At 38.4% G+C, this 72,089-nt stretch overlaps 1 protein-coding gene and 2 pseudogenes across 1 annotated transcript; 2 read left to right on the top strand and 1 right to left on the bottom strand.

The window, feature by feature from the left end:
* Window positions 1-4,335: 4,335 nt before the first annotated feature.
* LOC145070449 (putative late blight resistance protein homolog R1A-3) lies at window positions 4,336-7,319 on the top strand. Its single transcript, XM_079017391.1, has one exon. It carries the CDS (start codon window positions 4,380-4,382, stop codon window positions 7,020-7,022), a length of 2,643 nt encoding a protein of 880 aa, XP_078873517.1. The 5' UTR covers window positions 4,336-4,379; the 3' UTR covers window positions 7,023-7,319.
* A 33,675-nt stretch (window positions 7,320-40,994) lies between these two features.
* Window positions 40,995-45,815, top strand: LOC145067771 (hexokinase-3-like; annotated as a pseudogene).
* Window positions 45,816-61,124: 15,309 nt separating this feature from the next.
* On the bottom strand, window positions 61,125-62,482 carry LOC145067770 (cyclin-L1-1-like; annotated as a pseudogene).
* Window positions 62,483-72,089: the final 9,607 nt, after the last annotated feature.

Genomic DNA, 72,089 nt, shown 5'->3' with positions numbered 1-72,089 from the left:
ATGGATATCCTAGAAATCGTCCAACGCCTTATCTAGAAGGATCTTTGGATTGCTTTGAGGCTAAGTTATCCAATTAGGGTTTAGGGTGAAACCCTAAGAGTTCATAGTATAAATAGATCCCTTGGGTGAGGGAAATCGACCACTCTATGATTAAGGAAACCCTAGGGCCGATTTCTCACTCTCCTCTCTCTCTCTCAAATCATCCTCTTGCTAGTAGGTGTTTGTAAGCCATTAGAGGAGTGACAATTGTGACTCTAAGCTCCAAGAAGAAGAAGTATCAAGCAAGCAACTCAAGGTATTCTTCTAGATCTGTTTTTTCATATGACATGAATTGTTTGTTTACACTAGATCCATGAATGAAAGTCTTGGATACATGCATGTTCAATTAGAGAAACCTAGATCCAAGCAATTAGGGTTTTCATGTGCACATAGGAAAGTTCTTATGGCTCAAACCCATCAAGGATCACCATGACTAGGTCCTAGGCCAGAAAGAATGTAGCCTATGACCTCTTCATCTATCATAGGATGTCCGATATTGGCCATAGTATTCGCTAATCTTGTCATATTTTGTTAGTATTCTGAGGCACTCATATCACCCTTTTTATGTAGTTGAGAGTTGTGTACTTTTCTGGATAGAATTATGTTTTATGTTGAGAAGAGAACATAGTGTGAAGGGATGTCCATAGTTGGATCAAAATATCAATATAGCGGGTGATTTGGGTTAATACGCCCTCCGTCATTGAAGATAGAAACCCATCGATAATGGCCTGATCTTGAACAGAACAGGTTTCGTATTATGGGTTTGGAGCTTCTCTGGCATCATTACCTGTTCCAACAGTTACTTTTGCAGCAGGAGCTGCAATGGTACCGTCAAGATACCCATAGAGTTGAATAGTCGGTAGAATGGGGATAAGTTGGGCTTTTCACTTCAAAAAGTTTGTGCGGGTTAGCTTGCCTATGATTGCAGTGGCCAGATTGGATGAATTAACAAAAGAGGGTGCCATGGAGATGTGATTTAAAATAGGAATGATCAGAACACCAACAGGAAGAAGACAGAGAGGGTGGGAAGTGGAACCCTAGAAAGATAGGGCTCTGATACCAAGTTAAACAAAATATTTGCCACATAAAACCCATAGGTATCATTAATATATATATATATATATATATATATATATATATATATATATATATATATAGGCTTAGGTTATTCTATTCACACTAAGTATTGTATTCACGCTAATTATTGTATTTATATTCTATGCTATGAGAATTATTAAAAGAATAAGTTGCTTAGCAATACGAATACGTTAAACCTAACAAAATATCGTCATTTTCATGCATTCTTGCTAATTATTATTTATTTTTGTTCTCACACATCGTTTTTCATTCATTTTCATTCTGACGGAATACAGCCCAAAAAAACATTTTGACAACATTCTGATAGAAATGAGAATAATAATAATAAGTGTATAATAACCTTATAAACGATTTAATCTATGAAAATTTGTGTTAATGACACTACTTATGTAAGATTGAATGTATTTATATTATCAAACAACATATTTTCTTTATTATTTTCATTATATACGAAAAATGTACAATAATTAGTTAGAATACTTGAACCTAGCTCTCTCTCTCTCTCTCTCTCTCTCTATATATATATATATATATATATATATATATATATATATATATATATATATATATATATATATATATATATATACTTGATAAGGTTACATTCAATTGTTATTATCTATATAACAAACTTATAATTCAAACTATTCTACATTATCTTCTATCTTTCGTTTTACATTGACATTGCCGCCAAGTAATGCCTAATGTTATTTAGAACCTTGTTATCATCTAAACATTAATCTAGCATTTTTAGAAGCAAATATATCAATTACAACTTCATAATCAATATGTTTAATCAAATTAAAATCCAAAGTGTTTAATCTCTCATAAGGCATGGTAGATTTTCAAATAATATTTTAAAATTTTAGTTTTGAAGAGTTTTCTTCCACTAATTCAACTATAATCGAAACAATGAACAATATTCTTTATGCTATATAAAAAAACTAGATAATTGTTTTCCTAAAAGATTTAGTATTTTCTTAGTTATGTTAGGTTCAATTTGTAATTTTTTGTAATAAATCCAATTTGTTGAATAAATCATCACCATTGATGTTTAAGATATGACCATTTTGTAACATATTTTCAAAAAAAAAAATTATAACTTGTCTTTAGTTCACATATTCAGTTACGTTAATTTTTATGTTGTGAATGATTGTTGAGTGAATGTTCATATACTAATTCAGATACTCTCAGTAGTCTTTAAAAGTAAATAAGTGTTCTGACACTACTCATTAACTCATCAATTCGTTGACACATCAATATGTATAGTTTCAAATTGTAGTTGTATGCTTAGATTAATTACTTTAGTTGGTATATAAATACCATATAACAATTTTAGTGATAAAGTCGTTGGAGGGCAGCAACATCATTGGAAAAGGCTAAGTCGAAAAAGAGATATGAAGAAGAAGAGGTTAGTTGGGGATAAGCCATAAGGTTCGCCATAAGGTTCGGAGACAGGACCATCCGAGGATGAGGCAGAAGTAGACAAGGCAGTGGAAGAAGCAGGTGAAAGAGCTATTGTTTGGTGCCAACATTGGTTTTATATTTAGAAGGAAAAAGAAGAAAGAGAAAAATATAAAGCATAAAGAATGCACATCCGATGACTATTAGCAGTGGTCGTCGAAGGTGGAGGGCGGCAGTTAGGGGCAATCTAGAATAGAAAACTACATAGTTTACTTATTTTTCTATAGAAAATTTTCTATACAAAATCAAAAAATTTATGGAATAGGAAGGGCTAAAATTATTTAAGATACATCACTAAATAAACTATAAAATTTGGTGGGTCATTGGACCCACCTTACTTATACATAGCCTCCCCCTTGGCGGCAGTTGGGGATTATAGTCACCAGTAAGGTTTTAATCTAAAGCTATATCATTTTAAGTTATAAAATGTTAATGACTCAAATGACAATGGGTATTAGCCTAACCTTAATAACTAAATCCTATTAGGTAGGGCTGTAAACGAACTGGACGTTCAACAAACTGTTTGTGAACTATTCGGCAGAAGTTCGTTTATGTTCATTTATTTAATAAATAAATGAACATGAACACAAATTCTCGTTTGTTTAATTAAACGAACGAACATGAACAATTGTCTCGTTCGTTCAATTATGTTTGTGAACATTCGTTTATGTTGTTTATTTACGTTTATTTATGTTCATTCATATAAGTTCCTTTTGTCTTCGTATATGTTTAATTGTGTTTGATTACATTACTATATTATATGTTCATTTATTTTCAAAAATATGTTTGTTTATCTTTTTTCGTTTATGTTCGTTTGTTTATGTTCGGTTAGCATGTCCACGAGCATAAACGAACGAACATGAACAATATAATTTGTTAAATGAACGAACATAACAAGAAAACTCGTTCGTTTAACTGTTCGTGTTCGTTTATTTGTTCAGTTAACTTAAACGAACGAACATGAATAAGCCTCGTTCGTATTCGTTTAATTCGTTTATATCCCTACTAATAGGTATTAGCTAGCCTAACCACTAACTTCTTAAATGTCATTCATAGAACAAAATAAAAAATCTTTCGAAGCATCATCAAAATTAACAATAATACGGTTCAATAAATAATAGTTTCTACCTCCCTCAAAATTAGTTGATTACTAGTTTTGATTTGTAAAAGTAGAAATAATCGATTTAACAATTGTTGGATGAAGATACGAATGTCACTTTGAAATATCCACCGGATGTGCATATGAACTCAAATATCCAATGAAACTAACAGTATATGGGTATAGAATATGCCCATCCGATACTTTTAACGTCCATTTACACCTAAACCAAAGTCAACATTTATACATTATTGTAACAATTAAGTTTAACTTCCTGAGAAAGAAAAGTATGCATGCAAACTCAACATCAAACAAGGAGTTACCAAGAAAGATCCATGTTTTGATTGTTCTTGTCTTCACCTCATTGTGAAGACTCCACCTGGATTATTAAAACATTGTGTAAACATCGTCTAATGTGAATTAAAATATAGCTAACAGTTAGAATACTTTTATTAGTCTATTTTCTGACTCAAACCAACATCAGCTTATTCGCGAATCTGTTAATCGTCAATTCGAAAAATAAAAAACCATTATCTTCTAAATAGACTAATTTAATTCTAACAAGTCCCCATCAATAAGATTTTAGACGACAAGGATCTCGTTTAAAATCATTACTTTTGAGTAATTTAGAACTTAAGAATTGTGTTTAGAGAGAGAAAGAAATCAAGAACAACATAAGATGGCAAACACCGGTCTAGAATTACTAATGGAGAGCTTGAAGCAACTAATATACTGTGACCACAACCCATCGATCAATGAGAACCCATTTGTTCAGGACAAGTGGTCACAGATCCAGTCTTTATGTGAGGAACTTGAATCCCTAAGAACCTTTGTTATTGATATGGAGGTTACAAAGGAACCCCTTGAGATCGAAAAGGCGAGAAACTTGAAGAGAAGGCTCAAAGATGTGGTAGATGATGCTGAGGACATTGTCGATCTATTCCTCACCAGTGCTATCATCAGAAACAATGCAAGCATGACGATGTGTGTAGCTGACAACTGTGATCTCTCCCCAAACCTTGATAGTGCTATACAAGAGATCAAGTCAATTAAGAGAGAGATTATGGATACCAAGATGCAGTCTCATCCAACTCAAGGCCTGCATCCGGCTTCTGCTAGAACTTCGCCTACCAGAAATTCATCTAGTGAAGTCCTAAAGGAAGAAATCATTGTGGGTCTTGAAGACGACTCAATGGTTTTACTCGACAGACTTACAGGAAATCGAAAGCAATTAGATGTCTTGTCCATTGTTGGTATGGGTGGACTAGGTAAGACTACATTGGCAACAAAAGTATTCAACCATCGGTATATTGTCTATCATTTCCATGTTCGTGCATGGGTTACAGTGTCTCAAGCGTATGATAAAAAGGATCTGTTAATTTCCCTTTTAACATCCATTGGTAAACTAGAGCCAGAAGATCTTGAGAAGTTGAAGGATCATAAAATCTCAGAATTGCTGTACAAGAGCTTAAAAGGGAAGAGATATCTAATTGTCATTGACGATGTATGGAGTGCAAAGGCGTGGGATGATTTGAAACTTTACTTCCCAAATGACAACACCGGGAGTAGAATTCTGCTAACCACTCGCCTCTCAGAAATAGCTTTTTACGCAAAACCAGATGGCTTCACACACCATCTACAATTTCTGACCGAAGAGGAGAGTTGGGAGCTATTGTGCAAGAAAGTGTTTCAGGAAGATCGCTGTCCTCAAAGATTGATCAAGTCTGGAATTAAAATTGCCAAGAAATGTCAGGGATTACCATTAGCAGTAGTTGTCATAGCGGGATTGTTAGTAAAGGGAGAGAAGAGCGTAGACTTGTGGGAAAAAGTTGCTGAAAGTGTAACTTCATACATTGTTGGGGATCCGAATGGATACTTGGACACATTGGCTTTGAGTTACGACCATTTACCTAGGCATTTAAGAGACTGTTTTCTCTATGTAGGGGGTTTCCCAGAGGACTATAAAATCCCAGTGCGAAGGTTAATCTGGTTATGGGTGGCTGAGGGATTTATACATGAAGATAGCCCAAAACTCATGGAAGAAGTGGCTGAAGATTACTTGATGGATTTAATAGATAGAAGTCTACTGATTGTTGCAAAAAGAAGGTCCAATGGTGGGGTCAAGGCTTGTCGTATCCATGATCTACTGAGGGAGCTATGTTTGAAAAAAGCTACAGAAGAGAATTTCTTCTCAAGGTCAGGTTACCTTTCATCATCTAAGTTTATTTCATGTAAAGATAAGCAACGGCGTTTATTTGCGGACTCTAAATTTTTATCTAAGATTTCTTCTGACAATTCTGCCCCACATGTTCGCTCGTTTTTGTGCTTTAACAAGGAATGGTACTTCAGTTTAGGAGATGAAAGGTGTTTCCATCCCTTTCTACTTATCAGAATACTTGATCTACAAACTATTCACACATCCACAGTTCCTCTTGCGTTAGAATTTCTAGTTCATCTTAGGCACTTAGCTCTTTGGTCTGAGGTCACAAAGCTCCCCTCCGCAGTGTGTGATTTGTGGAAACTTCAAACTCTCATTCTTAAAGAAAATTACTCTGGTTTCATGAACTTACCTGAAAACATTGCAAAGATGATTAGTTTGAGGCATTTGTGGATTGAAATGATCATTTCTATTCCTGATATTCACAACCCAACCAAATCTGATGTGTTTTCCAACTTGCAAACTCTTTCCATGGTAAGATTAGATGGTAGAGCTGAAAGTTTGTTGAAAAGGATTCCAAATATCAGAAAGCTTGGTTGTGCTGTTTATGGGGATCAAAAAGATGACTCATTCCCGAATTTTGCCTTACTAGATCATCTTGAAACATTGAAGGTGATCCAGCCGGAAGTTCTGCAGGTGGAATCACTGTTGTCAAATAAATACTTTAGTTTCCCGGTAACTTTGAAAAAACTTACTCTATCAGGATGTCGTCTTCCTTGGTTTTGTATGTCAAATATTCAATTGTTGCCTAACCTTGAAGTTCTCAAATTGCTAAACTATGCTTTTGAAGGACCCTCGTGGGACACAGGTGAGGGGCAGTTTCGCCAACTAAAGTTCTTGAAATTTCAGAATCTGGATGTTCATCAATGGGACGCTTATAGCTGCAACTTCCCCTGCCTTAAAAGATTGGTGTTGCTAGAATGCTACTATCTTAAGGGTATTCCAGAGAATATAGGAGACATCCCCACGCTTGAGATGATTGATATTGATAAACGGAACCACACTGTCGTCAAATCTGCTAATAGAATACTGGAAAAGCAGCATGAAATGGGAAATTATGAGTTGAAGATCAATGTGATAGGTTTTTTGACATCAATAAGATGATTTCTACTGTTCTGGATAGGCAGCAAGAAAGTATGTAAATACTTGTATTTTTTTTATTATGTTGTGTTCTGTAAATGAAAAAAATGGGGAAGAAGATTAACACTCAAATGTAAACTAGAATGCGGTCCTTACTCCTTATTGAATAAGTGACAATGGTGAGTTTCAATACCCAAAGTACTATTAGTGTAAATTATTATTTGTATTGTTTGTATCTCAACCCATTATAGAGTAGCCCAATGCTAGCCAATTGTATTGTACATGTAATTATACTAATTGAGAAAATATATTAAACCCTAATATGGTCGCAGAGCTGTAAAGGGCTCCCACCAAAAATTCATCCCGCTCTATCGACACGGTGTCGACCTAATCATCCCGTCCCCTGGCCGACACACACACATATTTAGGGGTGTTTGACATTATCCAAATTTTTGTGTGTCTAATTTTTTGGATTCTGACTTGGATAGTAATTCTATAAATTTTCCATTTTTTCGGTTTATTGGGTGTTTATTTAAGATTTTTTAAAGGTCATTTTGTACAAACACCAAAGAACTCAGAAGAAAACTTCCACATCACTAACTCAAATCATCCCCCAATCTGCTCCTAAGTCATCCTTTGCTTCTATTCTTGTTTGTACTTCCTCTTCTTCCCTCGCTGTAACCAAGGCTCATGTCGAACCAATCTTTCCTAATATTATGCTCCTAAACAACCATCTACTTTCAATGGGGCTCCAGGCGCAACAATGCCTATTATGATTTAATGTTACATGGACAAAATATTTGGTTATTCCAATAAATTTTGAAGTTTATGTTAGAATAGGTGTCCGAAGGCATAACTGACTGGTAAAAATGAAATCTAAATTTGTATAACTTAATGCAATAAAAATAAAGTCATTTATGGTTGCCCTTAAAATCCAGAAATAGCTAAAATGACTTTATGAAGGAGATAAAATGATTTGTTAATTTGTTATATGATTAATAAATTAATTAGAAAATAATTTGAATTAACTAATTATTAATCAGAATTAATTTGAAATTAATTTGAGAATAATTGAAATTAATTAAAGATACAAGGACTAAATTGTAATTGTTCATAACCGAGCAAAAAAAGGCAATTCTGGAATTATCCATGGTATGTACGATTTTAAGGTTTCCGGAAGCCTCCTAGAGCTGATAAGGATACCTTACCTTGAATAAATAAAATCTAATTATCTTATTATTAAAATCAGGATTTATCCTAATGATTTCATAGCTATAAATGAGACTCATTGGGCATCAAATTTCATGGTTCTTACTTCCCACAAGGTGGAAAACAAATTTTACAAGTCACATCCTCTCTCCTATTGATTTCTAGTATTTTTAGAGTTTTAGATGTGAATCATTAGAGACAACCATACTTTTAGTGTTGCCTTTCTGAAGGAGATCTGAAGATTTAAGAGTTTACATACGATCATAGCACTAAAGCTATGTAATTCAATCTATTGATTTTGATCTAGGCTAGGGTTTATGATAGTTTCAATATTATGTTGTTATAATGAGAAAAGACATAGATCTATAGGTTGCATGTGCTCGTAATTAGATTTTATGATGTTTCTATTGTGCAAAAAAGTTTAATGTAACCTAAAAAACTCATCAATGATATCAGAACCTAGGGTTCTTTTTATTATAAGTGTATAATTGAAACTGGAATCAAAATTGAAAAAATCGAATAACTCTTATGTTCGTCGAGCGCGGCACACCCTTTGCCTGGTGTGCCTCCTTTTCTGCCAGATCCATATATACTTGCCTTTTTTCGTCTTTGAGGATAATTACTTGATAATTAATAGTTATCTTAAATCATAAACAATCTGAACTTTAATTATGTAATGAGATATATCCAAATTTGAAAATAAAGGAAGATAAATATTGAATTAATATTTAAGTTAATAGTTTAATTAAGATAATTATAATCCATAAAATATTATTAATCTAAATATTTAAATATTAATCAGTGAATAGTTAAATTAATTAAATAGATTCAAACCTTGTAAGTTTGAAATGTTTAAAATACACATTTATATATTATAAGAGTTTATAATAATATACGTATGAGATTAATAATTTTAGTCAAACAAAGACTAGGCATCATTCATAAAACTATATATATATATATATATATATATATATATATATATATATATATATATATATATATATATATATAAAATGAGATGGCCTATAAAATGAACATGGAATGAGTGTCATTTTCACCCACCACTTTTTTGCATAGTGTATTTTTGTTAGTCAAAAAGGTGTTGATAGGACACTAATAACTTTAAAAGTATAACATATAAGTACTAGAACATACATTAAAATCTCACACTAGTTACTTTAGGAAAAAATGTGAAATTGTATGTTGATCCATGAAAACGCATATCGTTTCTTTGTGAGTCGTTAGTGGCATGTGTGTGGTTAATTGACATACTAATTTGGGACTGCAAAGTTGATGAAGCATGTGTGGTTAATCGGCACGTCAATGTGATATCATAAACATCGAGGGTGCCACACGTGTTTGTATGGTTATCTATATCTTGTTTATGATCCTCGGCATTCTAGTCACAAATATAAGAGCATAATATGAGATTAACATGCCATTGGTAGTTCAATGAATCTCAAAGATCTCTAAGTTTCAAAATAAACTGAAATTCTTCAAAAGTCCTACCTACCTAAAATAGATTCGCAATTTGATTACGACGTCCCTCTTTAAAGTTCAAATCAAAAATATGGATCGTAGCCATAATTTAAAATTGGGTTAATAATTAAGGATTGAATCAACTTCTTTAAACCTTCTTCTATAGGTTATATGGAAATCCTCTCCCACCTACTCCCGTATTTTCAAATTCTAGCTTCTCTATGTTCTTCATCAAGAATAACATATTTGCTATGGAATCTTCCTCGATTAAAAATTGTCAAATATATCCTCATTGAGAATGTCCCTAAAATCAATAATGGGTAAACTTTGAAGAAGTTGTTATTCCCATAAACATGTAGATTTGTCAAATAAGGTCTATTGCATCATTATCTCTATGTCCTCAATGCTCCAGAAGGATCTTTTTGTGAACATGTGAACTTATGAAATGGATTTGCAATTAAGTGAAATGTTTCACCAAAATGCATGGAAAGAATGATTTGAAAACCATTAAAAAGTTTCTAATTGCATGCAATCTAATGGATAACGTTTTGTATGTGCTCAATCAGAGCTACATAGATAAATATGAGAATCTCAATGTTGCCCGTGACAAGAGTCTTGCTATAGATCTTGTTTGGATTTCTCACTAGTTCTTATGATAATTTAAACATCATCTATCATATGAATAGAATGGAGAAAACATTGATGGAATTCTTAAACCTTCCCCAAAACATAGAAACAAAAAAGAAATTAGATTTATTATCCAGTTCCAATTATTGTATTTCTGAACGTTGGCGGAAAGAAGAGGAAATGTTCAAATCCTAAATGGAAAGGAACAGTTTCGACCGGAACTTCCCATTATGGTGGAATGGAACTAGTATGTCCTATATTTTATGAAAACATGATTTAAAAGAGGCAAATTGCAATCAATGCAATGATAAGGATTATAAGAAACGAAGCTAACGTAAGTGCTTGAAATGCTAAAGTCAAATGTTTGACTCTACATCAAGTACATGAATAATCAAACTCCAAATACATTCAATTTTTGGATCCTTTGTGCATGATGTGGTAACCACATTTGGATAGCATTGTAGGATCTAAAGGAAGGAAGGAAGTTAAGCATCCAGAGCTAAAACTATCATTGGAATGGATGATTGTCACATTTCTCGATGATTGAGGATTTCGAACTTGTGCTTAGTCATGGAGTTAGGATAAATCTACTTATTTTCTATTACTCTTTAGAGATGTCTACAACCAAATTCCATTTTATGTGTTGTATAAACATAAATATCAATTTCATTTGATATTGGAAATGTAATATTCTAGTCTATAAAGATGGTTGTTTTATGTTTATAACATTTTCTTCCAATTGGCATTCATGAAATTGTAGTTTGTGTTTCTAATAATAGTAAGCATGACTTTGTTGTTGATTCCTCTAATAGTTTAGCTAAGAACGTGTTTGTGGAATAATAGCCTTGGATACATAAATAAGAATCGCATCGCTAAGCTCCAATTGGACCGGACTTGGAATCATTCAACTTCGAGTTGGATGATGTATGTGAATCTTGTTAGAAAGATGACTAAATCACCATTCACATGGAAATGTAAAGGAGGTGAAGGATTATTCGATCTTGTGCACAATGATATGTGTGGACCCTTCAGATCCGCCACAAGGGACGGAAAACACTACTACGTCATATTTACTAATATTTTTAGTAGATATGATTATGTTTATATGATTAAGCATAAGTATGACACTTTAAAAAGTTTCAAATAATATTAGAACAAATAGGGGAATCAATTGGGCAGGAAGATAAATGGTCTTTAATTTGAAAGAAAATGAGAATAACTTAGTATCAAGTTATATGATCATCTTAGAGATTGTAGAATGGTTTCCATAATTGGCTTCCCTAAGAACACCATAAAGTAATTGTGTTGTTAAGAACACATCATGAAATGTGGACTTGGAAATTTCCCTCATATTTAGATATGGTGTTGTGAGGTCTTTCGTTAGATGAGAAACCAATGGCCAACTTGAATTAAGATCTGATAACTATTACATGGCGGGTATTCACTAAATACTTTTGATATTTTTTTTAAAGACCCATGATAATGTGGTGCTTGTAGCTCGAAAGGAGTGTTCATTGAGAGAAAGAACATATACATATCAAGAAGTCAGTGGGAGTCATGTTGACCTTGAAGAAATTCGAGATATGAACGAAAATGAATCTATAGTTGGAACTAGCTCTCAAACTAAGGTTGAAATATCAGTTGAGTCCACACACGTACTAACCCCAAAGCATGTACGTTAAGCATACAATCTGAGTACGTCCAGCATACTCATCAGATGGGCTTCGGTTTTGGGGTTCTCGATTTTAGGCCATGTGTGGAACTTAGGAGTTTTGGGACTTTGCTAGGCCATCCGATTTCTAGCTTGGACTCGTTTGGTTGAAGGCCTACGAAAGGATTTGGGCACAATTTGGAAATTGGGCCATATTTGGGCCTTGGGTGATAATTTTAGGAGTTTGGGCCTTTAGACAGTTGGTTTGGGCCTTGGCCTTGGGACAAGTTAGGAAAAGGGTAAAAGGTCTTTTATTCTAGTTTAGAATCTTAGTGTGAGTCTAGATCCAATCATTAATTGGATGTTATTTTTTTTTGTTGATAACGCGGGGATTTTAGCGGGCTAGCTGACAGAGATTTATTTGTGAGATTCAGCAATCTGGGGCGAATCTTCCTTAATGTGTTTAGCGGGTTGAAGGCAACAATGCCGACCCATGGTTTATTATGTTAGTGTTCTAGATGTATGTGTGACTCTCGCATGTGTATGTATGCTTAGTGGGTGGGGCCCAATGGATAACCTATATGTCATTACTTGTTATACTTGTATAATTGTATGACAGACAGAGCCCATTGTGAGAGTTAGGTCGAGGCCCGTTAAACTCAATGGGAGGGGCCCATTATACGAGTTAGGGCGACGCCTGTTATACTTAGTGGCAGGGGCCCGTTAGGCAAGTTAGGGTGGAGCCCGTTACACTCATCGAGTGGGGCCTATTATATGTTTGATAGGTGTGGTATGTGGTATTTGTGAGAAAATCACTAAGCTACATGCTTACGGTTTTTTAGTTTATGCTTCAGGTACTTCTGGTGCAAAAGGGAAGAGCTCGGGTGATTGTAGTACACACACAATATTGTTCCGCTTTTCATGATAACTATGATATTTTATGATGTTTTTGATATAATTGTTCCACTTGGGATTTGTGATGATGTTTTTGGATATTGTTTTATTAATTGAAAAATGAAATTTTTGGATCTTATTTTTAGGACATTACAAGTTGGAATCAGAGCCTTAGTTTGAGGGATTCGGACATACTCTCTGGTGTGTCTGAACTGAACTTGAGGATTTGGTAAAAAAAATTCCAAAAGAAATGTTTTTAAGACAAAAGGTTTTTCTAATACAAGAAAGGGGTGTGGTGTATGCAATTGATCGAGTTCAAGTAAGTTTTCCCAAAATACTTATACATGTTATCTGATATGATTTGATTTGTGAATTTGTGAATTGCATGCTAGTTGGGGATAAGGTTCTGCTCAGTATTTGCATGATAGAATGCTAGGAGCGATGCCTTTGTATGCCTGTATATGCGCTTGTAGACTTTCACACTAGTACTGATCAGCCAGTGATAGGATGGCCTAATTAGGTTATGCTTGGTCTTGATTACTTGATGCTCGAATGTTGCTTTCTTTTTGCTTTTTAGGAGTTTTCACTAGTTTCAGCTAACTAGTAAGCGAATATGTTAAGTCGCATATTACTGAGACCTAGGCAGTTATAGCGGTCCAAAATCAAATATCGGTCAAGGGCCTATATTTGAGATATAGGTTATCGTGGTGGGATATCGGTATTTTTATATCATGTATAATTAATATATATATATATATATATATAAACATAAAACATATATAAAAGTAATATAAAAAGTCAAAACTTAAAACAATCAATGTTCTAAACATAATCTTATGTAATTCATGGAATCTTCCTCCAAGTCCACATCAACCAAGGCATCCAATTATTTTATCTAGATCTTCCATATCAACTCTAATATCATCATCATCATCATTTGAAAATTAAGTACTTAACACATCAACATGATTAAACCTATAGGAACTAGCAAGTTAACACTTAAGTATTTAACAATTAACATAACAATAAGATCAATCAATACTTAAAACAAGAGTTTATGACCTAAAACTACCAATTAGGTACTTAACATGATAGTAGGTTCAGTTAAATTAAGACCATAAGACTTAAGGCCATGAATTAACACTAAAAAAAGCAAGTAATATTACTTAACCGATATCCCACCTAGAAATCCCACCTGGAAATCACTTGGAAATCGATGATATTAACTGCTTAGACTGAGACTAGATAATTTTAGAAGGTTAGGTTTTAACACTATTGCACAGCTCCTGTTTGAGTCCAACCGTTGTAGTGTAAGACCTCTCATTCGAAGAATTATCTGGTTCTGGTAATATGTAAATGTATACGTGAGCTAGTTAGAGGAAGTTAGCAGGAGTTCCTTCTGCAGCTGATAAAGGAGAGTGGTGTGGAGTTTGCCCAAGGAAAACCTAGGAGGAGATTTAGTGTTGGGAGATTTATCTTGATGAGGGTTAACTGTATGGATATAAAGTAACTTGGTGGATTTAAGGTAATCATTGAGGAAAGTACGGATAGATGTGGAAGGTAGTATGGGCACGTACTACTGGAACCAAAGGATCCATACTCGATTCAAGGAGAGTAGCGATGAAACCAGGAAGCTTGTAGATTTTTTGATCCATCGATATTTTTTGATGCGTATTCTGATGGTTTATATGGCCTATTTTCAGTATGTTTACTCTGTGAGGCAGATCAGTTGACAGTTCTGGTGTTGGTGAGGACTCGGGTTCAGGTTCTGGATCTAAGCAGTTGGACGATTAGACGAGGGAGTTCAGTTCATCTAAGATTACGTGCAGTATTCTGGAGTGGACTCCTGTGATCTTTGGCACGGCCAATGAGGGCATTCTGTAGATTTTGGACGAGCGTTTGAGCTCCTTTCATTTGGAGATGGTGGCCTTGATTAGGGCACATTCATTGACCTTCAAGGAGTTTCGGGCATGTGGAGCTCTGGAGTATCACGGGGTGAAGAACCTAATAGTGAGCAGGAGGTGGTTAGCGGATGTTGCTAACGCCTTCCGCACTAGCAGTTGTCCCGACAGGAAAAAGGGCAAGCTTGTTTCATGTCTTTTGAAGGACAGTGCATGAGAGTGGTGGGAGGAGGTGGGTCATTCCTTGGGAGGCGAGGTGAATGACTCCATGTAATGGGATGGTTTTGTAACTATATTCAAGGTCGAGTTTGCACCACTGATCGAGGTGCATCAGTTGGCGCGAGAGTTCCAGGATCTCCGCCAGACTACTAAGACTGTGGCTGAGTTCACCTCGATGTTTCGTGAGAGGGGATTGTTAGTTCCGTAGTATGTGGTGGGTAAGGAGATGAAGAATGCTAGGTACCATGAGATGATGAGGATTGATATCCGACAGTTTGTGAGTCGATCCGGTTGCAGGACACTGGAGGATATGATAGCGAGAGCTAGGGAGAGAGAGAGAGATTGATTTGGAGATGGAGAATAAGAGGAAGCTATATTATGTGTCGATTGTAGAGGGTTCGGGTAAGAGGCACAAGGTTTTTGATACGAGATCGAGAGGCCAGCATGGTCGAGGCTGCAATGGCAAGTGCGGCAGGACGCACGAGGGGGCGTGCAGGATGGGTGGTTCTAGCTGCTTCAAGTGCGGCCGGACGGGTCATATCAATGGAGATTGTACTGCTACAACCATCACCACCCCGGTATCTGATCTGATTTTCTTTCATTGCAATTAGAGGGGACACAAAAAGGCCCATTGTCCGAGTTTGGCTGTAGCAGGACCAGTGTCATCACCTGTCCTGCAACCCTGCGGATTACTAATGGTCACCTGAGCAAGGTGGATGTACCTGTGATGAAGAGCAGGGCTTTCCAGTTGACAACCGAGGAGGCTCGTGCAGCTCCTGACGTGGTGACAGTTGTGTATCTTCTCCTTATCTCTTTATTTATATTGAATTTTCCACTTATATTTATGTGTTTTATTTTAGGATCATTCCTTGTGAATGGTATTTCTGCATTGGTATTGTTTGATTCGTGGGCTACCCGATCCTTTGTGTTGGTTGCACTTAGTAATAGGTTTATCGAAGCTCTAAGGGAGTTGGATTGTCATTTAGATGTCGAGATTGTAGAAGATAAATCTATCTTGGTAGATAGGGTTCATCGGGGTTGTGTTCTCTAATTGTTCAATGAGAAGTATCAGGATTGATTTGGTTCCCATTCCTTAGTGTGGGAACAAGGTTATTATGGGTATGGATTTGTTGAGCCCCAATGGGGCGGCGATCTATTGTGAACAACAGTTAGTTCAGATTTGAACCCCAAGTGGGAGAGAGTTAGTGATTTAGGGAGAGAGCTCATATTGGGGCGATGTTGTGTTCAACAACAAGGGCCAGACGCTATATTCAGCAGGGTTGTTCCGGATTTTTCACCTATGTTATGGATACCTGTGATAAGGGTGGGGCGATTGTGAATGATGTGCCTATTGTGCGGGATTATTCGGATGTTTCCAGAAGATTTACCTCGGATGCCTCCGGATAGTTAAGTTGAGTTCAGGATTGACCTGGTTCCAAGTGCGGCTCCGTTAGCCACAACACCATATCAATTGGCTCCTCCCGGGATGCAGGAGTTGTCTACACAGCTAAAAGAGCTATTAGACAAGGGAATCATTCGACTGAGTAGTTTGCCATGGGGAGCACTGATATTGTTTGTGAAGAAGAAGGATGGGTCCCATCGTATGTGCATTGACTACCAGGAGCTGAATAAGGTAACAGTGAAGAATCGTTATCCACTCCCGAGAATTAATGATATGTTTGACCAACTTCAGGGTGCATCTTGATTTTCCAAGACTGATTTGCGTTCGGTTTATCATCAAATGAGGGTTAGGAATGATGATGTGCAGAAGACAGTTTTCCGAACTCATTATGGTCATTACGAGTTCGCTGTGACGCCTTTTGGGCTCACTAATGCTCCAGTTGCGTTCATAGTTCTCATGAACCGCGCGTACATATCGATGCTGGATCGGTCTATGATTGTATTCATTGATGATATTTTGGTCTATTCTAAGAACCAAGAGAAGCACAAGGAGCACTTGAGGGGGCTGCTGGAGACTTTCCACGAAGTGCTCCAAGTGAGAGTTTTGGTTGTGCGAGGTGCAGTTTCATGGACACCTTATCAACTAGAATGGTATTCTGGTCAATCCGGCCAACGTCGAGGTTGTGATGCGGTAGGAGGTTCCGAGGTCTCCATTTGAGATCCGGAGATTCCTTGGTCTAGCAGTTTATTATCGAAGATTCATCCAGGATTTCTCCATGATGGTTGTTCCTTTGACTCGGTTGCCAAAGAAGACGGTTACATTTTGTCAGGGGCCTGAGCAGCAGGTAGCTTTTGAGACCTTGAGACAGCGGTTGTGTGATGCACCGATTTTGACAATGCCGGAGGGTGTGGAGGATTTTGTGGTTTATTGTGATGCATCGATCACATGTTTGGGGTAGTGTTGATGCACAGAGGCCGCATGATCGCCTATGCTTCGAGGCAGCTAAAGCATCATGAGGCGAATTATCGAGCAAGGGGCCGTGGTTTTCGCCCTCAAGATTTGGCAACATTACCTTTACGGGATGCTTTGTACTATTTACACGAACCACAAGAGCCTAAGGTATCTGATGGATCATCCAAATCTGAATATGAGGCGGCACTGATGGTTGGATGTGGTGAAGGATTATGATTGTGAGATCCTTTATCACCTAGGGAAGGCCAACTTGGTGACCAATGCTCTCAGCCGCAAGGTGGTCGCGGTCTCGATCATGGATATATGTTTGAGAATGACTGTGATTACTCTGCTTTTGGAGCGGATTCATGAGGCTCAAGTAGAGGCTATGAAGGAAGAGCATCGGAAGAGTGAGCATATTATGGGTCAGGTGGCTTCCTTCGATTATGATAGTTATGGGTTGTTGACTCTCCATCAGCGATTTTGGGTTTCGTATTGGGGTGATGTGTGTCGGGTTCTGATGGAGAAGGCGTACAAATATAGGTTCTCCATTCATCTCAGGGAGACGAAGATGTATAGAGATCTTTATCCTGATTATTGGTGGCCCTGCATGAAGCGAGATGTGGCTTGGTATGTGGAGCGGTGCTTGAATTGCAAGAAAGTCAAGGTCGAGCATCAGCGACCTCACGGCAAGATGCAACCGTTAGAGATTCCCGTATGGATATAGGAGGATATTACCATGGATTGAATCATGAAGTTACCTCGGATTGTGTGATGGGTGGATTCGATTTGGGTCATCATTGATTGATTGACCAAGAGCGCGCATTTTATCCCGATTTAGGAGAGTATTTAGGCGGAAAAATTGGTTGAGGTATATATCAGGGAGGTTGTGGCGCGGTACGGGGTGCCATTTTCCATGGTTTTAGACAGGGATGTCAGGTTTACTTCCAGGTTTTGGAAGAGGTTCCATGATGAGTTGGGTACTGGTCTCCATTTCAGCACAACATTCCGTCCGCAGACCAATGGTCAGAGCAAGCGGACTATTCAGACCTTAGAGGTTATGCTTCGGGCGTGTATTTTAGACTTTGGTGGGATTCGGGATACATATCTTTCATTAGCAGAATTTTCGTATAATAACAACTATCACGCCAACATCGATCGACCTCCTTTTGAGATGCTCTACGAGAGAAAATGTTGGATCCTAATTTGTTGGGGTGAGGTCGGTTAGCGGGTTATTGGGATTACCAAGTGGTACTCAAGACTACCGAACTGATCCAGCAGGTTCGGTGAAGGCTTTAGACAACTCAGAATCGACAGAAGACTTATACCGACAAACATCGATCAGACTTAGAGTTCCAGGTTGGGGATATGGTTCTCCTAAAGGTGTCACCTTGGAAAGGTGTCATCCGAATCAGGAAGAGGGGTAAGTTGGGCCCCAAGTATATCGGTCCTTCCAGGGTTTTGGCCCGGATGGGATGGGTTGCATATCGCTTGAATCTTCCAGATGAGCTCAGTCAGATTCCATGTCACTCAGCTACGAAAGTGCTTAGTGGAAGATTCCAAAGTGGTACCGTTGGAGGATATTCAGGTGGATGACCACCTAAATTATATTAAGTGATCGTAGGGATTCTTGATCAAAAGACGAAAACATTAAGGAACAAATTTGTTGAGTTGGTGAAAGTCCAGTGGCGGCATCGCAAGGGTTTTGAATGGACGTGGGAGCCGAAGGACAAGATGAAGGAGCACTATCTGGAGTTATTTGGAGCAACGGACTTCGAGGACGAAGTCTAATTCAAGTGGGAGAGAATTATAACACTTGAATTTGGTAACTTTGATATCTAAATTCTATTTTAACAAGTTTGCAAAAATGGTACTTAAGTTAGTATGTGGGGCATACCGAGTGGTACGCTTAGCGTACAAGCGTAATAGCCTATCATGGTCGCGGAGCTCATCCACGTACGTACGCTGGGAGTACGAATGGCGTATGTGAGCAATTATAAAACCCTAATTTTAGGGCTTGCACCCTATATAAACCATATGATAGCCTCATTTGGTCATCTTTACCCAGCATCCATATCTTCAAAACCCTAATTTCGTCCCTTAGCCTTTATGTGGTGCTTTTAAGCTCTTGTAAAGATCTATGGTGTGTTTTGTGCATCTTGAAGTGGTAGAATGAGAAGATTGAAGACTTATCCTTAGGAGAAGAACTTAGAGATCCATATTTAGCTTCTCAATTTCATGACTTTTTAGGTATAAAGTCCATAACTTGTGAACTCATTGTTTAGATCTTCTTTTGGGCTTGTTTGTCAACCAAGGATGGTGGAAACGTCTGGGGGTGGAGGCCTTTGTGTATAGTATCACAACAACGAGTATAATATTGCTGAAAGTAAATACAACCATCATAAATATAATCGATAAAGTTACATGGTTTTATAAGAGTACATGTTTCAAAATCGATTACAATATAATGATAAAATGTTTTGACTAACACCGAAGCACTCCATCCTCAAAAGCTGGTAGTCACCTATTTTTATTGATTACCTGAGAATATAAGTAATTTTGAAATAGTGTCAACTACTACGTAGGTGAGTGCATAAGCTTTTGTATATAGAATTGAAACCTTTCTTTGTAAATGTAATGTTTTCACAATAAAAATCCAATATTTTCCTTATAAAATGAGTTGCAGTCTTAAGACCTAAAGACCAAAATGCACAAGTACTTTACCATACTTATAATAGTGTAAGCAGTTTTATAAAAATAAAACCCATATTGAATGTAGAGATCCCTATAAACTATGGGTGTTGTTATTTCCCTATGTGAGTTATTATAACCATACTGATTGACATAGTAACTTGTGACGACGTTCTTCAGGCGTCGGAATGTTATGACATTTGTCACCCCAGACCTTCCGGTCTAGCTGTTGCATTGTGGTTTGTCAATCCCAATATAGATCTATATACAAGTATCACGCTCTCCCTACAAGAGACTCTAGTTATAACTACATGATTTTAACTAGTACTCTAAGAGTACAATGAAGTAGTGCCTCACAACCGGATTTAATGAGTTTACGTGTAGTGTAATTGAAAAACCTTTTTGTTGTAGGAGTATAACCCTCCTTAGTAAGTTCTTAGAGTTGATGTAACATAAACTATACCTATTATAGCTTATCATGATTGTACATAGCAATGAAAAACTCGTTTGTAGTGAGAATTGAACCTTTTCATAGTGAATAGTAATATAGCAAATCATAAACTATACTTATTATAGTTCATCATGTATGTTTGTAATGACCAAGAATCCTTGTAATGAAAGAGTATTTCTGTTATTTAAGTGTAACTTAGCAGAAAACACAAGTAAATATGTAGTCATCATAGATAAACACTTTGCTCAACACATTACAAAGTGCTAATAACTTGTAAACTGTTTGTATCTAGTTTTACTTTTCTGCCACTGTTTTTGTAAAACTCACATAAAAATCATCATGAGTCAAAATCTTAATCTGTAAACTCTATAAGTTCAGAAAATGTGTCTAGTATACCCACAATTTTTATTATGATTTTTAATGATATCTAACTAGTGTCAAAATGACCATTTTCACTAACTGGTCCGAAATCTTTGCTACAGTGATAGATAGTTCTGTAAAAATCACCATAAATTGTAGAAAAATCGTATTAACATGTGCGCATAGTTATTTTAAATTTATAAACCTGAAATATTGTCATATTGAACAGTTTTTAAAGTTATGGAGTTTAAGATGGTCAAAACAGTTCGTGACTGAGCCATAATTTTTCTGTTGAAATGAAAGTTGTCATTTGAGATTAAGCATGTTTTGATGTTGTAACTTGTATTCTCCCCCATAAAACCATATGAAAACATGAAAAGAAAGGGGTATGAACTCACCTTGAGTGATTCTTTAAGATGGATGGTTAAAGAAAATGAGGTTTCCAAGCCAAGAACACTTGGAGAATGCTTAAGGATTTGAAGGTCCTAAGAACAAATATGACGATATTTGTATAAGAAACCTATGTTTTGAGTGAAAGAATGAAGTATGCTTAAGATTAATGGTGAAGAACTTACCAAAAGTGAGGGAAGAACTCGTGACTTCCTGGAGTTCTTGTTTCCAGAGAATAATTGAGAAGAGAGAGAGAGAGAGAAAAGAGAGAGAGAGAGAGAGAGAGAGAGAAAGAGAGAATATTTGATTGAAGAGTGTGGTAAATGAATCTTTTGGGAAGAGGAGAAGAATATAGAGTTTTATGTGGGTTTTGTGTAAGTAAATCTGATGGAGTGTTGGGAAATGTATAAAAAGGACAATGATTTGACATGGTAAGGTGTGAATAGTGACATAAAGTGGGTATGGTGTCATAACTTCTTGGAAAAGTCAACCAACCCTTAGATAATATCTTGTACAAAAGATATGTTCCATAATAAGAATTTCCCCAAAAATAAGGGTAAGATATGAATTTATGGGGTCTCATATGTCAAAATATGAGTTTGGGTGAAAATTCGCCGTCAAAATCATCGAAAACAGGCTTAAACCGTGAAAATGGTCGAAAACAGGGAAAAGAAGTGAACTTACGAGAGTGAGGAGTCCGGATGGGATGGTCTCGGTCTATGAGGCTAAGGACCGAATAGTAGCTTGGACCGAAAGTGGTTGAACTGAAGGTAGGTCTCGGACTGAAGGTATCTCGGACCGAGGGTGGTCTCGGTTCTAAGGTAGGGTTCGGCCCTAGGCAGAGTTCGGTACTAGGGAGGGTATGTGGGTGAGGAGGTTCGCTGTAGGAGGGGAAGTTCGGTACTAGAGAGGGTTCATGGTCGAGGAGGTTCACTACAGGAGGGGAGGTTCGGTTTGGTAGGGGTTGCAGGCAAAGGTTGCTAAGGCGAAGCGAACCTAGCCGACCAGAGGCGAGAGTGTCTGGAGCGAACCTGGTCGACGCGGCCAAAACTCCTTTGTTGCCTAGTGAAGGCGACTAAAATGAAAGGGCTTCGCTTCCGAGTGCTAGGGCGAAATCTCCTGGAGAAGGTCCTCATCAGGAGGTTTCGCTTCCTCAGGAGGGTTCGCCTCTTGAGAGGGTTCGCCTCTTGAGAGGTTTCGCCTCCTGAGAGGTTTCACTCCCAAAGTGCTATTTTTCACATTTTCTTCCCGTTTCGCGGGATTTTGAATTATTTGAAGTGTCAAAATGGCATGGATGTTTATGAAGAAGTTGAGAGAGATTTGGGAGAGAGAGAGAGAGAGAGAAAGAGCGAGAGAGGTTTAGAGGGACTTTGTTTGTGGCCTTTGCTAGTGTTTAGCCTTGTAATGAAAGGTTTGAAAACCTCCTTATGCCTCATTATGAGTGTTTTACACCCCCAAAGGGTATGTAACAGTGCATTATAGAGTCGTTACATCACTCACCCTTGTTAGGGTTTTAGAATTTATGAACATTTGACACTTCTGAGTGATAATTTGTATTATGATAGAAATTTGTACATACGAAAAACATAGATTATACCCTATCATACAAGCATTGAATGAGTTTATCGGCTGATCCGTTGACTTTTATTGACTTTGACTTGACCAGGATTTGACAGTTGTCACATTGTTTATGGCTATTTTGGTCCCTTTTGGTTAGTTCTTGTGAGCCAAGGCCTTTTCAGAAGCTTAACCTTTTTGATCTGGACATTTTAGGGGTCCCTGAAGCATAAAAATGCAAACTCTATGGTGTATGATGTGTGTAAAACTCATTAGTTTTAAACCTACTTTTAATTATCAAATAACACACAAAAGGCAGTGAACCTATCAATTGTGGTATAGCTAAATAAGTAGGGTATCGAACACAGGGAACGGCAAATTAAACTAAAAACTAATTTAATCTAAGTTAATTAAAAAGCAGGAGTTGTTCTCTAGTTTTACAAGACTAGAAACTTACTAATTTAAGCTAGAAAATAATGACTTTGACTAGATTCAATAACGGAGAAGTACTTCTATTTAGTTCAACTTAATTGATCCTATGGTTGATTTCAAGGTAAAAGTGCAATGGATTAATTCTTTTGCTAGTTACCGATTCAATTGATTAGTTCCGTATTCATTTCATTAATCCTTAGCAAATAAATCAATTTAAACAATAGCCAGTTGTCTATTTCAATTAAATTTACTAGATATAATATTCGGGTTAAATTAGACTTGCAATAGCTAATTAATTTCTCTTTTAATTAACTTCTTGTTTAATGGTCATCTCACAAGCTTGCACATAAATTTACTTGATTTTCTTATTAATCCTAGTTTCATGTTCACTAAACTAGACATATGACAAAAAGTGTTCACTAAGCATATGAGATTGATAACTAATAGATGTTCATGCTAATTAATTATCTCCCTATCAACAGAAAATCAATTATCATTCACACACAAGGTTCTTTAGCAAGCTAAAATAACTAAATTAACCAACATAGAATTAATCCTACCAAGAATCAAACCATACTACCAATTTCGTATCCCCAAATAGAAGTTTAAAGAATTTAGTTCATAACTAAGGTAAATAACAGCAAACAAATAAGTTCAAGTTGCTTAATCATGTTGACAAAACAAAAGAAATAAGTAGAATGGTGAAATTATGCCTTAATTACTCCCGGAATTGGATTCTAGCTTCCTTGGTCGACTTCTAGGGTTCTTCTGGCTTCTTATTCGCAGCTAAGCACTTCTGAAACTTCCCAGAACTTCTTTTTCTCTCGATCTGTGGAATTATCTTTAAATAAGCGGTCCGACTCGTCGAGTCAATTGGTGACTCGTCGAGTCCCTCTCACATTCCCCGTATTGCGATAACTATCTGGGATCCCGAGTCATTATCCTTCTGATTCCTCGTCCGGACTCGTCGAGTAGCTATCTGACTCGACGAGTAGAAGCTTTTTTTAGTGTTTTTCCTTCTTCATTCCACTATCAATCTTCTAACTGTTTCTCCCGCTTCCTTTTGCTTCCGAGCTTCATCTTTGGACTGAAAAACATAATTTAACACTTTTAAGTACCTTTTGTCCATAATATGCGATAATTTAGCTAATATATGAATAAAAACTATACTAAATACACACTAAATATGCACATATCAAAATACCCCACACTTGTCTTTTGCTTGCCCTCAAGCAAAACTGAATTTTAATCACATTAGAATTATGTATAACAACTCCAATCTAACCCAACCATTATGCCAAGACCGCAACGCATGCATTTGTGTCTAAAATTTTTCCTAAAGAACCCCCCATATTCCAAACACTCACAATCCTCATAAACATTCACCCACTCACCCCGAACTATGCTCATTTTATGCAACCCTCCGAATCCATCCTCAGAAAATCTCTTTACCCTCAAGGTATTTTTAATTGAGCAACCCAAGCATACATATTCTAGAAAATTACAACTTTTCGATACCACTATGAAATTCTTTGAATTCTTCACTTTCTTGATAATTTGATCTTTGATATCTTTGAACTCACCAACTTGTATTGACTTTTGGCATCTTCAACTTTTTTGGATTTCTTGGAATTTTGATCTTTTGATCTTCACTTTATTTGCTCCAAAATTCTTATAACTTTTCTTGTAATTCTCTCTTTTTTTTTTTACATGTATACCTCACTTTTTCTTTCACTCAAAACCCTACATGCTTAAGCAGGGGCGCTCAATCTCAACCTTTATTGGCTAATGATAAAAACTTTCCTGGATACATTTCAGGTTTAGGCTGCTAAACATATTGCATCCCTCAGGCTGAGCAAGGTCGTGTTTTTGTCTCATGATTTCACTAGAATAAGGAAGCCACAAATGCACTACAACGTATATAGGCTCAACTAAACATTTGGGTTATCATGCAATTACCAACACAACTTTAACATGGAATCCTAATTTTTTACCAAAATTTTCTAAATAAATCTTAAGTAATACTTTTGGTATGCAAAATTTTTTAAAATTGACTATTATGTAACCAACCCCCTACCCCACACTTATGTGATGCAATGCCCTCATTGCATATTATGCATGATAAGGAAAAATACTAAAGTAAAGAGGGAATTGGAACAAACTCCCCTGGGATAGCAGTGACGAGGCTGATCATCTTCAATTTAGCTCCATCTTCAATTAACTTTAGACATGGAAACAGCTCTTCCATGCCTTGGGTGTCAAGTATCGTGTGGGTCGCTCCAAATATGCGGAAATCAGTGTAAGATCTTCAAGAATGGAAATGGAAGAATAAGTGAGCAAGTAGAACAAGTAGCAGCATCAAATCAGCAGTCCGTCGGTATAAAAAGTGAACGACTCGTCGAGTCTTATGGTGGACTCGTCGAGTACCAGCGCGCCTTCTCAGAATATGTAGAAATACAAGGCGACTCGTCGAGTCAGCTTAGTGCACTCGTCGAGTAGGACACTGAACGAAAAAAACTTGGTATTTTGCAACTGTTTTAGCCTCTAAAAACTTCTCTAACCCTTCCTCTCATTTGGACTCAATTGCTCATACCCCTAAGACCGGACTCGACACTTTGACGTTAAAAACCCGCTTCCTTGACTCGCTCTCACTCTCGAAAACATCCATGCTTTACATCTCTAAACCATCCTAAGCAAGCAATCATAATTCAATCCTGAAAAATAACTAAAGCAAACAACCATTAAACATAATAAAATCTCAAAGCATACACACCAAATAAAAAAAAACAAAAAATTAAAATTGTTTGATTAAAAACACAAAAACATCAAAATCAATCTTCATCCTCCTCATCATCATTGGCGGCTCCACTTCCCCCGGCTCCGCTTCGTCGCGCACCAATCCTCTCATCCCAAGATGGAATGAATGGGTAATTTCCACCATCAATATGTGGAATATTGAAGTGGTCAAAAAGTCGTATGTGGGATTGGTTGCTAAAGTTCAGCCCCCTCGCCAATTGATCCTGCATCCGCCTCATCTCTACAGTGTACCAATCCATTGGTATGTCTTCATTCTCGACCGGAATCACTGGCGGTTCGTCCTCCACATCCCGTTCTCTTCTTGATCTCACCCTCCTTCCCGGTGCTTCGGGACCAACAACGGGGTCATCGTTTGGAATGGCATAATGGCCACCACCATAGTCTTCAATTATCCGTGCTCTTCGGAAAAGAATGGGATTAAACGGGGGTGTCGGGATCAATGTCATGAAGTTCCAGGCACCGCGGTTCATCAACCCGAATGAATTAGCCAATCGAGTGACAAACATCCCACCATTTATTCTTGAAGTCTTGCGATCTTTGACCGCACCCTCCGAAAGATATGAAGCAATACACCAAGGGATGTTGCAAAAGACGCCGGGTGTAATGATGCTCCATAGGAAAAAGACATCAAGGTTGGAAACCTTGTCATCATCCTTTCGTTGGTTGATGGTGGATGAAATGAGGCGGTGTATTAAGCGGTGTATTGGGGATGGAATGCTCCCTTCTTGCGCCGACTTCGGAATGTAAACTTTATTGCCAATGGTATTCCACCAGCCCGCACTTGTAATTCCTTCGGGAAATGCCATATGGGTTTGTGCTAAAAAGGCCCGAAAGATGGGTGTCGAGACCAAGGGCTGGTCATAAACCCCCAATCGGCATGCAAGATCCACCACTGAGCATTGATGGAACTCTCCCCCAAGGCAGAAACTGAAGCTTGTCGGGTGAAAAACATCTACTCCCCCGGTAAAAGACACCGTGGAAAAGAATTCTAAACATAGCTCCAAATAAATCGGTTCTTGAATACGGAAGACCCGGCTCCACCCGTCACACACCATAGTTTCGCCATTATAATGAAACTCCTTTAAAAGATAAGGAGCGAGTTCCTCCTCATAACGAACATTTTGCAACCATTCCCAGTCGATCCGGTTGGGCACATAGACCTCCTTCTTCTTAATATCAGCCAACTTCTTCTTCCATTTCCGCATTGTTGAAGCGGACTCAATTTGCGGGAAATTTAACCACGGAAAATCGCCTTGGTTGCCACTTGAAGATTGTCCTCTTCTGAACATGATTTCTGCAAAACATATAAACAAAACCCAGAAACACAGAATATAATTAAAAACTGGATTGTATCTGTAAATCGACTGGACTCGTCGAGTCCATGCCCGACTCGACGAGTCGCGCAACCTGCACGAGTCAGTTGACGGGTCTCATAAAATTGGACCATTAAACCTGTAAATTCTTTCAAGGGTTTTGTTCAGGGACTTCCTACTAAGTAATAAGGCCAAAATAAACGTTCAAAACAACAATATTCATGAAAAATCGAAACCCTAGAATTTCATTACTTTTCAAAAACGGGTTTTTCATGCAATTGCAGGTATAGATGGCCTTATAATCACATTCTTTCTAGAAATCAAGAAGAAAGTTGTTACCTTTTGAGTTTAAACCTTGAGAAATTGGAAGAAAATTGAAGAACTTGATGAATGCTTGAAAGAGAAGTTGCAAAAAAAAACGGCCCGTCGACGAGTGTAGAAGTGAAACTGATTCTTTAGGGTTAAAACCCTATTTACTAGATGTAAAAGTAATTTCGAGATTATATTTTTTTTTCTGTAAATAAAAACGACTCGTCGAGTCAGGGTCAGACTCGGCGAGTCTAGTCGCGCAGTCAAAGATTTTCTAGAATCCATGCGGACTCGTCGAGTCGTGGTCAGACTCGGCGAGTCATTTAAAAATTTGCATAATTTTCAAAAATTTTCTGTTTATTATGAATCATTTCACCCCACACTAGGCTGTGCAACTCTCAAGCAGACATGCCCGATGATTTAGAAGATTAAGAATAAAAACGAAGGGAAAATAAAAAGAAAAACAAAAAGAAGACTAAAAAGTAAAAGAAAGCAAACTCTATTGAACGGGTTGCCTCCCGCCAAGCGCTTCTTTTTGAGGAGTCATTAGCTAGACTCCTTCCCATCTATGTTTTGTCATCTTCAAACATCGGGAATGTATGCCTCTCTTTTTGTGGTTTATACTTGGTCTTGTAGGCGTGAATCTTTTTCTTGTAAGCCCTCTTCAATTCGTCTCTTCTCCTTTTCATTGCCTCATCTTCAGCTGCTTGGGCTTTCCTTTTTCTCTTTTTCTGCTTTACCCTCTTCTTTTCACCAACTCTTGAACATCCTTCTCTTTAAATTTAATAACTTCATATTTCATGATGGTCTGTGCTCTAGGTTTAGTGGTGAATTGGTGATCAGCTTCCTCCTTCCTTTCCTTTATTCCTGCATCCTTTCCCGTGCTTAACCCTTCCTCGAATTTGACCGTATCGAGGCATGCCACATCGGCGTGTTGGACCTCCATTCCTTTTACTTCTTCTGCCGATTGTTCTTCCAAAGAATCAAAAACAGTAACTGAACCCAGGGTATGTGAAGAACTATCAACAAACAAATCAGCTTTGGTCAAGTTTTTATCCAAATCGACTGGACTCGTCGAGTCCATTATGGTGACTCGGCGAGTCTGATCGGGTTCCATCAATCCTGGAGTGTTTTCTGAGCTGGCTCCTTCCAGTAGCTTTTCTAGCTCCTCCAAGTCTTTGTTAGCATCTTCAACTCCTTCAGAGTGTAGCGTGAACTTACTTGGGTCTTCTTTTAGTAAAATTTCAAGCTCTTTTTGTAATACCTCATCATCCAATTGGATAAATGAGATTTCTTCTCTCTTTTCTTCTTCTTGCTTGACTTCTGGAATAGCTCTAAACATCACCGACTCATCACCCACTCTTAATGTCAATGTAGACTCACATATGTCAATTAGGGCACACACGGTGTTTAAGAATGATCTTCCCAAAATAATTGGTATTTCGGGGTCTTCTTCCATTTCCACCACCACGAAGTCTACTGGAAAAATAAACTTGTCCACTTTGATAAGGAGATCTTCACAAATGCCTTGTGGATGAATTATTGTTTTGTTTGCCAAATGGATTCTCATATTTACCGACCTTGGTGCTGGTAAATTCAGCTTCTTAAAGAATGAATAGGGCATCAAATTAACGCTTGCACCTGAATCAGCCAATGCTCGTGTAGAAACTTCATTACCAAATTGGCACGGAATTACTATGTTACCCGGATCACCCTTCTTCTCAGGCAGCTCACTCATCAATATCTCCGCGACTTCAGCCAGATCTTTCCTAGCAGCAAAAAGGGCTTTAAGCAAGTTAAAGTATTTAGGAGTTTGGAGCATTGTTTCCACAAATGGCATGTTGACTTGTAAAGCTTTAACATGCTCCATGAAGGTTCTATAGGCTTGAACTTTTTCTGCAGGCATGGCTCTGGTTGGGTATGGCAAAGGAGGATTGTATGGCTTTAGAAAACTGGCAGTATCTTCATTCCCGACTGGACTCGTCGAGTCCATGAGAGTGACTCGGCGAGTCTGATCGGGTTTTTCTGGTTCTGGTTTTTCTTCCTTTTCTGCCTTCTTCTTGGAGACTCTTAGTGTTTCTGTAAATTTTTCTTCACTGCTGGAGGTTATTACGCTCACGTTCTCCATTCTTGGATTGGGCTCGGTGTTGCTCGGAAGTTGACCCAGTCTTCTTTCCTTCACTTGATGTGCAAGCTGTCCCAGCTGTTTCTCAATGTTGAAAATGGAAGCTTGTTGATTCCTCAACATGTTTCTGGTTTCTTGCATTGCTACATCGTGATCATTATGTCTTTTCTCGGACGCGGTTATGAACCTTGTGAGTATATCTTCTAAATTTGCCTTCTTTTCCGTCACCGGCTCTTCCTTTTGATAGAATCCCCTCTCCCTCTGTTTGTATTTCTCCTCCTTAGCCTTTTTATACTCTTCGTATGGGAGCCATTCCTTCTTTGGTTTCCTCCAATCTTCATCGTATCTATGGCCACTGGAATAGAATACTTGAGCCTTTTTATTTCCATTCTCGTCTCGATCACATTCCTTGGTAAGATGGGGGCCGCCACAATTTTCGCATCCTACCCTAATAGCATGGATCGTTTGATCCATTTTCGTCATTCTTCGGTCTAGGCTATCGAGTTTAGCTATTACCGCTGCCATGCCATCGTTCACCGAGTTTACTGCTCCACGACTCACTTCATTCCTCGGATTGTGGTATTCTCTAGAATGCTTAGAGAATTCTTCAATTAATTCCTTTATTTCCGGAGGTGGCTTTCGGGTGAGCGGGCCTTGTGAATCGAGTAGTTGCCTTGTGGTGACATTAACTCCATCATAAAAGATGGAGACCTCTTGTTGGCTATTAAGATCATGGTGTGGGCAATTTCTAAGTAGGCTCTTGTACCTTTCCCAAGCTTCATAAAGAGATTCTCCGGGTTGTTGCTCGAAGTTGGCAATGGCTTTCTTTAGCTTGGCTATCTTGGAAGGTGGGCAGAAATGGTCAATGAACTCTTCTTTCATCTTGGCCCATGTGGTGACCGATCCGGGAGGAAGTGATTTTAACCAATCTTTTGCAGCGCCTTTAAACGTGACAGGGAGCATTCGAAGAAGCTGGGTCTCGCGTGGAACATTAGGCACGTTGAAGTAATCGGCCACATCATTTACTTCGTCCAAATGCTTGTAAGCGTCTTCATGATCTCTCCCGTAAAAAGGGATCTCCTTGAGTTGAGCGAGAATATGGCCCTTTAGCTCAAACGTAGCGGTTGCGGGAATTGCGGGTTGCACAAGTCCCGGCCCGGTGTCATCACGCATCCTTTTCTTCCACTCCCCCATGGGGACTTCATCGATGTTAGCCATAGTGATAGCTAACTCTTCTTCGGAATCGGTTTCGTGCTCGGAAATATGCTCTTCTTCTTCCTCGGTCTCGTACTCGATATCTTCGTGAATTGGTTCTTTAATTGTTAACGAGGCACTGGATGCTCCTGATTTGCTGCCTTTCTTCTTGCTGAAAACAGATTTCAAGTTCTTGAGTGGTGAGTTCTTTGAAGTTGCGGTTTCTCCTACGGCTTTTCCTTTGCTTCTCTTTAGTGCGGATTTCGGGTCTTCCAAAGGTGGTACTAGAGGTGTGTCCGATCCTCGGGTCATGAAACAGCTGAAAAAAAAACAAAACAAAAGAAACGAAATGCGTAAAAGGAACAAAAACGGAATAAAAATAAAGACTGACACAGCGATGGACTCGCCGAGTCTGCTCGAATGCACTCGGCGAGTTCAAGGCCAAAATAGAAAAGAAAATTTTCTAGTAAAAAAGAAACTGAATTGTAATAAAACTAAGTCTACTTACTGGATTTGCTTTGTAAATAACTTTGTGTAAGATAAATCTCACACAAAGGATCGATTAAACTAGACTTTATTATTAATTTTAGAACCGTTCCCCGGTAACGGCGCCAAAAACTTGATGTGTGTAAAACTCACTAGTTTTAAACCTACTTTTAATTATCAAATAACACACAAAAGGCAGTGAACCTATCAATTGTGGTATAGCTAAATAAGTAGGGTATCGAACACAGGGAACGGCAAATTAAACTAAAAACTAATTTAATCTAAGTTAATTAAAAAGCAGGAGTTGTTCTCTAGTTTTACAAGACTAGAAACTTACTAATTTAAGCTAGAAAATAACGACTTTGACTAGATTCAATAACGGAGAAGTACTTCTATTTAGTTCAACTTAATTGATCCTATGGTTGATTTCAAGGTAAAAGTGCAATGGATTAATTCTTTTGCTAGTTACCGATTCAATTGATTAGTTCCGTATTCATTTCATTAATCCTTAGCAAATAAATCAATTTAAACAATGGCCAGTTGTCTATTTCAATTAAATTTACTAGATATAATATTCGGGTTAAATTAGACTTGCAATAGCTAATTAATTTCTCTTTTAATTAACTTCTTGTTTAATGGTCATCTCACAAGCTTGCACATAAATTTACTTGATTTTCTTATTAATCCTAGTTTCATGTTCACTAAACTAGACATATGACAAAAAGTGTTCACTAAGCATATGAGATTGATAACTAATAGATGTTCATGCTAATTAATTATCTCCCTATCAACAGAAAATCAATTATCATTCACACACAAGGTTCTTTAGCAAGCTAAAATAACTAAATTAACCAACATAGAATTAATCCTACCAAGAATCAAACCATACTACCAATTTCGTATCCCCAAATAGAAGTTTAAAGAATTTAGTTCATAACTAAGGTAAATAACAGCAAACAAATAAGTTCAAGTTGCTTAATCATGTTGACAAAACAAAAGAAATAAGTAGAATGGTGAAATTATGCCTTAATTACTCCCGGAATTGGATTCTAGCTTCCTTGGTCGACTTCTAGGGTTCTTCTGGCTTCTTATTCACAGCTAAGCACTTCTGAAACTTCCCAGAACTTCTCAGAACTTCTTTTTCTCTCGATCTGTGGAATTATCTTTAAATAAGCGGTCTGACTCGTCGAGTCAATTGGTGACTCGTCGAGTCCCTCTCACATTCCCTGTATTGCGATAACTATCTGGGATCCCGAGTCATTATCCTTCTGATTCCTCGTCCGGACTCGTCGAGTAGCTATCTGACTCGACGAGTAGAAGCTTTTTTTAGTGTTTTTCCTTCTTCATTCCACTATCAATCTTCTAACTGTTTCTCCCGCTTCCTTTTGCTTCCGAGCTTCATCTTTGGACTGAAAAACATAATTTAACACTTTTAAGTACCTTTTGTCCATAATATGCGATAATTTAGCTAATATATGAATAAAAAACTATACTAAATACACACTAAATATGCACATATCAGTGTACATGGACTCATGCATGTGTTAAGACCCTTGGTTAAGCTCTTTTGAGCTCTAGAGACCCATTAAGCCATTCATGCACGTAAATTTACCAAATTTACATGATAAATCATCTTTTGGGACTAGATCTAATAGTATGGAGTAGGGTTTGAATAAATTAAGTGCTTTTTGGACTTGGGGTAGCCAACTGGGGAGTACGTTGAGCATACGAGCTGGTACGTTGCGCGTACTAGCCCAGAGCGTGTACACTAAGCGTACGAGCTTAGTACGCTCAGCATACTCAATAGATGGGCTTCGGTTTTGGGCTTCTCAATTTTGGGCAGAGTGTAGCCCTTATGAGTGTTGGGGTTTTGTTGGGCCATCAGATTTCTAGTTTAGAATCGTTTGGTTGAAAGCCCACGAAGGGATTTCGGCCTAATTTGGAAATTGGGCCATTTTTGGGCCTTGGGTGATAATTTTGGAAGTTTGGGTCTTTTGGACAGTTGGTTTGGGCCTTGGCCGTGGGCCAAGTTAGGAAAAGGGTAAAAAGGTCTTTACCCATTTTAGACTCTTTGTGTAACTCTAGATCCAATTATTAATTAGATTTTATTATGTTGTTGATAGCCCGGGGATTTTAGCGGGCCAGTAGCCAAAGATTTATCTGTGAAATTAATCAGTATGAGGTAAGTCTTCCTCACTATGTTTAGTGGGTTAAAGGCACCAATACCAACCCATGGTTTATTATGTTAGTGTCCTAGATGTCTACATGACTCTTGCATGTGTATGTATGCTTAGTGGGTGGGCCCAAGGGGTAAAACGTATGCCATTACTTGTTATACTTCTATAAATGTATGTTGGGTGCGGATGGTTGTGAGAGTTAGGGCGTTGCCCGTTATACTAAGTAGGTGGGGCCCGTTATACGAGTTAGGCCGAGGCTCGTTATATACTCAGTGGGAGGGGCCCATTATGTGAGTTAAGGCGGGGCCCATTATATGTTTGATATGTGTGGTACGTGATATTTGGGGGAAAATCACTAAGCTTCTTGCTTACGATTTTCAGTTTATGTTTCAGGTACTTCTGGTACAAAAGGGAAGAGCTCGGGGTGATTGTAGTGCACATACGATATTGTTCCGTTTTTCATGATAACTCTGATATTTTAAGATGTTTTTTATAAAATTGTTCCACTTGGGATTTGTGATGATGTTTTGGGATATTGTTTTAGAAATTGAAAAATCGAATTTTTGGGTTTTATTTTTGGGACGTTACAAATGGCCCTCGATTAATCTACGCCTACCCAATTAATCCCATAACCACAGTCTGCCGACTAGCTAACGTCGAGCGTTTTTTACAACATTGGCATATATATATATATATATATATATATATATATATATATATATATATATATATATATATGATGCGACCTGGTCACCGAACGATAACGCCGTAAGTCAATGATGATTCCGATGAGCCTGCGAGGTCACAACGTGTAACGCTCTACTCCAAATTAACTCCTAGTCTGAGGCTGTGACTCAAAGTTCAGTCATTATAAGGATTAAGGCTTTTAGGGAGGAATGATCTAGGCCCATTTGGGTGCGGGTGATGTATTAGAAGTGATCCGGGTGTTCGATTCGTGTTTTGGAGCCTAGGGGTATTTCAGTTAAGTGGCAATTCGAGCTTTTGTGGAAAAATCGATTTTTGTTCGGAAGGTATTAAGAAAGGATCGTTGGAATCGGGCTTATAACGAAGAAGTTATGGCCTTCAGAAGTTTCATGGTTTTTCAGGCTTAGCCGAGTACACGAAGTGTACACAAAGAGTACGCGGGGCGTACTAGTGATGAAGGTAGTACGCTGGGCGTACCTTGGAAGTACATTGGGTGTACTGACCAGGATGGTCGTGAATGTTCCCCCAAGTACGTTGGGCGTACTCCAGTCAGATCAGAACCCTATTTTAGGGTCTTTGACCCTATTTAAGCTTCATATCTCATAACCTAACCCTAATATCTTCATCCTCCACCCGTCTAAACCCTAAAAATCATCTTATATCATCCATGATGGCATTTTGAGCTTGTGGAGTCCAGTTTTTGAGGTGTTTAATCCATTTTCAAGAAGGTGGAGTTTGATGCAAAGATGGGAATCAAGGAAGAGCTTATGGATTTGGCTTTTAGGACTCATTCTCAGCTTGATCAAGGTATAAAGCTTTTAACTTGATCATTCATCTCTTAGATCTACCATTTTGGGTTTTGGTTTCTTTTTGGTACCAAGGTTGAAACTTTATGGTTCAAAATCGATTCTTAGACTTGGGGTTGCCACCCTTGATGCTATTTGAGTCCCTAAGGCATCAAGTTGCCATCTTGGTGGTCTTTAAGGGTTCATGCAAGAGTTATGGTCATTTTCATGGAAGTAGATGCTTATACTTTGATTTTGGGTTCATGTGGGTCATATAAGTCACCAAGTCAGTGACTTTAAGGATTAAGACGTTAGGTAGAGCTCAGATCTATAATTTGGTCCCTTGTTTTGAAGCATTAAGCAATTAATGGATTGTGTGCATCATTCGTTTGTACACTGGGCGTACAATGTAGTACGTTGCACATACAACCCTTTTTGCCCAGTACGCTAAGCTTACAAAAGAGGTACGTTGGGGGTACGCTCTTAGGAGGTCTTGGCCCTTTGTGGACTTCAGACCTTTAGGCCCTAATGGTTTTGGGCCTGGATTTGCTGATAGTTGGGCTTGAATGCATCTTTGGGCTAATAATGGAATAGTTGGGTCTATTGGGCCTTGTGGTCCAATATAGAAATGAGCTTCGCATTATGGGCCTCGGTTTGGGCCAATTCTTGGACTAGGTTGTTGTGGGCCTTTGTGGGCTATGTGGGTCAGGATTATTGACTAAGAAGAATATTGGGCTTTTGTTTTGGGTTTGGGCCTTAGTTGTGGATCATATTAGGCCAGGGGTAAAATGGTCATTTTACCCCATATGTGGATTAAGGGTTATGGTATGGGGCCCAATTGCTAATTTGGGTATTTTGATTGGTAGTGACAGCTCAGGAAGCTGGTGGGGCAGCAGCTAAGGATTTCTTCTGGAAGCTTCTGCATTCGAGGTGAGTCTTCTCACCATACCAATGGGTCTAAGACACCAAGCCGGCTCATTTTATATTATGTGGTATGATAGTTAGCTTTATACTAGGTGGTATGCTATTAAATTATATGATGTGTGGTATGCTGGTTGCCCTCGTGATACTTGCATGGAAGACCCCGGGGGGAGTCCATGGCATTGGATGTAAGACCATGTGGGGTAGCCCATAGCAGTCTTAGGTAAAGACCATGTGGGGTAGCCCATGGCATTGGATGTGAGAACATGTGGGGTAGCCTATGGTAGTCCTATGTAAAGACCATGTGGGGTAGCCCTTGGCATTGGATGTAAGACCATGTGGGGTAGCCCATGGCAGTCCTAGCTAAAAACCATGTGGGGTAGCCCATGGCATTCTTGCAAGTTTTTTGCATGCATGGCTTATGTGTTATATGTAGCTTTTATAGCTAGTAGTAAATGTCATACAAGTTGCTTTTATAGCAACATGATATGTGATATGTGGTTTGTGTGTATGGTATGCTCTGGGAAACTCACTAAACTTCATGCTTACAGGTTTTGTTTTTGGTTTCAGGTATCATCGTTTTAGAAAGGAAGGGCTTGGATTGATCGCATTGCATACACCTATGATTTCCACAATGAATGATTTTGGGATAAGCTGCGATAAATTTTTTACTTAATGATGATCTGAATTGTTTAGAATAAATGGTATCAATGTTTTAGCTATATTAAAAAGGAAATTTTTACCTTGATTTTTGGGTCGTTACAAGTTGGTATCAGAGCCTTGGTTTGAGGGATTCGGGGATACCTTCAGGTGTGTATGAACTAAAACTGAGGATTTGTAAAGCATTCAAAAAATTTCACAAGAAAAAGTTTTCAAGGAAAATGTTTTCTAAGACAAGAAAGGGCGTGGTGCATGCAATCAACCGAGCTCAAGTAAGTTTCCCCAGAATACCCACATTTGTTATATGTTATGATTTGATTATGAATTTGTGAATCGCATGCTAGTTAGGGCTAGGGGAGATGCATGTATATGTTGTATGAGATGGTAGACTTGCATGCTAGTGTTGAGTAGTCAGCAATATGTTGGCCTGATATGTGGTTCTTGTAGTCATGAGAATATTGGATGTCATGCCGTAATGAGAATGATAATTGTTATTAAAAATTGCAATGTGTATGTTTTGAAAATTATATATGGTTAGGATCTTATAGCCTTAGAATAACTAATTTGACCTTATTTCTAGTGGTCTTAGGGTAGAGTCTATTATTCAATAGTCTATTAGATCCTGTTCAGTGTATAATTTGCATGCATAAGGAATCCGACAGTGTGGGTGAATGTGGTCAGCAGTGGTTGTGGTATATGGGCAGAATGTTCTATGATAGTTTGCGGGTCGTAGATTACCCTAGGATAAGCCTAGGATAAGGTTAACAACAGGTGTTACCTGCTTGCGGGATGTATGTGTGGATAGACTAATTTGTCTAGTATATGCTGGTTAGATTTTCCATTGTCTAAATGTTGCTTGCTTTGTGCTTTGTGGGACTCTTAGTAATGTGAGCTAGCTATTAAGTGAATATGCTAAGTCACATGTGGCACAGGTTGGATAATCTCAGAGTGATAGATTGCGCAGCTCTCGTTGGAGTCTAACCGTTCTAAGGGTGAGTCTATTACTCGAAGGATTATCTGATATCTGTTGCATGTGGCTATATTCATGAGGTAGCTAGTTGACATTACTGAGAATCTTTCAACAGTTGAGGACTCGGTGAGTGCGGGAACCTAGAAAAGCCTAGGATATTCTACAGTGAGCTTAGTGGGGTGATTCGGTGGAGTTGGGAACCTAGGGGGAGCCTAGGAGGTGCTACAGTAGAGATCGTCATGCTTTTTAGCAAATCTTTAGTATATTGGTAGAGTAAGTGACTCAGAGGATTCAGGAGGATTGTTGACGATAGTATGGATAGGTGTAGAAGGTAGTATTGGGTCCGTACTACTGAAAGGACAAGATCCATACTCGAATCGGTGAGAGTATTTGAGAATCTGAGAAGTTTATGGGAAGGAGAATTATTGGTTATGCCTTGATCGTGGGAATAGCTGATTTGCAGAATGAGGATGAGCATGTAGGGATGGGACAGGGTTTGGTCCCAGCTCCGTTGGTGAGCCAGTTAGTGGAGGGACTGCCAAGATTTTGAGTTTGCCTCGGATATCTTGTATCAGGCGGAAAGGGTTGATTGTGCGATCTATTCCACATTCGGGTTTGGAGACCGAGTCTCAGGGATAGTTTGTATCCCAGTTTAGAGCGGAGATTGCTCCAGCTATTGCAGTATAGTCATGACGGTTGAGCTAGTAAGTGGATCAGGGTGCGAGACCTAGAATGATATAGATCTCATATTTGAGGACGGAAGATTGATTAGGAGTACCTCATGAGAGAGGTTCAGGTCAGGCGAATTGATTGGAAGGTCTCGAGCAGAGACCCAAGAGTTTGGATCAACTTTTGAGAGGCCATCACGGTTGGATCCAGTGCGATGCTTGCAAAAACTGCGCGATGAAGTTTCGTTCCAAGGGTTTGGACTGTCATTGGGATCAGAATGAGGTGCTACATTATGTTCTCAGGGTGGTCAGGGTACCACAGGAAGAGGTGGTCAGGAACCCTTCAGATGTTCGTGGATATGCTATCTTCGGCCATTTCCGGTGGATACCGGGTATTTGTATCGCTTGGGTAATTGTGATGAGTTGGATCTCGGGTTAGATTTCTACTATTGTTTGGGATAGCAAGGGTTGACATATGCCTTTCAGCATGTCGAGGAATCTTTAAGGGATATTCGGGCGGACGTATCTTGCGAAGTGGATTCCGTGATTGCTCTGAGTCGTTGTCGGAATCTGTTCAATGATCTAGGTTGCTACAGGTGTAGCAGGTTTGGCCACATCATCAGAGATTGGCCATAGGGAGCAAGCTCATTACTATTTCGTTGTGTGGACGACAAGGAGGTCAACTGTCTGGCGATCAGGGAGGAGCAGTGAGTGTACCTGCTCCAGCCATTCTTGGGGTTGGTTCAAGGGCTTGAACAAGGGGGTATGGCTAGTTTTCATTAGCCTTAGTATTTATGTTTTGGAGGAGCCATCGGGATTGCCGGGGGAAGAGAGAGTTGTCGCTAGGGTTTTTGTTGGATTATCCGTTCGTTGGACTCTGAGATCCGAGGGTGATGTCACTTTTAAGAGTTTGACGTCATTGATGTAGTTGGGATACAAGAAGTGGTAGTTGAATTTCAGGAAGTGTGTTGTTTGAGCAGGGTTATTTTTGGTGTTCTAAATTAGGTAAGCACCGGCTGTCAGCAAGGTGAGCAATGGAACGTAATGAGGATTGGAAATCCTTCAATTTTCGTGTGTCGAGCGGACTTAGTTGAATCTAAGTGGTGGAGAACCGTCTCGATATCCATGGCAGAAGAAAGGGTGAAATTGATGTAAGACTACAGGGGAGCCGTAATATTCACTAGCAGTAGAGAATGATGTAAGACTACAGGGGAGTCGTAGCATTCACTAGCAGTAGAGAGTGATGTAAGACTGTGGGGGAGTCATAGCATTCACGGATTCTTTCAGGTGATGAGGACTAGGACAGGCTAGTTCGGAGGGTCGTGAGGGGAGCCATAGTGTAGTGAGGATCAAGACCAGAGGTGATTGACTAATCAGTTATCCGGGGGTGAGCTTGGATGGTTATGGGAATTTAGGATGGAATCGGTAGAGATTGTTGAGCTAAGGGTTAGTCCTTGTGATAAAGGATCTTGTGGGCGAGTGGCGTATGTTTCTGTAGGGTTGCGGCTGGGTAGCCCTGATATTGGATCTTATAAGAACCTGGTGGTTGGACCGGGTGCGAGACCGGAAGTCTCAGGGAATCGGCTAAGGGTATTTACTAATCGGTCGAGTTAAGGGTGACGGGAAGTCATCGTGCATTATGCAAATGTCAATTCGAGGATCTCTGGATAGGACCGGAGTAACAATTTGTATTTGGATAGGAACCCGAATCGGAATTCGTGCGGGATTTTGTTTCAGTGAGTTGGGATGTGGGGAATCTATTATTGGATTAGATGTCTAAGCCTAAACTATTATTAATATGTATTGGAACATTTGGATAGACAAAATGAGAAAAAGGATACCAGTGATGTATATTAATATATATATATATATATATATATATATATATATATATATATATATATATATATATAAGTTCTAATATATTAATATGAAATCATATTATTTAATTAGTATTGATCAAGAATTAATTTAGAATTAATTTAGTGATCAAAAGGAACTAATTAAATATGGACTCTTATATATAGTTGGTGGGCTAAGTTCATTTAGGTTGGGCTAAGCTTTCATGGATAGTCCACGGAGTGTTTAACCCATGGATCCTATGGAAATGAAAGGTCATGGGTATTAGAGTTTACATGAATGTGACCCTAATCCTCGACACTATATAAAGAGGTCTATGGTTCATAAAATGACACTAGTGGAACTAGTTTGACTAGTGTGTGTACACAAGAGGGCAAAACCGAATTTTGTACAAGTATCCTTATTCTCATGTTATTCCAAGTGTTCTTGATGTTGTGTGAACCATTTGAGGTGTCACATTTGAGGCACTACGCTCTTAAGCTCCATGGAATAAAGCTACAACAAAGAGGTATGTTATTATACTAGTTTTTATATTACTTGTACTTCATAATATGCTAGTTAGGATAATACCTTGGTAAATTGATATTTGCATGTATAATAGAGAAAATATAGATCTAAGGTATTTAGGGTTGCATGTACAACTTAGGAGTGTTAGAATGCTCAAAACCCTTCATCTATATGCCAAGGGCATTGAAGGCAGAATTCTAGGGTAGTGAACGGGTTGGTTTGATGGTAGTTTAAGCCATTGTGATGTGTCTTAGATGGCTCTATCCATAATAGAGCCACAACATGCCAGAATTAGGAAGCAATAGGTCGAAGGAGACTGGGTATGAGGTAAGTCTACAGCTATTCTGGTAGTATTCACCTTTTGTGTTAGATTCAGTGGTGACCGGTTGTCAGCCTATCTCGATCAGATGGATCAAATGGATTGAAGGAAATAGGGAGGTTTGGGTTAGACGAGGTATTCTTCGGAGGTCGCAGGGAACTACTAAGTGTATTTTTGGCTCAGCAATCGGGTAGGTGTGTAGTGTTCAAGACAAGTTAGGAACAGGGAGGTCCCCGGGTGTTCTCCAGGAAAGCAACCAGGTGGAAGCAAGAGGAGTAGGAGTGACTTCGGTGATTTGGTTCTGTATGTGGAATTGTTGGTTATTCAGTAGTCGCAATTGACCGGTGATTTTGTTCTTTAGGAAGCCTCAAGGTATTACGAGTTGGAAGTATTCTATCTAGACTGGTTTCTTGTGAAATCAGTTCGATGATGATTTGATGTGGGCAGTCAGTCAGGGAGACAGACCATCTCGAGACTTCAGATTTCAGGTGGGGCAGGTGTGATCAGGTTGCAAGGAATTTGTTCATCTCCGTGTTCTAGAACCTTGTGAGGATTGGTTTCAGTTGCCTTGGGTAGGTTGTGGTATTCACGGGTTTGTGGCAGTTTTGCTCAGGTTTTCTATTATGTCAGGGATGGTGATGCATGATTTAGAGGATGAAATCCAATTTAAGTGGGGGGAGAGTTGTAAGGCTCTGCTCCAAAATTGACTCCTAGTTTGAGGCTATGACTCGAAGTTTGGTCATTATAAGGATTAAGGCTTTTAGGAAGGAATGATCTAGGCCCATTTGGGTGCGGGTGGTGTACTAGAAGTGATCTGGGTGTTCGGTTCGTGTTTTGGAGCCTATGGGTATTTCGGTAAAGTGGCAGTTCGAACTTTTTTGAAAAAATGGATTTTTGTTTGGAAGGTATTAATAAAGTTTTGATTATTTAGAAGTGTAGAGCTTCTCTTCACCTTTTCGTGGATATAAGGATCGTCGGACTCGGGCTTATAACGAAGAAGTTATGGCCTTCGGAAGTTTCATGGTTTTTCAGGCTTAGCCGAGTATATGGGGCGTACACAAAGAGTACGCGGGGCATACTAGTGATAAAGTTAGTACACTGGACGTACCTTGGAAGTACGTTGGGCGTACTAACCAGGATGGTCGCGAATGTTCCCCGGAGTACGCTGGGCATACCATATGTACGTTGGGCGTACTCTAGTCAGATCAGAACCCTATTTTAGGGTCTTGGACCCTATTTAAGCTTCATATCTCATAATCTAACCCTAATATTCTCATCCTCCACCCCTATAAACCCTAAAAATTGTCTTATATCATCCATGGTGGCATTCACTACTAGAATATATGCCTTTAATGACACACAAACCACGACACGCACTGATTAATGTTACGCAAAAGAGAGTGACCTTAAAATAGTATCATCTCTTCAAAAAATTTAAGGATTTACGTCACGCATTTTTGCATGCCCTTAAATTAGTGTCTAAAGAAAAAAAATTAAAAACACGGAGGGCGCTTTATCTTAAACGCGCGTCCTCTATGTGTGTCGCTTTATAATTTTAATGAAACGCGCCTTTAGACAGAGGGAAACGAAATCCCCAAAATTTTGATAACACGCCTTCTATCTTTCATCTTCTCAATCTCCTCTCTGATCCGATCCTCCCCTATTCCTGACATCCTTCTTATTGGTCTCATCAAACATCTCGTTCCTCACCTTTGCCGCTGACCATTGGACCTTCCCCATCAGCCATGCTCCTACCGAATGATCATCTGTCCAAACACAATCAGCGGTGTCTATCTACTTTTCTTCTCCTGTTAATTTATGTAACTCAAATCCTAGTTAAATCGATTCCAAATTCTCTTTGCACCCTGAAGATGATGATGCCTTTGAAGCTGTTTTCTGCACCTCCATATCATCAATATTACAACCCTCCTGGGTCAAAATCACTAATTATTGGATCGATTGTGATTGGTCTTTTTAGGGTTTTTTTTTCAGAAGATACTGGAGATCCTATACTATCATAAAGATTAGAGCTTTTTGATAATGATAAATTGAACCCATCCACACTAATTTTGATATCTACTGAAGTTGATCTTCTTTCATTCTACTGATATTCTTAGAAAAGAACCAGAGGACGAAACCTTTGTAAGGCTGAGAATCAGCCCATCTGGTAATCTTCTCTCTCTCTCTCTCTCTCTCTCTCTCTCTCTCTCTCTCTCTTTGAAAATTCATCTAAGTGGGAGTCCTAGGTACCGATTGCCTTCAAAATCATTGATGCTAATGTCATCAATTGGGAACCTTCTACAGAATGGTTCGGTGCTTGTTGACATCCCATTGGTTGATGAGAAATTTCCAGCTCAAGGTACCTGCTATGACTGTATATAGATCTTTCCAAAGTTGTTCAAGTATCATTTTTAGACTACAAGAACTCAATTGATTTTACCTTGTTTCCAGTTTAGTGTGATGCATGAAAGAGTCCTACTTGTAAGGACTTTTGTTCATTGTTATTATGTAATTATGTATAATTGTTAAGATTATTAATATTATTTTAATATATTATATATAGGTGAATGATAGTGTTGGGACATTAACTCTTGGACATTTCAATGATAAAGATATAGTTGCAGCAGTTGTAATTGGAACAGGAACAAATGCATGTTATTTGGAGAAAGCTGATGCTGTTATAAAATGTGGGATAATGACTTAAAAGGGTAATATATTCTTCGATTTGTACACATTTGGTCACTGAGTTTATTTTTTGTTCACATTTACCCCTTCAACTTGTTAAACTGTACACATTCAGTCCTTATGACCGGTTATTTCAGGTTAACCAGTAAAAATGTATTAATAGGGTAATATATTTCTCATTTTGTACACATTTAGTTCTTAATATTTTTGTACACATTTAGTCCTTAATTTTTTTTTGCAAAATCATTTATTTTTGTTTTTGTACTCATTCAATACTTATGAATGTTTTCTATAAGTTTTTCTCACATCTTACGTGGAACAATTATTAACAAGGTGTTTTAGGCTTTTGATGCTTATGTCCATCGCGATCTCGACTACTTAGTTGCTTAGGTCATGTGTTTTGAACGTCATAACGTTTTCATATTATCTGGGATTTTAACGATCTTTATATCTATGTGTTTGTATTTTAGTCTACTACAACTTTCATCAGATATTGTATGAAGAAGTTACAACGTTTGGAATACAAAACCTAAGTCAAACCACAAGACCTATGCAACCAAGCAGTCGAGGTCGCGATAGACATAAGCATCAACAGCCTCAAACACCTCATCAATCAGGGACAGACGCAGGATTTGGTAGTAGGTGTTGCCGGTAAGTAGAAAAAATATAAAAAAATCAAAAAATTTACACTGCGTACAGAAAAAGCAGGGGTTGTCGATGCCACTGCGGGCACCTAAAGAGAACCGTCTCTGTCATCAATGATAGTCTCATGTTAAATGTCGTGAGAAAAATCCTAAACAAATCATTCATAAGTACTGAATTTGTACAAAAACAAAAAATGACTAATTTTGAAACAAAAAAAATATTAATGACTAAATGTGTACAAAAATATTAAGAACTAAATGTATACAAAATGATAAATATATTACCCTAATAAGTCATTTTTCCCGGCTAACCTGTAGTAACTGGTCATAAGGACTGTATGTGTACAATTTAACAAGTTGAAGGGGTAAATGTGGACGAAAAAAAACTCAGTGACCATAAAATGTCAAGGTCTTCTCATGGCTTCAGGAGGCATGGTATCTTTAGTCTTTCAATTATCAATTAATTTATAAAAAATAATAGTTCAATTCACTTATGTAATGTAAATTAACTTCAATTTGGTTGTAAACATGGAATGGGGTAATTTTTGGTCCTCACATTTTCCTTGAACATCATATGATATTGATCTTGATGCAAAAAGTCAGAACCCAAATGATCAGGTTAATTTAATTATTTTAATCCAAGATAATTTAATATTGTAATTTCCATATATTTTTACTTGATATGATTTTTGTGATTAATAATACAGGGTTTTGAGAAAATGATATCGGGAATGTATTTAGGTGACATTGTTAGAAGAGTAATTCACAAAATGTCATTAGAATCAGATATTTTTGGACCAGTTTCCTCTAAGCTTTCAGCAAGATTCATGTTAAGGTATGTCATAAAACGAAAATTCTTTACTCTTTTGTACCAATATATGGGTAGAAATGTAAAGTGCATTGTTTAGATTGATAAAAAGTTCTCAGCAAATGGGATTACAAAAAAGATAAATTTATATTTTATTTCTTGAAAATACTCAGTACACCATTAATGGCTGCTATGCATGAAGATGACACCCCAAACCTGAGTGGAGTTGCCAAGATTCTAGAAGAAACCCTAAATGTAAGTTTTTCTTAGTTTCTATATAAAAAAAATACTTTTTTGAATCTGGGTTTATTTTCTTTTTTGACAAAAGATGTGTTTTTTTAATTAATTATCAAATAAACGATGTTCCACTAAAAGTGAGAAAACTAGTGGTGAAAATATGTGATGTGGTGACAAGAAGAGCTGCAAGGTTAGCAGCTACAGGCATTGGGGGAATTTTGAAAAAGATTGATGGGGATGGGACTACAGGGATTACAAGTAGAAGGGTTAAAAATGGAAAAAATGGGAAAATGAGAAGAACGGTTGTAGCAATAGAAGGTGGATTATATTTAAGCTACAAGATTTTTAGGAAATATTTGAATGAAGCAGTTGCAGAAATCCCAACAAACATTATATTTAAAGGATTTTGATGGAATGGAATGACTCTCAATTCGTATTTTGTTAGAGTGTGATTTTTCTTGCATCATTTGCTGCAGCACTTAAGTACCATGATTTTCACCCTCTTTACCACACATTTTTTTTATTTTCTTTCTGAAAATGCAGCAGAAAATAAGGAAGAAGAGAAGGGCAGAATGGTAATTCATGCCATAGAAAGGGCAATGTTGTTAGGTTGAGAATTTTAATGGGGTTTTCACTATGGAAAGGTATGAATGTCTACTACATTTTTTCTTTGTTTTCCTATCCCGATTCTGAGTTTAAGTGAGTTGTTTATCCCATTTTGTTTGATGTTGTCATGAAATGTTTCAGCATGTTGTTGCAATATGTCCATATCTTATATAAAATCATACAAGGCCATCAGATTGTCCAAAAATCATGAAGTCTAGTTTTCTGGAAAGGTTAGTGTATCTAGTTTCACTGAACTTTGGACCACTTTTCCTAATTCCAATTCCTTTAAGGGTATAAGTACCAATCTTTGCAAACTGGTCCATGCAGCCCACTTTTTGCATCAATCAACTTCTAAAATTCATAATAAATTCATAAAGGCTCCAAATGTCATGAGGTAAAAGCCTATAATCAGGTATGGAAGTCTATTTTCATCCTTACCAAGGTCTTAACTTAATTCCAAGCACAAAAGTGCAGCATAGTACAAGAGTGCAGACTAGCCCGAAAATTCACAAATTTCATGTGCTAACTTGTCATGTGCACACATAATTCTACAAAGCATAGTTTATGTAACAGTGAAAATGATTCAACGTTCAATTTGAAGTTTTTTCAGATCTTGAAGTGAGTAAATATCAAGTGAGTTTTGAAAGCTATGTTATATATACACATTCCTTTATCTGTTTTGTTTCATGTATGACACATACACTTGAAAGCTTTTACCTTTTTTGATAGAGGTATGCAAGATTAGTTTCCAGAGATTTTGCGCCCAAGGTACCCTTTTGTGTTCTTTAAGTATTAACACTCCTTGTGAAATATGATTTTAAAATTTTAAATAATTGATTTTCTTTTTTCTTGGATTTGACAGTGGGATATTCTAAATTTGGATATTCCTACTTCTGAGCCTGAACTAAACTTGACCACAGCCTTGAGAGAGCTTTCATGTGAACTTTATAGGTTTATCATAGGAATGTTCGAATGACAGTTATGCCCTTCCTACCATAAAAAGCCATTTATCAATTAATTTTTATATCATGCAATTTATCTTACCTAAAAATTTCAATTTTGGGATTTGTAAATTTAGTTTTTTGAGGTGATATATTCAAGTTCACAAAAGATGATAAATGATGATGGGTTTCAACGAGCACTTTATATGATTGACATTGGCCAAAATGATATTGTTGATGCGTTTGCCAATAAGTATTTATATGCCCAAGTTGTAAAAAGAATACCATCAGTTCTTGCAGAAATTAAGAATGCCATCAAGGTGAGATTAAATTGTAAAAAAAAAAAGACAACAATAGCCCAAACAGTTAAACTTTTGACTCATTTTCATTATATTTTTTTTGTCTAGAGTATACATGATAATGGTGGTAGTAAAATTTGAGTTCCTAACACGGATTGGTTTCTTGTTATGCTCAAATCTTAACAACTATCATGGCAACCTTCAACAATAGTTTTGGATTGACAACTTCTAGCAAAAGATATCGCGTACGTGTTCTTGTGCTGTTATTATGGATTCGGGAACATCCTTGCTTACTGGTCCAACTGTATGTATCTCATGTGAAGCTTCTGTTAGAACTATTAATCTTAGGAAATTCAAGTTTTTCATATTTCTTGTATAATAAATATTATGAAATATTAGCAATGTGTTACATTTACTTAGTATTGGAATGATTATTTGTATTTGACATATTAGTGCAATGAATTATCCTTATTGTTTATGGTATTTTATATTGTATTATTAGACTTTTAATGTGTTATTTAATTTGAAAATTAGTAAATCTATCAAAAATATATAATTTTAAAAATATTTAAAATCATGACACGCAAAATGTGTGTCGTCTTCCTCTATGACAGGGGCTTCCTTGATACGCATTGCGTGTCATAAACACGCGCGTCGTAAGGTTACGACACGCAAATGCGTGTCATCTTCCTTTATGACAGGGCCTTCCTTGATACGCATTGCATGTCATAACCACGCGTCGTAAATGTGTATCATAAATGCGCGTCATAAATAGACGACGCGCTAAAGCATGTTGTCTCTCGTTATGACAAAGTCTTCCTTGACACGCATTTGCACGTCATCTGAGCGTTTTACGACACGCATTGCACGTCGTAAAAGGCTATTTTTCTAGTAGTGATTTTGAGATTATGGAGTCTATTTTTGAGGTGTTTAATCCATTTTCAAGAAGGTGGAGTTTGATGCAAAGATAGGAATCAAGGAGGGGCTTATGGATCTGGCTTTTAGGACTCATTCTCAGCTTGATGAAGGTATAAAGCTTTGAGCTTGATCATTCATCTCTTAGATCTACCATTTTGGGTTTTGGTTTCTTTTTTGTCCCAAGGTTGAAGCTTTATGTTTCAAATTCGATTCTTAGACTTGGGGTTGCCACCCTTGATGCTATTTGAGTCCCCAAGGCAACCAGTTGCCATCTTGGAGGTCTTTAAGGGTTCATGAAAGAGTTATGGTCATTTTCATGGAAGTAGATTGTTATACTTTGATTTTGGGTTCATTTGGGTCATATAAGTCACCAAGTCAGTGACTTTATGGATTAAGACGTTAGGTAGGGCTCAGATCTGTAATTTGGTCCCTTTGTTTGAAGCATTAAGCACTTAATGGATTTTATGCATCAGTTTTTTGTACGCTAGGCGTATAATGTAGTACGCTGCACGTACAACCCTTTTGCCCAGTACGCTAAGCGTATAGAAGAGGTTCGCTGGGCGTACGCTCTCTGGAGGTCTTGAGCCTTCGTGGACTTCAGACCTTTAGGCCCTAATGGTTTTGGGCCTGGATTTGTTGATAGTTGGGCCTGAATGCATCTTTGGGCCAATAATGGAATAGTTGGGCCTATTGGGCCTTGTGACCCAATATAGAAATGAACATCACATTATGGGCCTCGATTTGGGCCAATTCTTGGACTAGGTTGTTGTGGGCCTTCGTAGGCCATTTGGGTTAGGATTATTGACTAAGGAGAATATTGGGCTTTTGTTTTGGGTTTGGACCTTAGTTGTGGATCATATTGGGCCAGGGGTAAAATGGTCATTTTACCCCATGTGTGGATTAAGGATTATGGTGTGGGGCCCAATTGCTAATTTGGGTATATTGATTGGTAGTGGCAGCTCGGGAAGCTGATGGGGCAGCAACTAAGGATTTCTTCAGGAAGCTTCTGCATTCGAGATGAGTCTTCTCACCATACCAATGTGTCTAAGGCACCAAGGCCGGCCCATTTTATGTTATGTTGTATGATAGTTAGCTTTATGTTAGGTGGTATGCTAGTAGTTATATGATGTGTGGTATGTTAGTTGTCTTCGTGATACTTGCATGGAAGACCCTGGGGGGAGCCCGTGGCATTGGATGTAAGACCATGTGGGGTAGCCCATAGCAGTCCTAGGTAAAGACCATGTGGGGTAGCCTATGGCATTGAATGTAAGACCATGTGGGGTAGCCCATGGTAGTCCTAGGTAAAGACCATGTGGGGTAGCCCATGGCATTGGATGTAAGATCATGTAGGGTAGCCAATGGCAGTCCTAGGTAAAGACCATGTGGGGTAGCCCATGGCATTCTTACATGTTTTATGTATACATGGTTATGTATTATATGTAGCTTTTATAGCTAGCAGGAAATGTGATACAGGTAGCTATTATAGCAACAATATATGTGATATGTGGTTTGTGTGTATGGTATGCTTTGGGAAACTTACTAAGCTTCGTGCTTACAGGTTTTGTTTTTGGTTTCAGGTATCATCGTTTTGGAAAGGAAGGGCTCGGATTGATCGCAGTCCACACACCTATAATTTCCGCAATGAATGATTTTGGGGTGAACTCTGATAAATGTTTTACTTAATGATGATTTGAATTGTTTAGAATAAATGGTATCAATGTTTTAGCTATATTAAAAAGGAAATTTTTACCTTGATTTTTAGGTCGTTACACAACGAGAAAAAAACGTCAGCCGTTCTCCTACTTCTCATCATGTAAGAGAATATATATTTGGAAATCAAAAATCAAATAATTTCTTATTTTTTTCTTTTTATTATTTTCTTATACACTTAAGTTTAAGTTTGTGAAATTTATTATATTTAAATAGATTTATACTTATCATCTTGTGAAAAATATATATAAGAAGATGGATAAAAATTAAAATTAAAAAAAAAAATCTAATTTTTCTTTGGAAAGAAAAAATGGATTGTATTCCTGGCCACACACCCTACACGTTTCAAAAAGATAAGAGATGCAAAATTGAAAGGTAAATGTGATGATATTTTTTAAATAAGTTCCCCCTTATATCATGTTCCCATACATGTAAACCCATATTTCTCAAAACATTTGAAAAACTTCTGTATTTTTTCAATTATGTTTTCGAGATTTTTAATTTTTTATTAAAATTATATTTTTGATTATATTTTCAGATATTTTTATCAAAATAATATAAAGTCAAGAAGATAATAATATATTTATAAAAATATTATAAAATAAGAATAATATATAAGTTTATGATACATTTTTTAGAATATTTATACGAAATAGAATTATTATATTTATTTATTTATTTTATGTTAACAAGAAAATTTGTTCCATAACCTCTTTGTCCTTCATAATGTCTAATTAGAAATGAGTCATTACAAGATAAACATTAAAAGTGGAATCCATTTGTTCAAAGTGACATGTTTATGCCACGTAGCCAACATATGTGTGCTCCAAATATTCTGTCACGTGGCAAACACCGATTTTGAGTGCTTCACCCTTAGGAACAAACGCTTGTCACAAATCCGTGCGCTATATATATATGGCTTCGTTTCCTCTTATAGACATATTCAGTTTTTCCAGAGAGTTGTATCTGGCCTCGTTTCCTAGAATATAGAGGTAAGTTTTGGCAAAGTACATGCACCGAGAACGAGAGAAGCTTAAGAGGATGTTTTTTAGACGCACACAAGTGTGGAACCATAGAATCATACTACATGCAGTCTTCATGGTTATGGTGCCACGCTGTGTGCGTCTAAAGATACACCGCTCTTAAGAGAGTCTAGCTTTTCCGGCACTCACGGTGGTTGTGTAGATCAGTATAGTAGAAAAATAAGAAACTATATCATCTTAGAGGCTTACGATTGAACCTGTCCTAGACCTATAGCTTAGGAGGTCACTTGTCAACTGTTAACAATATTCTAGATAGTAGATATATCAAGATTTGAACTTCGACCTTTTATTTGGAATTCCACACTCCAACGAGTATGCTCCTATCATGGACTTGTATATGTGGTGGAGTCTGGATTGCGCATGATACCTTTTTCTTGCCGAACTTCGGCCCTCCTATTCGGTCTGTGACTTTTTAGTGTGAAAAACTGTTCGATGTGCAGGTTCTTTATGATTGTGTTTGTAGTTTTGAAAAATAATTATCTGTGTTAAACCTATATTCGTCAACTTATTCATTATAATGAATTAATGATGCACTGAGTAAGCTTTTTTGGAAAAGGCATGTGTTATCATCTTTTCTGGAAGAAAAAAAAAAGATCAGACGTTTTTTTTGACAGCCGGCGGACTTCTTTTGGCAAGAACATATTCTAGCAGATGAAATGATACCATTTAAAATATTATCTTCCAAATAGGTACATATGTATTGCTATCTATAATACATATTATCTATTATTTTATTTAGTTATGCAACAAGTTATATGTTTTAACTATTACAACTCACACTACTCACTACTCGAGTTTTCTACATATGGCTTGTATTTTTTTAAAAATATATACCAAAGTATGATACTTTTGAAAGTATTTACACAAAGATAGTAAAAGTAGTTTCTATGGATGAGGGCCCCATACCTTGTTACAAAAAATAAAAAATAAATGAACCTATTTGTTTCCTTCTACCATCTCCATTCGCCGGAAACAGAAATAATATACGTAGTCAATATGAATCGACTGATTTCTGATAGCTTCATTTGTTGGTGGAGCGGAGCGAGAAGAAAGTATTCACCGACGATCCATGTGGCGATCATGGGGAGGCGAATGTTCATCAGTTCTGAGAGCGGGGGACATGCAGTTCACCGGTGGTGTACGGGTTGCCTGCTACAAAGGTAAATCTCGTCCTGGTTTCCCTTTTGTTTTTCCCTATCTTGATATTTGATCATCAAGAAAAAAATAAAGTTCCATGATGTTGATCTTGATCGTTCAATAACCGAAAAGGAGAAAGCACATGGGTCCCATCTTCATCGTTCAGATCGTCGGAGATAAACCCTCCAAGTCACCAACAAGTTTTGAACTACCCTTCCCCCACAGACGCGGCAGCTGATGAACGGTCGGTGAACGATCTCCTTGTATTACCTGTTGAAGAAACCATCGAGAAACCCATTTCTGCTCATCGTCGGTGAATTCCGCCTTGCCCATACTCATCACCTACGAACCCTTGCCTCTTCCTCTGTTGCCCCAACAGTTAAATAATGTCGGAGAATATTACATGTTAGTCGCTTTTATCTTTTGTACAAGATTTCAAAATGATGACGGCCTTGGTCTCCGACGAGCAAATTATGATTCATGAACTAGGAAAGATATGGATTTATTAAGTTTTTTATTTTATTATAATAAAGTGTTTCCATTTTTTATTTGAAAACATCTTTTAAATAATTTGAAAACTACGGTATTTAGGTAAATATTTTTTTGAAATGTATAGTTATCTAGGTTCTTAACAATTTTTATCGAATTGTCATTAAATGATGAAAGAAATTAATAAAATTTGTAACATGGTAGCGAAATTCCGTAAAAGAAGATGGATCAACATTATATCGTTCTGAGGTAAGAAACTCTATATTACTAATTATATATCAAGTCCATCAATTAATTGTATGTATCAACACCCTCACCCCAGAATGAGATGGGATGGGAGAAACGTTAAGGATATATGAGTACAAGTCACATGTCACCTAACAAAATGACAATAAATCTCTGATATATGAGTACAAGTCACATGTCACCTAACAAAATGACAATAAATCTCTGTTTGGGGTGTTCATGAAACAAGACATTCGGGGGATATTAGTGACACTTTTATTATAACATCAGATGACAACCGGTAGGAGAGAAAGACCGATATATGATGGAAGCCAACACGACTATACAAGCTCTTGAGTAGTGTTTGCAAGATCCCGATATTCAATTTCGGTGCTAGATCTAGCAATTAGACATTCTTCCTTAGATCACCTTGAAATGATCAAGAAAGAAACAAAACCCCATGGTAAAGCAATGTGATATCCTTATCCCAATCCACATAAGAGAAGGCATGAAGCTCAAAGGATGAGGAGTATGAGAAGATGTGACCATGAAGTATGGTAGCTTTAATGTATAATAGGATACACAACACTACAACACAATGATTCATCTAAGGATAAGCCAAGAACTAGCTAACAATGTAAACAACAAAGGCAAGATCATGACGAGTAATTGTGAGGTATATAGAACCGACGAGTTGATGGTAAACGATAAGATCAGAGACAAGAGACACCATGTGAGATGAAAGTTTAAATCTATGGGTGTATTAGCAACCTTAAAATCTATTATGTCGATACATGAAAGAAGAGCATATGCATATTTTGCTTGAGAGAAATAAATATGAGTGCCATGAGGAAACACTTTAAGACCAAGAAAGAGTTGGGTGCAGTTTCATCGGGTTCTAGTCGTCGATTTGATTAGGTGTGATGCTTCCATTGTAACGTTCCAAAAATCATGTCCAAAAAATATCATTTTAAAACTATAATAAAAACCATAGTTATCAAACCATTCATTCAAAACATATTTAATTAGAGTATCATGTCTAAACATATCATATCAGAGCAAATTATCCCAGGCTAAAACATCATGGTGGGTGTGATGCAGTCATCCCGAGCTCTTCCCTCCGCTACTGGAAGTACCTGAAACCAAACTGAAAACCGTGAGCATGAAGCTTAGTGAGTTCCCCATACTACACATATAACCACATACTGGGCCCCCGCCTGCTGCATCGGGACTTGCCCGGCATCGGGCCTCGCCCGACATCAGGCCCCGTCTGGCATCAGGCCCCGCTCGGTATACAGATCTGTTTCTCTTAGGCCTCGCTTGTCTCTGGGCCTCGTCCGCTAAACACATACACAATATAACATAACACATAACAAATAGCTAAACATACTCTACTATACTCCGGATCTAAGGCCTCGCCTAACTTGGGCCTCGCCCTTGTCCTGCTACCGATGAGTCATGGAACCCCGTCCATGCTCCTGTTGATAGTGAGATACGAGCCCCCTCCCACACTCGCCTCCCTCCTAACTCGGGCCTCGCCCCTGCTCTGCTACTAATGAGATACGAGACCCCGTCCATACTCGGCTAGTGATAAGATACAGAACCTCGCTCACACTCACCTCCCTACCAGGCACATACAAGTATCACACAGACAGCAAGTATAACTAGCATAGTAACATTCCTTGGGCTTCGCCCGGCATCGGATCATAATTCGGAACATATATCATAATAATGCCTAGGGCTAACCCCCGGGTCTTCCTACTATACACAAACATAATGGGTCGGCATTGTGGCCGTAAACCCATGCACACAGTGAGGAAACCCACCTCGCACTACTGAAACCCTGCTAATACTCCTCAGGCTGCTATTTGGCAATTCCCCGAACTACTACTCCTTTGGCTCTCCGAGCTATCAATACCAAAATATCACTTAGTCCAAAACAATAATCCTCCTTAGGGTAAAATAACCATTTTACCCCCTAATCCAACTTGGTCCATAACTAAGGCCCAAACCATAACATATAAAGGCCCAACACTAGGTAGGCTTACCAAGCCCACTAGAGGCCCACTAATGGCCCAATTTGCTAAATTGGACCCAAACCCTCTAATGGGCCTTACCCTTAGCCCAAACATCTTCTTGGCCCATATATCTGACTTCTGATGGCCCATCAAGCCCAAACACCCAAAAATTGGCCCAAACTTAGGCCCAAAAACGCAAAGCCCACATCTGATACGTACGCGGGGCGTACATCTATGTATGCTAAGCGTACTAGTTGATGGCTTGTACGTCGTGCGTACCTGCTTGTATGCCCAACGTACAACCCTGTTAAGCCACTTTTCCATTAAATGCTTAATACTACAGGCTAGAAGCTACAAACACATATATATGATCCTCATTAATGTCTTAATCCCATAAAGTCGACTACTTGGTGGCTTGCAACCCACCAAATGAGCCCAAACTTGAAATGTAACAACATACTTCCATGGAAATGGCTAGATCTCATGCATGAACCCATTAAGACATTCAAGATGGAGACTTTACTGCTTATGGGACCCTTTTAGCTCAAAGGGTGGCAACCCTAAGCTCAAACACTAGGTTTCATCAAAATATCCATTCTTTGGACTAAAAGAGTCCATAAACTCCTCCTAATAGAGATCTAAGAGAACAATCATCAAGCTCAAAACTTTATACCTTGAAAGGGTCTGGAAAGAGGCAAAAGTCCCAGATCTACAACTTCTCCTTTGATCTACCACCTTGCTTTGCTCCTTCCTTTCTTGGAAAATGGTTATATAACACCAAAATGCTCACTAATGGCCACCAAAGCTTCAAGAACACTCAAGGGAGGATGAGGGTTTCGTGGTGGCTGTCCAAGGGTCAAATGGCGGCTGACCCTTGAGGGTTATCATTCCTTTTTATAGTGGCATGCCCAAAATTTTAGGGTTTCTGGACTATTGACGTACATTGGGCGTACCTCTTGTACGTTGGGCGTACGTCTAATGCACCCGCGATCCTCCTCCTTTATACGATGGGCGTACCCACGCACCTTTCACTTTGCATGTATGGTCCTTCTTTGCCAACTTTTTCCATTAGGGACCATTAATGCCAATAACTTCCAAGTGTCATATCTTCCTTATCCGAGGTCCGTTTCCAACGAACTTTATATCCCCGAAAAAGTGGCGAGAATCCCTACGTTTCTAGCAGCACACCCCGACCCCAAACCTCTCGAATAAAAACTTCAATACCCATAAAGACCGAAACGCCCCTAGCCTAGGCCTTTGAAATCCATAAACAGACATTTTCAGAACTAGGTGTTACATCCATGTTACCTTTCATGCATCTTGGAATCTCAATGGGGCAGAATATAGGTCAAGATGAGGCTTAGAGACCTATGGCTCATCGTTTCATTAACAATCTTTCAGTGTGGAAAGGTAAGACTCTTTCTATTGGGGGCTTGTTGACTTTGCTTAAGTTAGTTCTCGGTTGTCTAAGGAGTTATTTCATGTCCATATTTTCGATTCCATTTACCATTCTAAGGAGTTTAAATTCTTTTCGATCCCTTTTTCTAGGGAGCGGATCCAAGATAGGAAGGTGCATTAAGTTTGGTGGGATAAGCTATTGGTGAGTCGGGTGAAGGAGGTCTGGGTGTTACGGGCCTTTTTGTCGTTAATAGGGTTATGCTTTTTAAGTGGAGGTTGACTTTTTTTTCATAGTTTGAATGCATTGTGGCTTAGGATTTGAATGCTATGTATGGATCAGAAAGGAGATAGAGTTCACGTGTTCCTTTGCCTTCCTGCATAGATCCTTGGAATGGTGTTATTCGTTCCTTAGCCCATTTATGAGGTCGAGGTTTTGATTTTGTTGAAAATATTTAGTGTTTTTACTTTTTAACATTCAGTCTCATTGTTTATTAGTTGTGGATTAGTTTTGTATTTATTTTTTGTTAGACGGTTGTTTGTGTACATATTGTTATTCCTTGTTGTGGCACTTTTTGTTATTAATCTGGTTCAAGGGGTTGTTTCTATTATTATGGCGTTCTGAACTGCGACTCGTTTTATCAAACTTGTGTAGAATTAGACATGTGGATTTTCGGATCCAAACCACAATCTTGACGCAATGATATAAAGGAAGGGCAGTTCCTCTGTAACTTTCTCTTGTTTTTTTCATCTCTCAAAAATTAGGGTTCATTGATATTATGATGTATTCTTGATAATCTGTTTAGATTAGGCTGAGTGATTTGTTCAGAGAGTAGAATAGGTGATTGTAGTGAGGTTTCCTTTGTATGTACATGAAAACCTTCTAGTTCTCTATCCTTAAATGATATAAGAATCTTTGATGTTGGAAAAAAATTGTTTCTATACTTTTCAACAAATTTATAGGCCTTTTTCCCATTCGGGTTGGTAATGAGGTGTTCACGGATTTTTTTTGGCGTGATGCCGACATCAATCCCTTTCCTCAATCTTCCACAAGGTTTCGGTGGACTTGCATAAGGATGTATTGGTTAAAGATCGGGTGAACATTGGTTGGGAGTTTCATCCCCTGAAGCAACCTCCTAAGGGCGGAGTAGGGCAGGAGCAGTAGTCAGAATTTGGTTCTCTAATGAAAACCGTTTCACTTCTTGATTGAAATGACAAGTCGGGTGGTTGTTGGATGTTAATGATTCTTTTTCAGTTTCATATGCTCGTGTCATGTTGGACAACGTTATGCTAAGGACAAGGGGATAGAGACTTGGTGGCATAATTGGTTCCTATCAAGTTGAACATTCTCTTATGGCCCATCAAATTGGATAACATCTCGACGAGGGAGTGGCTTTCGTCTAGGGCATTACAATGTACTCAATTTTGTGTTCGTTATGTTCTTATTTTGTTGAGACGGTTGGCCATTTTTCTCAGGTTGCTCCCTCTCGATTGATTTGTAGGTGGGAATTGGTATTTGGTGGCGTCTGGGGTTCCTAAATGTCTTTCTATTCACTCCCATTTCTTTTGGGTAAATTTGACTTGATTGACAAGAGGTCATTGGAAGGCTTTTGATGCGGTGGTGATAACTTCTTTATGGAGTTTGTGTGCAATTATCGAAATTTTCTGCTTTTTAGATCTTCTACTCCTTGAAAATATGATTTGTTTGATAATGTTGTTGATGGGGCATATTTCTGGATTTGTAATAGGAGTAGAAAGGCTAAAATTAACTAGGTTGATTGGCTTCATAACCCAGTTTTAGCTTACACCGGTTTGCAATGGTTTTTCTCTAGCTTCTTGCAAGAGTTATTTTTTTAATATATTCTTCTATCATACCAAAAAAAAGTAAACCCAGATACTTCGGCTCAAAATGAAAATTAACCAACTTTTTTAGATCATGAACATTGCCATACCTAAATCAATTATGTCATTCACATAGATAACAATAAGAATAGTACTTGAGGCAACAATTTTAACGAGATGTCTGGTGTCATAGTTGATAGCGGTAAAACACTAAAACCCGAAGACTAAATGATGGTGGTGAATTTCTCAAATCAAACTCTCAGTCACTATTTGTTATCATAACAAACATTTTTTAGACGAAAAATATGATCCCATTTCTTAGAAACACCTAGAGGGGGTTACATATAAACTTCCTTACCGAGACCATTACGGAGAAAAAGCATTTAACTTCTATACGGTAAAAAAGTCTCCTTATAGTAAATTTCATACTCCTGATTTAACCTTTTGCAACTAACATAGCTTTATATCAATCAATAGAGCCATTAGAGTTATATTACCTTTGAAAACCTGTTTAGAGCCAATGATGATCTTTCATGAAGGTAAAGGGACAACGCCCCATGTTTAATCCTTATTAAGAGCTCACAATCCTTTAGATATAGCTTTTCTACAAAAGTGAGTTGGTAAGTTCTTCTTCGTATGAAGATGGGGTATGCGAAAAAATAGAGTAGAGTAATACTTGTAATCATGAATATAAAAAGGTATATTTTTTACTTGGTTGGATCGACGGTTGTTGGTCGTAGAATCCTCATGCATTGTAGAAATTTCGCAACAGTCCATAGAGGAAGAGTTAGGAGTAGATTCATGGGTAGAAAATGGTGAAAGATGGCAATGTATGATGGAGACTTAGGATGGACAATAGATGGTGTTTTAGAAGACAAGTCCGTAGATGGAGACGAAGGAAGGGCAATAATCTCAAAAGATAGCACATAAACAAAGGTTGGTCTAGAAATAGCTGAATAGATTGGTAAAGACTGAATGCAAAAAATCACATTAGAATTGATATGTCGGAGGAGAACATTTTGTTTTTCTAGATGATTGGATATACGAATTCGTTTAGAGATAGGATCCTACCACTGATATCCTTTGTATTTAATACCCTATCCCATAAAACAACAAAGGCTATAAATAATTTGAACTTTTGTATCTTCCTATGACAAAGCAAGCACAACCCTAAACTTTAAGAATATTGTAATTAGGGGTTTTCCATATGGAGCTTTATGTGAACATTGATTATGCAGAAGGATGACTACTAAAAGAGCAGCCTCACCCCAAAAATATTATGGGCATTGAACGGAGATGAGTAACGTAAAAACAGTGTCTAGAATATAACAATGTTTTCGCTCAACTCCACCATGTTTTTGGGAAGTGTGTGGACAAGAGTATTCGATATGGAACCTTGTAGGCTGAGGAATTCAAGGAAATAACATTCATTGTAGTCCATGGTAGGCATGAAATAATTTTATGTAATTAACAAATTGTATTTCTATCATGCGTGCAAAATTAATGTATATATAAGGCAGTCTATAAAGTTTTTATTTATCTATATCTTAAGTAAATCGGAATGAACCAAATCAAAAGGCAGTCTATAAAGTTTTTATTTATCTATATCTACAAAAATGCAAGTAATGTTGTTTTCCTTGAATAAATTTTACCACGTTTGACCCATTAAAGAAATCAAACAATAGCACTTTCTTAAGCATCAAATTTATGAACAATTTTCGTGTTATGTCATTATCGAAATGAAAAGGTTCAAATTTCCATGCATTTTGGCTTGTCCCAATAAATTGTCCAACATTTTTTACATGTCATCTAATTACAATATAAAAAATTAGAACATATTTATATAGCATTAAAATCAACCGAAACAAAGTATTGAAATACTTACAACTCAATGTCATGAAAGCATACTGTAAACTACCTCAAACATCTACCACATTGGGCCTATTATTTGCCATCTTTATCATCAACGTGCTTAAAATTCTACCAAATCTTGGACGTTCAACTCAAAGTTGTTAAAAGATTAGGATCCAACGTAGAATCATATTTAGATTTACAATATAGTGATCGTAAGATGTAATTGGGATCCTAAGATCCTACCAAAAGGGACCAGTTACAATTACACAAAAATTACAGTACATATCCCATATCATAACTAATTAGTAAATATATTTGTATAATGTTTTGTTTTGTTTAGGAATTTCAGCAATGGGTTGGGTTTTGTCACTTATTCAAATCCGTAATAAGTATTAGAGCATTTGCATCACTACTTGCAAATGACTTTTGAAAGACCACATATGCTTAAAATCATGTCATGTTACCCAATGTATTTCACAGGTCGAAAGACTTGCAAATTGTTTTGTGGGCCCAATTTATGATTATAATATTAATGTAATATATTAAATATTGCACTAATCCATCGATTTGTTTTATCAATTGTTATTACTTTTGGTTTTTAATCTGTATTTCGAGTTGTTAGTATGGGACCACTTTTAAAAGAATATTGTGACTGTAAGGATGTGAGATGTAATTATGTGACATAATTGAAAGAAGAGTGGTAATGCACTGATATTAATGGTCATAGAGCTTCCACAACCAGAGTTTTCAATCTAAATTGCAATGCCACCTCATCCACATTTGAAAGCCAGCTAGATCAGTTCTTTCAATATGTGAAAGACTTGCAAGCTCATTTTTTTTCTATGTAATTACGATCTCTATTTTAATATTACATTTAATTAAATAATTATACAGTACTATAATTTGTTATCATATGGATTTTTTATATGAAAAATCGGATATTAATTAGATCACATTCTTCTTTTTTGTTTTCAGTTTATCACCAATATATTATTATTCAATTATTAAATATGTAATAATTATTTTAGTACTTAAAAGTATAAATGAAAACAGTGATATCATGTTAAGGTGTTATCTACATAAGAGTAATCTCTAGACTAAGTGATGTCTTAGAGTTAAATGTTGAGGCATAACCTAATGAGACTAAGAATCAGAGCTTCATATTTACAACTTGAAACAAACTAACCTATGTCTTTCCCTTTCCCTTTCCCTTTCCCTTTCCCTTTCCTTTTTCCTTCTCCTTTATCTTTTCCCTTTCCTTAGACGTTCTTTTTTCATCTTACCAATTTCTGTGGCTTTTGACTCATGAGTAACAATTGTTACAAGAGACATTGTAGTAAAGGACCCATCTTCTTTGCATACATGTAAATATTCTGCCTTGGGTAGACTATACAAGTGGGCTAGAACTCTACACACTTCATCTATACCACTTTTCTCAACCTCAAATGCTTCCCACCATGGAGGATTTTCGGGTAGGGGAACATGTACTCTTCGGGCAGCAGCATATACAACACCACATGCCACAACCTCAGCCTTCAACCTCACACATAAAGTTGAGCGCAAGCTGTTTGTTCACAAGAAAGAAAAAACAAGTGTCATTTCATTTCATCAAACAAGAATGTGAAGAATAGATGATAACAACAATATTATTAAGGAATAAAAGAACTGAATATCGCATACCTATCATTGGCAAGATTCCATGATTCTTGCATCAACTTTGGATGTGTCCCCAAAACTGAAATGTAACTTACCATGAGTTTATGAGGAATTTCAACATGGCATGAGAAAGCCAACTCCTTTAGGATATGTCCTTCGCATCTGATCAAATCCATCTTTAATTCTGGATGCTTTTTCTGCACAATAATATAAGCATCAAAGATAAAACATTGAAACTCCAGCCTCCTTCAACTAAAGCAAAAAGACTAAATTACCATTGAAGAAGCATCCAAATAATCTAGAGTGAGATTCTCCCTCCTATATTCCATTCTTTGGAATACATTGATCACGTATCTTGCTCTCCTTGGATTTTCACCTTGTCGTGATGCTAGCCAAATACAAGCAGCAACAATTCTCTGGCATCAAGGAACATGTTAGTCACAAGAAAACAAAAAAAAAATCCTCATTTTAAACTAAAGTTTCAATACATACAAAGTTACAAACTCTTTCAAAATTTGAAATCACATCATCACAAGTGTTAATAAGCATACCTTCACATTGAAACGAACGAATGATGTCTTGCAATAGAATCGATGAAACAAAACCTGACCTGTTGCCATCACATGTTGTGGTCTGTATATTAACATGAAATATAGTTAAGAATGTTTATAATTGTTCCAATTATTCAGCAAACATAGAAATAAAGAATCTATAGCTAGATTCTTAGAAGTTAAAATGATGACAAATATTGATTATACAACAATAGATAAATATCGATTGTCAAAAGGATACAGCCTAAGCAAAATGCCACTCTCTTGAATAAGATCACACCCATAGATTCTAAGTGTTGTCTATGTGGCTTCATCTATTCCATCTTTTCTAGAAGGACTGTTATGGAGCTGTTCATCTGTCAGATAGAAGGTATCCACAGCTGCACTGATCATTGGTCACACTGTCACAAGAACACCAACAAACATTTAAGATTCAGAATGATGACTTTCAAAATTACTAAGGTTATATGATGTTCCACCAAGAAAAAAAAACAACTACTAATGGCCTTCTAGGCCTCCTGTTCGTCTTTAGGATCAATATTTCAACTCATATTCTATGATATCAGCACTAAACACTTATCATATGAACCAATAAATACAATGCCTTATGTTTGGATGGTGAATTTTAACTATACAGATAGAAAACCCTAGGAAGAAAGGTGGACACTTCCTATGATGACTAAGATGAGTAAAAGAAGAAAAAACACAAATCGGCAACATAAAACCACAAAAAAGTAGCAGTGTTACACTTACATTGTAAATTTCGTCGTATGACGCCTACTGAGGTTAAAACTCAAGTATCTGATCTGCAATAAAACCCTAAAACCCTCGATAAAATAACTCAAAACGCTAATTGTAAATAAAGAATCACAAAAAAGGAAAAAAAATCGGAGTTACACACTTATGTTATTGAAGAAACGTATAAAACGTCCGACGATGATGAAGAGCAAAGAAGAGGATGCCGATTCATGACTTTAGTTTTTAGGATTATCGTTGGTGATGGAAATTTTTAATTTTAGCAGTAGTGCCACCCGCTGCCTGCCTGCCTCTAATTGGGATTTGAAATTTTAAATAACACCTTTTTATCCTATTTAAATGTAAACGAATTTGATCATAAGTGTATTGATTTGTATATATTTTTGTGCTGATATTTTGAAGTAATATTGTAATGAGAGAAATATATTATTATTAAGTTAATATTAAAAGGTAAAACTATTATACTGTGAATTAACGAACAAAAAGGAATTTTGTTTCATAAGAAGTGATAAATGGTTGATTTTTTTTTCTTGAAAGTTAACTTTTCTAACAAATGTTTTCGAGCACACCGCCTAATTCTGAAATCACTGCAGGGGTGAGCAAAAATCAAACCACAAACCGAATAAACCGAAAAAACCGCATAAACCGAAACCGAAAAACTGAAACCGAAATCAAAACTGACAGTGCGGTTTTTAGTTTTGCAAAAACCGAAAATGTTCGGTACGGTGTGGTTTCTATTCTTGCAAAAACCACAAAAAAACGAACCGCATCAATTTTATATATATATATATATATAAAATTAAAATTTCTATAAATATAAATATTTATCTTATTAGAGCATCATTGTATATTGTTAAGAATATCTATAGTGATATTTACAAAAACAAATAACGTTTATTATATTTTTTAACATTTAAATATGAAGAATACTAGTGATCATAGTATTATTTTTATGAATACATCAATTGATATTATCGGATGTACCTATTAAACAAATATTATATTTAATTCGTATTATATTCGAACATTAGAATCATGTTGGTTGGGTGGTTATATCATTTGATTTCAATCAAAGATGTCCTGGTGTCAGTTCATCTATATATAAAGTTTCTTAAGAAATGATTAACACTCCTCATACGAGTCAAAGTAACTCTTTGAGTTATTGAGTTTTAGTAAAAAGGTCAACAAAAACCAAATAAAAAAATTGACAAAAAAAAAACGGCAAAAAACCACAAAAACCGCACCGTATAAAACCGAACGGTGTGGTTTCTAAACTTCAAAAAACCGAAGTTACGGTTTTTGGTTTGATTTTAGTAAAAAACCGCACCAATCCGCACCATGCTCACCCCTAAATCACTGTGAGTGAACTTTTATGGCCATGGGAGCCGACTAGTTTCATGATCTTATCAACTATGTTATTTCTTAAATAATTTTATTATACCAAATAATTTAAAGGGATGTTGAAATCTTAATAAATTCAATTTTATTAATTTTATCATATGATCACAGGACGAATGATTTTCAATTTAATGTTCTTCCTATATTTTGTTTTTCTTCGGTTAGTACCTATTGTCTAATTTGGAATTTAAAGACTGACATGAAAAATTGTTACTTACCTGATTTTCCTTAACTTAGTAATAAATAGCAAATTACATGATCTTACCTGATTTTCCTTAAACTATAAAAAATATTAAATTACATGTCTGATAGATGATACATAAGATATTAGCATTGAGGAAGACAAACGTGATCATTTTTAATGTAAAACACAAGAGCTAAAAGGATCCAATCATAAAGATAAGACAAAATTACACAAATGGTCCATGTAGTTGGCATAATATACCATCACAAGTTTTTAAGTGGAACTTTCTAACACGAATAGTCCTTCTATTTTCAATTTCTTGCGTAGTTGGTCTTACGACTAATATCGTTAACAAGACCATTAAATACATGTAAAAAGACCAATTTACTTTTCTTGTTTCTTTTTTGTTGTTTTATACACTATTAAAGATCATTTTAAAAAACCCATCCTGCCATAGCGTGTAACAGCCCGGATTTCCAGGTATCTTTTATGTTTATGATTTTGGTGTTTTGAGAGGGGACTCGGCGAGTTGGAGCTCAGACTCGCCGAGTAGGATCGTGAATCTGGTCGCGGGTTCGCGCATGGACTAGGCGAGTCCGCACTATTAAATGAAACCCTAATTTCTCGGGTTTGGGACCTATTTAAAGGGTCTTATGGCCGTCATTTGTGCTCACCAGTCCTTTGAGAAAAACCCTAATCGAGTGTGAGCGTTTGGAGCAAAGTAGGAGGCCATTATTGATCTTTGAGGTGTCACCTTGCAAGGGAAAGGGAGGATCAGCTAAGGAGAAGGCAAGAGGAGCCACTTTCTGAGAGTTTGGAGTCCAGAGCATCGCTATTGTGGTAATATCTTCGAGCTATCCTCTTCTATGTTGATGTTTATTTTGATTTAGGGCTTATTGAGCCCTTTGTGGCTAGATCTAGTGCTCCCTTGGTCCCTTAAGCGATTTAGACCGTAGATCTGGACCCTTGGAGGTTCAGAGTGTCCCTTTGCCCAAGCTTTTTGTAAAAAATGGAGGTTTTGGATTGGAATCCTTATGCCTTAGGTCAAAATATCATTTATGAGCCATGGGGTGTGTTATGAACACCAAGATAAGGACTTTACGTGATGAATCAGTCTAGGAAGGCCAGATCTATGAATTGTCGGAACAGATCTGACCTTAGAAGCAAGTTTGAGTGGTTGCATGGCATGGACTCGCCGAGTCTGATGAACAGACTCGGCGAGTAGTTTGAAGATTGCCTAGAGTTCGCTCAGTGAATGGTCCAGTCAAGTCATAGGTTGACTCAGTGAGTCAGGGTGAGTTAGAAAGGGTCGACAGGTGGACTGAGTCGAACTGGGACTCGCCGAGTTGTTCTTGAGACTCGGCGAGTTGAGTCGGGGTGGCCCCGCGATTCTTCCAGGTGGAACTCGTTGAGTCAGGGGGGAGTACTCGACGTGTAGAAAAGGAATCTTAGAGTGTTGGTAAAAACGTCTAGACTCGCCGAGTCGCCTAGCGCACTCGCCGAGTCCGGTCAAAGTTGACCGTTGACCGTTGACCAAGAGTTGACTTGTGTGACTTAAAAAGGGAAGTCAGCCTGAGTGGTAAAAGTGATTAATAAGAGACGAATGATGTTATAGGGAGATTGTAGCTCGGAGGATCGAGCACGTGTGATTTCGGGATTCGCTAGCTATCGATATTCGCGAGGTGAGTCTTCTCACTATACTATACCGGAAGGGTTTGACTGTGTGACCGGAAGGTCGGATATGTTATGAGTTATATGCATTGTATGTGATATGTTAATCGTGTATATGTGCCATGTATGAAATGTTTGATATGGGCCGGAAGGCGTTGTAATGTGGACCGTAAGGTTGGCGTGGGTAGGACCGGAAGGTTTACCCAGCAGGGACGGAAGTCCCCTGAGACACATGGACCGGAAGGTCAGGGCCTGGAAAGGCGTATGTGCGTAAGTTGTATTTTGGGGAACTCACTAAGCATTTATGCTTACAGTTGTTGTGTATGTGTTTCAGGTACTAGCGAGGACCATGGGAAGGCGCCGGCGTGATCTGTACACACTGACGGAGGATTTATGATCTTGGTATTTACATGATTTGTATTATGACATGATACGTTGGATATTTATGCTTTGTTTTGAATGAAAATACATTTTTTAGAAATGAAAATTTTGTTTTAAAATTTCCGTTGTTACAATTTGGTATCAGAGTCTTGGTTTGAGGGATTCGGGTATACCTTCGGGCGTAACTGAACTCAAACCGAGGATTTGAGGAAAACTCTTAAGAACAAAGGCATAAAATTTTTATAAAGGATTTTGTGATAAACAAAAATGAAGCAGTGTGTACAATCAGCCAGCGCCCAAACGGTAAAGATCCCCAAAATACCCTTACAATGTTGTGTTAAGAAATATGATATGATATGAATTGTTATGCATGATAGAAGACTAGGTATTCATGATAGGACTAGAGTGGCCTGATTTGTGATGCCTTAGTCTAGGGAAGTCTGTTGCTATGAGATGCTTTGAGAGCGAGCGGGTAGTTAGTGCATAACAAGAGTAGAGTACTCAGGATCCGGGGTTTAGGGAGGAGGACTTGGGATGAATGCTGATGCGGTGTGGTCGGTAGTATTGGGCCCGTACTACCGAAGACACCGGGTCAGTGGGCAACCCAAGTAAGAATCCCTGGGTATCGGAGATTGAGTAGGGTTGCGTTATCGAGTACGATTATGCTCGATAGAGTCTCTGATAGTTCTATGTTGTATTTCAGAGGCATCATGGTTGGACCACGCCACAGACCGAGTACGAGCCGTGTGGGTGACGAGGAGATTCGTCAGATGATTCATGAGGAGGTGGCTGCAGCGATCCGGGCTGAGATTCCGGAGATGTTTGGGTCTATTAAGACCACTTTGATGGAGACCTTTGATGAGCGGTACGCCGCGTTAACTGAGGCTGCAGCCGCTGCAGCTACCGCAGCTGTGGCCGCTGCCAGACCACAAGGAGGTGACTCGTTGCTGTTCGGGAGTGCAGCAACACCAAGCCACCTGAGTTTGACGGAACGCAGGATCCGATCGCTGCGATGAGATGGATTGCTGATGTCGAGGGATGCTTCTACACTTGTTCATGTCCGGAGCATCTGAGAGCTCGGTTCGCCTTGAACCAGCTCCGTCTGGGAGCAAAGGATTGGTGGAAGTTCGTGACGGCGAACTTCACTTTGGCAGAGATTTCAGTTGTGACGTGGGAGAGGTTCACCTCTATGTTCAGAGACGAGTACGTTCCCCCGTTGGAGAGGGAACGGTTGGTCCAGGAGTTCTTGACCCTCAAGCAGGGTAATGATTCAGTTGCGGTGATCACGCGGAAGTTCCATGAGAGGGCCATGTTCTGCCCTGAGCAGGTGTCCACAGAGCAGGCTCGGATGAGCCGGTATTTGGGTGTGTTGAGGAGGGATATCCGGGAGTTCGTGTCGAACTCAACATATCATACCTTTGCTGAGCTTCAGGCGAATGCCAGGAAGCGCGAGATCGAGTTGGAGACCCAGGCCAGGGAGGAGGCCGAGTCTCAACGGGTGGATCGGCGGTCGGCTCAGTCTCAGCCGGCAGCCAAGCGGACTAAGTCCGCCGATTCGAGGTCGGGAGGTCCGAAGGGCCGCACTTGTGGAAAGTGCGGCAAGGGTCACGAGGGGACGTGTCGATCAGGAGCTTGCTACAAGTGTTGCAAGGAGGGGCACATTGCGAGGGATTGCCCCAAGGGGTTTATGGTTTGCTTTCATTGCAACCAGACCGGCCATCGGAAGGCCGAGTGCCCTCAGCTTCTTCAGGGATCTGCACCTGCTGCCAGGGCTGCTGAGATTCGACCAGTGAAGGTCGAGGCCCCGAGGGCTCGTGGGAGAGCCTTCCAGTTGACTGCGGAGGAGGTCCGCGCTGCGCCTAATGTTGTGGCAGGTATGCTTTATTTCATGTATTTATTTTGATGTTGAGATATTATGCTTATGTTACGTTATGTGTAGGTACTTTCCTTGTGAACTTTGTACCTGCTTTAGTGTTATTTGACTCGGGTGCGAGTCGGTCTTTTGTATCTTTGGCCTTTAGTCAGCATATCAGTGTTAGTCGTGAGGCGTTGAGTCGGCCTCTGAGGGTTTCTATAGCTGACGATAGAGTGATTTGTGCCACGGAGGTCCTTCGGGAATGTGTGTTAGAGATTTTCGGGGTTGAGTTTCCGATTGATCTGATTCCTATTGCGATGGGTGATGTCTGTGTCATTGTGGGCATGGACTGGTTGAGCCGATTCGGCACGGTTATCGACTGTGAGCGACAACTGGTGACCATACGAGACCCTAGTGGGGGAGTTCTTTCAGTGTACGGCGAGGGTACACGTTCAGGATCAGCTTTTTGTTCGGCCGCTAGGGCGAGGCAGTGTCTACAGCAGGGCTGTAAGGGTTTTGTGGCGTATGTGATGGATACGCGAGTGGCTTCCGAGAGACCAAGTTCAGTTAAGGAGGTTCCGGTGGTGCGTGAGTTTCCAGATGTCTTTCCCGAGGAGTTGTCGGGTGTGCCTCCTGTGAGGCAAGTGGAGTTTAGCATCGACTTGGTTCCGGGGGCCGCGCCTATCGCTAAAGTGCCTTATCGCCTTGCACCTCCAGAGATGCAAGAGTTATCCTCGCAGCTTCAGGAGCTGCTGGGGAAGGGATTTATTCGGCCGACCAGCTCGCCGTGGGGAGCGCCTATTTTGTTCGTCATGAAGAAGGATGGTTCACACCGGATGTGCATTGATTACCGGGAGTTGAACAAGCTGACGGTCAAGAACCGTTACCCATTACCGAGGATCGACGATTTGTTCGACCAGTTGCAGGGAACATCTTGGTCCTCCAAGATCGACTTGCGGTCTGGGTATCATCAAGTGAGAGTATGGGATGGGGACGTCCAGAAGACAGCGTTCAGGACGCGTTATGGGCATTATGAGTTCGTGGTGATGCCTTTTGGGCTCACCAATGCCCCGGCGGTGTTCATGGATCTCATGAACCGGGTATGCAGGCCGATGTTGGATCGGTCGGTGATTGTATTTATCGATGACATTCTGGTATATTCGAGATCTAGAGAGCAGCATGAGGAGCATTTGAGGGAGGTCCTTGAGGTTCTGAGATCAGAAAAGATTTATGCAAAGTTCTCCAAGTGTGATTTCTGGTTGCGGGAGGTCTAGTTTTTAGGACATCTTGTTAACCAGGAAGGGATATTGGTCGATCCGGCTAAGGTTGAGGCGGTGATGAGTTGGGAGGTGCCGAAGTAACCCTCTGAGATCAGGAGTTTTCTAGGGTTGGCGGGGTATTATCGGAGATTTATCAGGGATTTCTCCAAGATTGCAGTGCCACTCACCAGATTGACCCGGAAGGGTGTTGCTTTTTCATGGGGTCCCGAGCAGCAAGCCTCCTTTGAGACACTTCGCCAAAGATTGTGCGAAGCCCCGGTATTAGCTCTCCCGGAAGGGATGGAGGATTTCGTAGTGTATTGTGATGCACCGATATTGCGGTTGGGTGCGGTGCTGATGCAGAGGGGGCATGTGATAGCATATGCATCGAGGCAGCTGAAGCCTCATGAGACGAGATACCCCACGCATGATCTAGAGTTGGGGACAGTAGTGTTCGCCCTCAAGATTTGGCGTCACTACTTGTATGGGGTTCGGTGTACGATATACAAGGACCATAAGAGTTTGAGGTACTTGATGGATCAGCCCAACCTAAACATGCGGCAGAGGAGGTGGTTGGATGTGGTCAAGGATTATGATTGTGAGATCCTGTACCACCCAGGCAAGGCTAATGTGGTAGCCGATGCGTTGAGCCGCAGGGCAGAGAGCACTCCACTACGGGATGTATGTTTGAGATTGACCGTGATGACTCCGGTACTGGATGCCATTCGTGGGGCACAGGCCGAGGCTGTGCAACCAGAGATGTAGAAGAAGGAGCGAGTCTTTGGGTTGGTTTCGGAGCTTGTTACGGATGGACGAGGGCTTATGACTTTTCAGGGTCGGATTTGGGTACCGTTTGTGGGCGGTACGCGTACTACTTTAATGGAGGAAGCGCGTCGGTCGAAATTTTCGATCCATCCCGGGGCTACGAAGATGTATTTGGATTTGAGGAAGGAGTATTGGTGGCCCTATATGAAGAGGGACGTCGCATGGTTTGTCGAGAGGTGCTTGACCTGCCGTAGGGTTAAGGCCGAGCACCAGAGACCGCATGGTAAATTGCAGCCATTGGAGGTTCCCGAGTGGAAGTGGGAACAGATCACTATGGATTTCATCACCAAATTGCCGAGGACTGCCAGAGGAGTTGATGCAATTTGGGTGATTGTGGATAGGTTGACGAAGAGCGCTCACTTCCTTGCCATCAGTGAGAGTTCTTCGGCGGAGAAGTTGGCGGAAGTATATGTGAGAGAGGTTGTATCTCGACATGGGGAGCCGATCTCGATTGTTTCGGACCGTGATGTGTGTTTCACTTCCAGATTCTGGTGTCATAGTTGATAGCGGTAAAACACTAAAACCCGAAGACTAAATGATGGTGGTGAATTTCTCAAATCAAACTCTCAGTCACTATTTGTTATCATAACAAACATTTTTTAGACGAAAAATATGATCCCATTTCTTAGAAACACCTAGAGGGGGTTACATATAAACTTCCTTACCGAGACCATTACGGAGAAAAAGCATTTAACTTCTATACGGTAAAAAAGTCTCCTTATAGTAAATTTCATACTCCTGATTTAACCTTTTGCAACTAACATAGCTTTATATCAATCAATAGAGCCATTAGAGTTATATTACCTTTGAAAACCTGTTTAGAGCCAATGATGATCTTTCATGAAGGTAAAGGGACAACGCCCCATGTTTAATCCTTATTAAGAGCTCACAATCCTTTAGATATAGCTTTTCTACGAAAGTGAGTTGGTAAGTTCTTCTTCGTATGAAGATGGGGTATGCGAAAAAATAGAGTAGAGTAATACTTGTAATCATGAATATAAAAAGGTATATTTTTTACTTGGTTGGATCGACGGTTGTTGGTCGTAGAATCCTCATGCATTGTAGAAATTTCGCAACAGTCCATAGAGGAAGAGTTAGGAGTAGATTCATGGGTAGAAAATGGTGAAAGATGGCAATGTATGATGGAGACTTAGGATGGACAATAGATGGTGTTTTAGAAGACAAGTCCGTAGATGGAGACGAAGGAAGGGCAATAATCTCAAAAGATAGCACATAAACAAAGGTTGGTCTAGAAATAGCTGAATAGATTGGTAAAGACTGAATGCAAAAAATCACATTAGAATTGATATGTCGGAGGAGAACATTTTGTTTTTCTAGATGATTGGATATACGAATTCGTTTAGAGATAGGATCCTACCACCGATATCCTTTGTATTTAATACCCTATCCCATAAAACAACAAAGGCTATAAATAATTTGAACTTTTGTATCTTCCTATGACAAAGCAAGCACAACCCTAAACTTTAAGAATATTGTAATTAGGGGTTTTCCATATGGAGCTTTATGTGAACATTGATTATGCAGAAGGATGACTACTAAAAGAGCAGCCTCACCCCAAAAATATTATGGGCATTGAACGGAGATGAGTAACGTAAAAACAGTGTCTAGAATATAACAATGTTTTCGCTCAACTCCACCATGTTTTTGGGA

The sequence above is a fragment of the Lactuca serriola genome, chromosome 8 (genome assembly GCF_051521515.1).
Source record: "Lactuca serriola cultivar US96UC23 chromosome 8, Lser_US96UC23_V15, whole genome shotgun sequence".
Taxonomy (NCBI): Eukaryota; Viridiplantae; Streptophyta; class Magnoliopsida; order Asterales; family Asteraceae; genus Lactuca; species Lactuca serriola.
Note: the sequence above shows the minus strand (reverse complement) of the source record. Positions and strands in the feature narration are given on the sequence as shown.

Bases quoted from the DNA above. Each gene is read 5' to 3' on its own strand.
- LOC145070449 (XM_079017391.1), top strand. From the start codon at position 4,380: ATGGCAAACACCGGTCTAGAATTACTAATGGAGAGCTTGAAGCAACTA.